At 35.5% G+C, this 72089-nt stretch overlaps 2 protein-coding genes across 4 annotated transcripts; both read right to left on the minus strand.

Moving 5' to 3' along the window:
- Positions 1-23641: 23641 nt before the first annotated feature.
- On the minus strand, positions 23642-27905 carry LOC131859805 (protein SUPPRESSOR OF npr1-1, CONSTITUTIVE 1-like). Its single transcript, XM_059213892.1, has 2 exons — positions 24705-27905; positions 23642-24307 (listed from the first exon to the last, which is right to left on the minus strand). The coding sequence occupies exons 1-2, from the start codon at positions 27423-27425 to the stop codon at positions 23870-23872; spliced, it is 3159 nt and encodes a 1052-aa protein (XP_059069875.1). The 5' UTR covers positions 27426-27905; the 3' UTR covers positions 23642-23869.
- On the minus strand, positions 27882-30945 carry LOC131036946 (disease resistance protein Roq1-like). 3 transcript variants are annotated; one of them, XM_057968971.2, is made up of 4 exons: positions 29779-30943; positions 28505-29654; positions 28122-28427; positions 27882-28018 (listed from the first exon to the last, which is right to left on the minus strand). In XM_057968971.2, exons 1-4 carry the CDS (start codon positions 30318-30320, stop codon positions 27908-27910), a joined length of 2109 nt encoding a protein of 702 aa, XP_057824954.2. In that variant the 5' UTR covers positions 30321-30943; the 3' UTR covers positions 27882-27907. The 3 variants fall into 3 exon arrangements, with proteins under 3 accessions (XP_057824954.2, XP_057824953.2, XP_057824952.2); XM_057968970.2 differs by having other exon boundaries at positions 27905-28024; positions 28505-29651; positions 29779-30945; XM_057968969.2 differs by having other exon boundaries at positions 27905-28024; positions 29779-30944.
- Between the last annotated feature and the right edge of the window lie 41144 nt (positions 30946-72089).

The following is a 72089-nucleotide window of genomic DNA, read 5'->3' on the forward strand; positions in this document are numbered from 1 at the left end:
ATCTCTGGAATTGGTTTTGGATGCTTATTCTGATGCTTATATACTTGTTATATTCTTGTGGTTCATGATTTGGTGATGCGACTATTATCGCTTTTGGTATCTACTGGTACTGGCTAGCTTTTGGCTTTACTAGCTTGCCTAGCATTCTCGATTAGCTTTACCGGTATGCATTATTTGATGACTTGCTCACTGGATTTTGGGTCCAGCTTATGGAATCGGTTTTTATCATATTGTTGGTGCTTCTTGATCATATCCTGGGCATTTGGTGACTTTGCATTGGCTAGCATGTTTCTTTGGTGGTCCTATTTAGATCTAGTTAAACTTTATGTTATTTCACTGAGGGTTTCTACCGGTTGGTTAAGCGTGTTGGATTTTGGTCTTAGCGGAATTTACGGTAGATATAATTGTTTTGTTACTTGATTTAGGTCCATGCTATGTAATATAAATCATAATATTGGTTTGGTGATATCATGTGATGTAATATTTGTAAATATGGGTTTATGGGTTTAGGGTTTAGTTGACCTTGTCAACAAGGTTGATGATCTGTATTTATAGGTGACTTATTCATGTAATTGGTTATGGATAGGATGGTTATGGATTGTTAAGTCTACATTTTTAGAGAAAGGATTATGTGTGCATAGAGTCATATCATTCTAGTGAAGGTTGAAAGGTTTTGTATTGCAGAGCAGACATTAGTGCTTAGCTGAAACTGTATCGGGCATTTGTAGATGATACTTTCACAGTTAAATTCTTTCTGGATTGTAGTCCAATGTTTATGTAATTCAGTGAGACATACCTCTGTGATGAGTAGTGCACTCTAGGATGTTGGCCTTTCTGCAAGTACAGACTCCAAATATAATTATTCACAATACTACTGCAAAAGTATTCATCTAATTGTGGGTAGGGTTTCCCACTGTGGTTTTTCCTTTTCTGGGTTTTCCACATCAAAACATTGGTGTTATGTGTGTTATTCTTTCATGTTATATTCTTCATTGTGTTGTGGTCTGGTTTAAGGTTTATAATTGAATTGATTGTTGTAACTATTAGTAAATTGATTCACCCCCCCTGCCTCTTAGTTTACTTTCGGTAATAGTGCATTCTAACACTCCCTTGTTGAGATACCTTGCACATGCACATTTTCCACTTGCTCATACACTTTTCAAGTGAGCTACAAGTGTTGCATGCTTGGTTTTGTTAGAAAGAAGTGATGATATTTGAATAGGAGTCAAATTTGTATCCTTGATTAAGTGCTAAATTGTATCTTTGTTTGGGGTACTTCATGCACTCCTTCTATAAAGTACAAAAATAAAGGGGGGGAACGATAATCAAGGGGGGTATCATGACTCATGCCTATATGCACTTATATGAGTTGTCTTATGAACACTTCCATGCCTTCTTGGGAATTATGGGGATGTACAATGTAGTCATATGACAATCATTGAGATCTCCTTACTTGTTGCTACTTATGAATCTAGAAATGCTTCATAGAGAGCATGCATGATTCCTTGCAACAAAATTTGAATACTAGTTTTCAGCACAAGTTTGGAAACTAGTATAATGAGGTTCAATATTTGGATCATGTGCAAACTTCAAAGACAACCATATCACTTCCTACACATTTAGATTGGGAAGTCATCTTGCACACGTTATGGGGGGTTGCATAATCTCTTGTTTCTCTCTTATGGAGGGATCATTTATTGTACTTGTGCGTAGAAGTAGCTCTTGAGGGATCCTAATCAGTCCCTTCCTCTATGGCATATATTCTTCACTCGTACATTCATTGTTTCATAATCATCTTTATCTTCATGGATTAAAGATTCTGGTGCTACACACCATATGGATTCTCTTGCAAAAGTTATATTGTAACACACTAATATAAAGTACCACACCATTTTGTACTTTGTCATTGATGACATATTTGACATAATTATCTTGTACTCCATAGATTAGGAATATCTTGTGAGACTTGGTCAATGACTTCAGACTTAGATTGTACCAATCTATCATTGATGAGTATTCAGTTGATGCTCAAAGCAGGTGTCTCCATGCTTGATCTTGATTTTGTTGTAGTGAGTGATTCATCCATCATTCTTCATTGACATTGGTACCTGGTTGTGTCACACTTTGACATTCTTGGTGCAAGATTTGCTTCTTTGGAGGAGTTTCCACTTTGAGGGAGGGCTTCATGGTATTCTCTTCTTATCTCTTTTTAGAGGATATTTTTTTCCCACTGGGTTTTCTCCTTTTCTCCACTTATGGGAAATTTGTACATGGGTACCTAACATGGCCTAGTAGTCGGGACCCATTATCTTTTGTTTAGATTCTCCCTAAGTTTCACTTAAGGGGGTTTGTTAGTGTAAACGAGGTTATTATCAAACTAGTTAAGACTATGTTTGACCTTTTCACACTTAGTTTTAGTTTACTTAGGCTTGTTGAGTTGGTTTGTTAGGATTAATGATAGTCCCAAAGATACTGAGAGGGGGGGTGAATCAATATCTAACTGGTTGACAAAATATTTGAACTTATTAAGTATTTTTCATTCCAAAACAGTGTACCGATAAATAAGAATTAATGCAGTAAATAGGAACAATAAAGACAACATAGAAAACACACCATAACACAAGATGTTTAACAAGGAAACCCAGTGTGGGAAAAACCTCGGTGGGATTTGTGACCCACAATATTCACTCACTGGCCAATGAATGGATATTACTTACAATGTGGTGCCTGCACATGCAGGAAGGCCAACTGCCTAGAGCTCACTGATCAATTTACAAAATGGAAGTCTCACTGACTTACAAAATGGATTATGAGAATCCAATATAGTGTACTGCTACAATTCAACATGTGCTATGTCAGGTTCAATACCGGTTTAAACTCATATCATAACCATAAACCTTATACAAAATCTGCCTTAATATTTGCTCATCACTTCTACCTATCCCATATGTCCATATCAAAATTATTTACAAGATCTCATACATATATGAGTCTATTACAATATGTCATGTCAGCTTTACAAAAGATATTTACAATTAAATACAATAAACAAAAGTTGTTCCTATCAACTAGGGTGCCAGTATACATTGTTTGCCGATGTCGGTGTAGTGCTTGTCGGTGTCAGCATCGGTGCCTACCAGTGGTTTACTAGATGAATGCCACAAGGTTGCCTGAAGGTTTCCATGAGGTTGCAAGGTTGCCATCAATGACAACACCTTCAATTCTCATTAGAGTGTATAATGCCAACAATCTCCCCCTTTGGCATTGATGACAACACTCATGAGAGAAATCCAAAAATTGTCCCAAAAAGTGAAGTCCAAAAATTTACCAAAAAAGTGTGCTCCCCCTGAGCAGATGATCTTCTCTGATTAGCCATTTTTCTCTGTCCACTACTCCCCCTTTGAAATCAATGACAAAGGTTGTCAAAAATTGTCAAATGAGTGCAAAATTTTACCTTGAACTTTGTAACCAGTTGGTTACAATATGAAATATGTCAGCTAAAACCAAGTTTATGATAACTCAATAATGAACGGATAGTACCAAACTGGTACTGAGAGGGGGGGGGGTGAATCAGTATAGACAAAAACACATTCCTAAAACCAGTTTATGAGTAGACAATGTGCATTGGCAAACAAACAATAACACCAGTCTTAAACAAAGTACAACCGGCAAAACCCAGAATAACTAAGACAAGCATAAACTGGTTGACACTTATCTTTTCATACAATCTAATACTTCATTTCCATTTCACCCTAGTGCATGAACAGGTAATCTATCATCAAAGATATATAAACAGCTAGATCAACATGATTTACCTTCAGACACAAATCACTTAAACCATCACATGAATAACACCACACATGACACACAGATTTTTCATGTGGAAACCCAACTGGGAAAAACCGCAGTGGGGATGAATACCCACAAGCTGTTTTTGAACTCTTTAGAAGTCCGCTCTGTTAGGAGCCTTGTCTGGTTAAAGACTGATACAATAGGTTCTGTTAGGAATCAATCCTGTTAGGGATCACCCGGTTAAGGGATGGCTAGAATATCCGGTTAAGGGTTAAACCCTATTAAAGGTTACCTTGTTAGAGGATTTCAAGAACTCAATGGTTTTGAGTCACCCTATCAAAGGATTTATAGTAAGCTAGTTAAAGCTACCCTGTTAAGGGATTTCCCAACTGTTGAAGTGGTTAGAGATCAACAGGTATTACAATGATCTGGTAACAACACTCAATGCCAATGCAAATCCACTTTAGCTCCTCTTCACCTTCTGCACTTACACTCTGCAGGTATCACTTCTCTCCTCTGGTCTGGCAAGAATCATGTATCTCTTCTCTTGGATACACACACACAACTTTTGCCAACAACCTTAGAAAGAAACACAATATCGACCTTATAGGAAACAGATAGGTTGGTAGCATAAACCCTAAACCCTAAACCTGTTTAGGTTAAGCAATTCAAATGGTTCAATCCTGACTATTGAGCACATTGCATTAAATGCAACAGTCTTGAACCAATCTCAAGACGTTCTCCAACGTTCTTTTCCACCACTTTCATGGTGGCTGATAACCCATCACGCGTTTTCATCATTTATAGACTTTGCACATTCTTGAGGTAGATAGGAACAATCTCCTTCATGCAAGATCCTTCACGCGCACAAGGCTAATGTGGCAACTTGATCTTTTCTTCGTTATAATGCTAACTCATCACACAAAGTCACCGGTTGAGTCACACAGGCTTGATGCACTTCAACCGGAAACCCTGAAGTTGAGACTACCACCCGGTAGTCATACACAGCTTCTATGAACCGGTTCTCATAACCACATGCCGGTTCACCTTGAACAAACACACCACTTCACTTTGGCACATATACCGGTTCACAATGTTATACCAGTTCTTGGTAACATATCGGTTCTCTCTTCTTCAGCATATTGACATCAATGACAACATACAATGTCATCATGTCCTCATACTGGTTCATATAATGCCAACAGTTTAAACTCTGTATAAATTTGTTGTTGTACTTCATGGTTGCCCCAGTTCTCTGGATTGTACCGGTGAGATGATGCATATTCTCTTCTAGTGTCCTTTGACCTTGAATTAATGCCTCAAAGATCTCTTTCCTCAGAGAGATAAGGTTGTCTAATTTAGGACTGAGTTTGTACTTAAGCTCTTTGACATTTGCCTTGATCCTTGCTTTTTCTTTCTCTAACTTCTCCATTTTTTCCTCAAATCCAGCAATCTCTTTCTCAATAACTGATACAGGTTCAGATGAACGAATGATATTATCAGCTATATCATCTATCTCCTTTTGTACTTTGCTTATTTCCTTTTCAATGTTCACTATCAACAGATGCGGCTTGCATGTGTCCCTGTACAGTTCCTTATACTCCAGAATTGTTGTATTCAGTGTCGGTAAAAGTGTGTTAATGTGTTCCATGCACTTGTTTATTGTTTCCTCAAAGAATTTTTCTTTTTCTTTTTCCATTTTCTCTTTGAATGTTTCCTCATTTATTTGATCAATAGTTAATACATTTCCAGCAATGAATTTAGACAATGTCTCTAACTGACTTAAAAGAATCCTTTACATTATCTACATTGCATTTAGGTGCAATCATCTTAAGAATAGGAATAGTATCATCAATCGCCTTATAGGCCAATGCATCACAATCAGTTATTTTCTTTATTGAGTCCAAAAGTACCTCTGTCACATTTGTAGGTCTAAATTCGCTTATTGAAGTGCCTGATGTTTGACCAACTACCTTTACAATTTCAGTGCTTCCAATGGGAGTAACCAATTTTCTTGTATCGACCTTTGGTGGATCAGTCTGAGTTTGTATTTCTACTAGCAATGGTTTTGGTTTCTTATTGATTACCGGTTGCACTATTTCAATGTGTACTTGTGAATCTATCAATTTCTCTATTGGTTTTTCTGTATTATCTGTTGTCGATATCTTTGTCACTGTCTCTGTGGGTTTCTCAATGCTTACATCAATATTACCAGTAACCATTACACTATCCAAATGTTCCACTGAATGCTCTGTTTGCTCTGCTTTCCCTGTTTGTGTTTCAACCTCAATATTTTCTATCGGATGCTCAATGTTTCCAGTGTTAGTAGTATCATTTTTCACCTTAGTTCTATCCTTGTCCACTACAATGTTTACTTCCTGAGTATCAATATTCATGGTGCGTAAGTGCACAAAGATGGTGGTCAAAAAGGGGGGTATAAGTGAACACCTTTTTTTTGAAATCATGTGAACCTGAACTTGGAGACAAAATTTGAAAGTCATCCACTCAAGATATGAAGATAATCAAACAAAAAATATTGTAGTACTCTGAATCTAGTTTCCAAACTACTAAACTTTTTCAAAATTGGATAATATTAAGGGGGTCAAATCCTTCGCGCATGAAAAAATGATCTTGATTTTTTTTGAAAAATATAACATAGTGTCTAACGTGTGCATCAAAAAAGTCATAGTTAGATTTAGTATTTTGACAAATCCTTTGGCAAAAAGATAGTTAAGAGTGAGCACTAGAATATGTGTATTTTTTTGTAATTTTTTGTTGAGTATTTTTTTTTTTATGATTTTTCCAATCGAGCACATCCTGAAAAATTAGGTACCTGTTCGTGCGCGAAGCATAAGTTGCACTAAACAAATTGAGAATACAATTTTTTTTTTAAAATTGTAAAGAATCAAGTGCAATACAATAATATATAAAGTTTTTAAAACTTGGATAAGTATATCAAAAGTTATTCAAAAAAGGGTTCACCTATGTCTGTGAGAACTATGGAGACACTGGTAAAAGAAATTCAATAATAATGTGTTATTGTTGTTCAAATTGAAAAAAAATTATATGGTTAGAAAGCTCAAAAGATGGGTGAAAATATGGTGGCAATTATAGAAATACCCACTTGATGAAGTGTAAACCTGATGATGACAAAGTCGATAAACCAAGTTGATAAAATAAAACACGTCAAAAATGAGAGAAATGGAGGGAAATCAAACTTCCAAACCGTAGCTTTGTCATCCAAGCCTATTTCCAAGCCTAAACAGTCAAAAGTGCATACGAGGTACTTATGGTTTAAAAAGCGCATACGGGGTACTTATAGTGTAAGCAGCACGTACGCGCTATTGTATAATATGATATTCTATATATAATATGTGTATATACATATAATATATATAATATATAATGTGTATAATATGATATTGTATATATAATATGTTTATATACATATAATATATGTATATATATATAATATATTAAACATATATATACACATGTAAGTGTATTGTCTCCCCCTCTCAAACACATACAAGGTCTCTCTCTCTCTCTCTCTCTCTCTCTCTCTCTCTCCCTTCCTCCATGCCCCATCCCTTTTTCTCTTCTTCTCTCCCTCCCTCCCTCCATACCCCACTGCAACTGTGTCTGCACTTCTATAGAAGCTATAGAAGTAAGTGAATTTATTTCTTGTCTGCAACTTTCTCTTTGATTTTTATCATGTATGCTCTCCTAAGAAAATTGACTGATGGATTTGTGTGTGTATATTGAATAGGAGGATAGGGTTTGAAATTGAACCACAGATGTATTACCATGACAAACAAGGAAACCTGTAGCAATATTCTTCTCGAATGTGTTTTTAATGAGTAGAGCATATGTGGAAAATAGTGTCAACAAAGCAACATGATGAGTCAAAGTACCTGCAATATGTTTTTCAGAAGGAAACAACATGTAGGAAGAGAAAGAGGGAGAGTAACATAGATGATGTCATGTAGAATGATAGTGGTGGGTATGCGAGAGTTCCCATGTTGTTACACAATGCCTGTCACCTAAAGAAATTAAAGTTTGTTGTATGCATGGTAGTGGTAGTATATGATGATCATCACTTGTCAAACAGCTTGGAATAGTACATTCCCATGAAAGAAATCAAGTGTGTAATTCCTATAGTCACAATTGAGATCAGTCTTATAACCTTGCATATTTAATAACATCATATGTTTTAGAACTTAAGCAGTACTCTTAGGGTTAGGTCAAGCTCTTAGACTTACTTTTTAGCGAAGCCTCGTTGTTTGTTCACTTGGAGTCTCGATGACTGATGGATTTGTGTGTGTATATTGAATAGGAGGAATAGGGTTTGAAATTGAACCATGGGTTTATTACCGTGACAAACAAGGAAACCTGTAGTAATATTCTTCTCGAATGTGTTTTTAATAAGCAGAGCAGATGTGGAAAATAGTGTCAACAAAGCAACATGATGAGTCAGAGTACCTGCAATATGTTTTTCAGAAGGAAATAACATGTAGGAAGAGAAAGAGGGAGAGTAACACATATGATGTCATGTAGAATGATATGGTGGGTATGTGAGAGTTCCCATGTTGTTACACAATGTCTATCACCTAAAGAAATTAAAGTTTGTTGTATGCATGACAGTGGTAGTATATGATGATTATTACTTGTCAAACATCTTGGAATGGTACATACCCATGAAATAAATCAAGTGTGTAATTCCTATAGTCACAATTGAGATCAGTCTTATAACCTTGCAAATTTAATAGCATCATATGTTTTAGAACTTAGGAAGTACTCTTATGGTTAGGTCAAGCTCTTACACTTGCTTTTTAGCGAAGCCTCATTGTTTGTTTGCTTGGAGTCTCAATGACTAATGGATTTGTGTCTGTATATTGAATAGGAGGAATAGGGTTTAAAATTGAACCACAGGTGTATTACCGTGACAAACAAGGAAACCTGTAGCAATATTCTTCACGAATGTGTTTTTAATGAGCACAACAGATGTGGAAAATAGTGTCAACAAAGCAACATGATGAGTCAGAGTACCTGCAATATGTTTTTCAGAAGGAAACAATATGTAGGAAGAGAAAGAGGGAGAGTAACACAGATGATGTCCTGTAGAATGATAGTGGTGGGTATGCGAGAGTTCCCATGTTGTTACACAACGCCTGTCACCTAATGAAATTAAAGTTTGTTGTATGCATGGCAGTGGTAGTATATGATGATCAAGACTTGTCAAAGAGCTTGGAATGGTACATACCCATGAAAGAAATCAAGTGTGTAATTCCTATAGTCACAATCGAGATCAGTCTTATAACCTTGCAAATTTAATAACATCATTAGTTTTAGAACTTAGGCAGTACTCTTAGGGTTAGCTCAAGCTCTTACACTTGCTTTTTAGCGAAGCCTCATTGTTTGTTCGCTTGGAGTCTCATTGTATGATGTTCTATTCATAACTTTAAATTTAATATATCATTTTATTAGCCCACCATATGACCCCTTAGGTGTCCTTAGAGGTCGTATTGTTTCCTAAGAGGTCATATGGTGTCCTATGACCCCTTAAGACCCCTCCTCTTTCCCTCCCCCTACTCTCCCCCCCCCCACTCTCTCTCTCTCTCTCTCTCTCTCTCTCTCTCTCTCACTCTCTCTCTCTCTCTCTCTCTCTCCTCTATCCCTCTCTCTATCCCTCTCTCCCTCTCTCTCCCTCTCCCTCCTTCCCTCTCTCCCTCTCTCTCCCTCTCCCTCCTTCCCTCTCTCCCTCTCCCTCTCTCTCCCTCTCCCTCTCCCTCCTTCCCTCTCTCCCTCTCCCTTCCTCCATACCCCTTCTTTTCTCCTACCCCCCTCTTCTCTCTTTCTCTCTCCCTCCCTCTACCTCTCTCCCTCTCTCCACATTCCCTCCCACCTCTTCTCTCCCTCTCTCCCTCTCTCCCCTCTCCTCTCCCTCTCCCTCCCCCTCTCTCTCTTCATCTCCCCTCTCCTCTCCCTCCCTCCCCCCCACTCTCCCTCTCCCTTCCTCCACACCCCTTCTTCTCTACCACCCCCCCCTCTTCTCTCTCTCTCTCTCTCCCTCCCTCTACCTCTCTCCCTCTCTCTACCTTCCCTCCCCCTCTTCTCTCCCTCTCTCCCTCCCTCTACCTCTCCCTTCCCCCCCTCTTCTGGCCCTCTCTCCCTCTCTCTCCCTCTCCCTCCTTCCCTGTCTCCCTCTCCCTTCCTCCATACCCCTTCTTCTCTCCCACCCCCACTCTTCTCTCTCTCTCTCTCTCTCTCTCTCTCTCTCTCTCTCTCTCTCTCTCTCTCTCTCTCTCTCTCTCTCTCTCTCTCTCTCTCTCTCCCTCTCTCTCCCTCTCCCTTCCTCCATACCCCTTCTTCTCTCCCGCCCTCCCCCCTCTTCTCTCCCTCTCTCCCTCCCTCTACCTCTCTCCCTCTCTCTACCTTCCCTCCCCTGTCTCTCTCTCTCTCTCCCTCTCTCTCCCTCTCCCTCTCCCTTCCTCCATACCCCTTCTTCTCTCCCACCCCCCCTCTTCTCTCCCTCTCCCTCCCTCTACCTCTCTCCCTCTCTCCCCCCCTCTACCTATCTCCCTCTCTCATCTTCCCTCCCCCCCCCCCTCTCTCTCTCTCTCTCTCTCTCTCTCTCTCTCTCCCTTTTCATTCACATCTTTTCTACTACCAATAGTGCATACAAGGTACTGAAACTATTAGTTCACTGCCTTGCCATAACATTTTTAAGGCAAAGGAGCGCGTACGCGGTACTTATTACTCATAAGCATGTACAGGGTACTATTCCCATTATTCGTTACCCTATGATAGCATTTTTTAGGCTTAGTAGTGCGTACATGCTACTTATCAATCCAAAATGGGAGAAAAGAATGCCATTGGGATTGTCAACATTTTATGGTCTAATAGAGTGTATGGGGTTATTAATGTAGCGTGCACACAGTTTATAGACATAGTTTTAGTTACCCAAGAGCCTCACCAGCCTTAAAAGAAGTTTTTGAGGTCATTGAAGGCCCCACTGGAACTGTGTCTATACTTCTATCACTGTTGTATACATAAAAGTAAGTGAATTTTTTGTTTTTGCATGATTTCAAATGATTGAATTGTTGTTTTTATTAGTTTTTTGTTTTTACATGATTTCAAATGATTGAATTGTGATTGTTTAATAGTTTGATTCCAAAAAATAGTGATAAGATGCATATTTATGGTTATTTGTTTGTTTATGAACTTTTCTTTACATATATATGTAATATGAATCTATTTAGGACAACTGATATCAACCATGGGAAAGAACAAGCGAGGAACAATGGAACAACGAGAGGCTCAAAAGGAAAGACAAAGGCATCGTATGAAGAAATTGTGTGACATAAGAATAATGGGAGAAGAAGGTATGTCATCCTCAACATCTCAATTCAATTTACCAAACGAATATAATGCACCTAATGCAATTGAAGAAGAAACATTCGATAATTTACCATTTGAACCTAATGCAATTGAAGAAGATACCACATTGAATAATCAATTAAATGATGAACATATTACACCTTCTCTACTTGATGACTCAAACTAAATTTTATGAAAGATTCCTTCAAAAGTTTCCTCAAATAAGAATTTCTCAAAGATTTTTTGAAATGGAAAAACCTTTTTAGACGTCGGTTTGTGCACACAATGAACTGAATCAATTCTAGCCAATCTTGCAACTTTTCATTGCATGCAACTGACGGTTTTTGGAGCAGGCAAAAAAATGCTACCAATTGAAAATGGCTCCGAGTCGTCGAAAACTGAGATAGGCCATTGTAGAGAAGCCTCACATGACCCCATGGGATCAAACGGATTGACCATATGTGTCTTGAATTTGAAGAAATAGTCCGTCAAATTTTAACAATTTTTTGGACTCAGGGCACTTGAGAGATCGCACCAGTACAGTATGACACTTGACGTTCTGGCACTTTGGGATGCACGACAGGGGCATGCCTAACGTAAAATTGCCCACCCGGATGCACTCGCGACATTGGTTTGTGCACATGACAAACTGAATCAATTCTAGCCAATCTTGCAACTTTTCATTGCATGCAACTCACGGTTTTTGGAGTAGGTGAAAAATGCTACCAATTGAAAATGGCTCCGAGTCATCAAAAACTGAGATAGACCATTGTAGAGGAGCATCACGTGACCCCACAGGATAAAATGGATCGACCATATGTGTCCTGGATTTGAAGAAATAGTCCATCAAATTTTGACAAGTTTTTGGATTCAGGGCACTTGAGAGATCGCACTGGTATGGTATGACACTCGACATTCCGACGCTTTGGGATGCACAACAGAGGCATGCCTAGCATAAACCTGTCCACCCGAACGCGCTCGCGATGTCGGTTTGTGCACACGATGAACCAAATCAATTCTAGCCAATCTTGCAACTTTTCATTGCATGCAACTGACAATTTTTGGAGCAGGCGAAAAAATGCTACCAATTGAAAATGGCTCCGAGTTGTCAAAAACCAAGATAGGCCATTATAGAGGAGCCTCATGCAACCCCACAAGATCAAAGGGATCGACCATATGTGTGTTGGATTTGAAGAAACAATCCATCAAATTTTGACAATTTTTTGGACTCAGGGCAATTGAGAGATCGCACCGGTATGGTATGACTCTCGATGTTCTGGTGCTTTGGGATGCACAATAGGGGCATGCCTAGCATAAAATTGCCCACCTGGACACGCTCGCGACGTCGGTTTGTGCACACGACAAACAAAATTTGACCATTGTGAGCATGAGGGTGCTCTCGCATGAAACACATTGTTGTTTATATTCATATTGTTGATTTTTGTTGTTTATATTCATATTGTTGATTACATATGCAAATATTCATTTAAATTTATAAAAGGGCAACCACCAAATATAGCGAATACACAATAATGAACTAAATACAAGGAGTTTTGTAAGGTTAATTCAACATTTTAGAAATTTTATCAAATCATATTCCACGATTGCAATGTTTTATATCATATATTTTTGTTGTTTATATTAATATTGTTGATTACATATGAAAATATTCATTTAAATTTATAAAAGGACAACCACAAAATACAACGAATACAAAATAATGAACTCATTACACATTTATTGGATCTAATATCGATATTTATATATATAAAAAAAGGCATGTTTGTCAAGTCAATACAAGTATTACAAAAATGTGGCATATGCCAATGTCCAAATCGATATACAATAAAAATGTAGAATATATCTACATGTATTGGTCATTCTATGACCAAAACTAACACTATATGATCCTAAACTTGTGGTGGATCATCAAAATCAAGCCTCTTCGATGCAGTATGTGGCTCTGTAGATGGCTGCAAAACCACAATTCAAAAGCCAAGTTAGAATTATTTTGTAGAAAATAGTTCACAATTAACAACATAACTATGCATTTAACTTTAATTCCTTTGCAATTGAAATGTAGATTACCTCATCGGCTGATCTAGGAGCTAATGTCTTCACTTTCCTCTCCTTGTCACTCTTAGGAGTTTTCTTGAAGACATACTTAAATGGATCCACATTATGGTCGTACCGCAAAGGGGTCTATTGTAGATTAAATGTACAATTAATACAATGTACTAACATAAATATATCAAAAACACTTAAAAGCTATAATATAGAGAACAATGGTGTACCTGTGCCTGAGATGCTTCTCCAATGGACTGAGGATGGCTCACCATCAATGTAGAAACTGTCACTATTACCTATACAAAAAATGTTTAAAGATTAAATACAATTAATATAATGATAAGTATTGAAGGTTAAAAACAATTAATTTTACATACCAAACAAAAGTGTACCGGATCCTGAGATGCTTCTCCAGTACAAGGAGGAGGGTCCGCCATTGACAAAATAGGTATGGATATTTCTTGTATGAAAAAATTATAAGATTATAATATATCACAAGTTCATATGTACGCATGCATATAATCATGAAATCGAGAAAATAAAGTAGAGGTACATACCTTCGCCCTCTCTTGATCCACGGGTGAATCAGGTGCATTCAACAAATCCACAAAGCTCAATGGTCGTTGTACATGTAAAATAGACAAAAAACACTAATCAATCTACAAACCTCAACTAATACTTGATTTCAACATTTTCAAAAAATTGTACAACTAAAAATGTGTTCAATTACCTTCTTTCCATGTTTTGGCCTCTTCGAGGAATTCTTTTTCTTAGGACGAGCCTTAGACGTGGAGGGGGTACCCTAAAAAAACAAAATTAACATGAGATATTAGTACACTTAATAAATTAAACATAATTTTAAAAATCTAAAATGAAATGACATGCATATTCCATCAAAACAATACATAAAAAGAGTTGTACAAAATATGATACCATATAGCCTTGTAGGCCAAAATCGATCGCTGAGAGCATGATGTCATCAATATAGGATATTTCGTCCCCTGTCAACACCTACAAACCAGAAATTGGACCAAGCATTAACGATAGTTAGTATATCTTGTATTTTTTTGAATTCAAAGTGTACTGTTCTATTTTAACATGTTACAAAATTTATACCTCAGGCATCGAAGTTGTAGCTATAGTAACTGGGGGAGGTGTATGGGATACCGCTGTTGCATCCTGAAATGCATATTATTTGTCTCAATTTAAATTGATGTATAAATGAAAATTCATTTATGTAATTAAAAATTTAAAGTGACTGATAAATAAAATGTTATGAATTCAAATCAACACACCTGTGTCTGTGGCTCATGGGCAAACACCATGTCCATCAAATCATCTGTTAGCGTGACATACTCAACCGTGTGAGCCTGACATCTACAACCGCAAATCATGCACAGATGATATGAGGATCCATCTGCACCAGCTGCATCATCTATCCCCAAGCATATCCTGAGCAACTGACACACATATGATGGATGGGCTCTTTGTCACCCTCTAATGGCTCATTATCCAATACAATAGGGTGTGCTAATGATGTCCCATGCTAGATGATGGGACCAATCAACGATGTGGCCGCCTGAAGAGTTTGTAGCTCCATTGACTCTTTCAGCTCTAATGGGACAACTTGATGCACCTTGGGTTTGGGTGCTAGGGGGTGGCGACTCTCCGCGGGTAATCGCCTACGGGCTCTAGGTCTATCTTGGGTAGAGCCACCACCTCTACCATGAAACTCTCTCATGTCAAAATAGTTTGGCCGCACATTGAGCACAAACTCACAATATATTTTTCTCAAAAAATATAATGGCACCTCATAATTATTACAAGGTGGATCATCAAAGACCATCCACCACCTCTGCCAAAAAAGATTCTTCATCTGCACATAGGTACACCAATGTATGAGAAACCTCTTTTCATTAAGAGGTAATGACTGACCAGTTTTGGGATCAACAAAAAGGGCACATATTTGTTGTTTAGTAATATTTTTGTTTCTTACTCCATCGTATGATAGCCCATTGGCATAGAATTGATGACACTGATCCCTAAAGCTTCCCCATTTGGTAATTTTTGTGGAAACAGCTATGGCACCACTAGCTAATGTTTCTAGGCTAGTGGCGAGGGATTGATGATGGTCAAGTTCAAAAGTTTTCAATTTAACAATCAGTCTATTGATTTTAGACGTATTTTGTCCTAATTGATTAATTAATTCTTCTTATGTTTCGGGTGTGCGGTCAAAAGGAGGAATTGGGGGTTGTTCTTGTGTGTTTTTAGGAGGTGCATTTGGTTGTTCTTGTGGGTTTTCAGGAGGTGCATTTGGTTGTTCTTGTTTTGGATTAGAAGAATCTGGTTTTTGAAACAAAAAATGAAAAAACCTAATCAAAATTAATGAAATTAAATTCAAAATGTAAAACAAATTGCATAAACCAGAAAGAAAGACAAAAATAAACAAAAACTAACCTTGATCCATAGCTTGGAGGACAAATCTAGCACCCCGTTCGCAGTTTAGGAGAGAAAATGGAGAAAAAACGAAGTTAAAAATGCACTATTCATGAGTAAATGAGACCCAGTTTTTTTTAAAAAACTTTTTTTACCAGGCACTGCGTATGTGGTTTTATTTGGATTATTAGCACGTACACGCTCATTTTCCTATGAGCAGCGTGTACACATTGCTCATTTTCCTAGGTGTAGTGCGTACATGCTCATTTTCCTAAAAGTAGCACGTACGCACTACCTTTTCTAGGCTCGGGAAGAACAAACCTAAGCACGTACGCGAGAATTTCAAATTTTAAAACCGTGTACATGCTGCTTGTTTTTCCATGTTTTTTTTGGGTAGTGTCCACTTTTCTGACCACCATCTTTGTGCACACGCCCTGGTGTATAAAATTTCTGACTTAGGGTTAGTGTCCTCATGTGTTGTGTCAACATTTTTAGTATCCGGTATATTCTCAATATGTGTCAGTGTAGTAACCAAGGGTGGTGGTAGGTTATCAGTTATTTTTATGTTTGGTATTCCACCTACTTTATCTTTCCCTTTGTCTCTGTCCTTTTGATATACCTTGAAAGTTTTCTTTGGTCTGTTTAATTCTTCCTATTTTTCCTTTTCAACAAAAAAGATATCCCATTTATCTGTTGTTTCCTCTGCAATTTCATTGACTCTTCTAGCCATTAGGCTTACATGTCGGTGCCCACTAGCAAAAAATGTTTTGTTAGCTTCACTAATTAGTTCATCAATTTCCTCTATAGAGTTATCCGGATGTACAACTAGGAGTTTTTCAATCTTAAGTTTCTTATCAAGCTCCATAACTGAAACCCTCTTTGCATCTAACCTTCTATACAATTCATTAGGCAAATCATCTACAACTTCAATTAACACTTTCTTGTATATGTCAAGATGTAGAATTATGCTATTCTCAATACTTTCCTTTTCTGCATCAGTGAATGTATTATACAGTTTGCTAACATTTGATAAATTGTCGTCATCAATGATTTCACTCAATAAGTTATCTAGAGGTGGTATAACTTGTTTTTGTTTCTTCTTTGGTGTCAACTTCTTTGTCGGTGGTCTCACTACCTATTGCTTCTGCCTTGTTTTCTTGGGTGAAGGAGAGGGTACCGGTGAGGGTTTTCTCTTCCTATCAACTCTCTTGAACTGTAGGAATTCCACTTTCAGATGATGTACCAACCGGTGAGATATGAGCCTCCGGTTGTAATCCTTCAAGTTCACTTTCCTTTATTCCAATGATGTTCATTTTGTTTTTTATTTCCTTTACTTGTTTTATTGCACTCCTTATGTACTTTTCTCTTTTCTTTCGGTTTCATTGTCTGTACACCACTTTCTATTGTTTTTGCATTTCCAAAAACTTTTTCTGTTGGTTCTCTAGGTGCCTCTAACAGGACTTTAGCACAAGTTTCAATAATATTTACATCTGCCTCATACCACATTTCAATTACCCATACAATTCTAGGAAGAACTGCCTCCATCCATATTTCATCCTTAATCACAAAACATATTTCTTTTTCATATTTGTCTACTATACTTTGTGGTAGTCTCTCTCTGGTTTTCACTTTTGCTTGGAAGGTTTTGAAGTACTCAGTGATATTGTTTTCCTTATCAGTGCCCATGTCGGTGAAGCTTTCTAGCAATTGTTTTCCTACCAGTATATCATATCCAAAATCTTTCTTTCCAATACCAAGAACTTCTTTTGTGAATTATAACATAAGACATACCAAAAGATTGCCAAAACGAAATGTTCCTTTCTTATCTCTTTTTATCTTTTTCAGATTATCTATTAATTCATCCTTTAGCCACTCACATGCATCTATTTTTGCATCATTATTCACCATATCATAATCACTTTTCATGCAAAGACCAGAAACTAAATTGAGTCGGTTTGCATGTGTGGTCTTGTAACCTAAGATAATACTTATGAATCTGACATTAATATCCTTGATGTCATTTACTCTCAGGGATCTGCTATCAGATGTTGCTCTTGTTAAGTTTGTAACTATTGTGTTAGGAACCTTCTTTGTCTTATCTAGCCTGCTACTGGTGGAGGGTAAGCCTGCCACTGTCCTAATTGCTTCCTTGGTGATTTTGCAAACTGAATCTAGCCAAAGGAATTCTCCATGTACCCTGCTAAGGACAATTCTCACTACCTCCTTAGGAAATTTAGGGATGTCCAAGATTTCCACAAAAACCTAAGGTCTCAATTATCTTGTGCTTGGGTTTTACATTGCCATTTTCATCACAGATAATAGTTTTAAACATCTTTAATATTTCCTTAGAACCTAATTCCTCAATATTATAGTGAATGTAAATTCTAGGGTCTTCAACATAAGTAACACCTTTTAGAATTTTAGAAAAAGCACCTATGGAATCATCTTGCTTTTCTATTTCGAGAATAATCTTGAAACGAGCCTAGGGCATTTTACAACTTCCACAGTAGTAGGGTTTGCAATAAATTCTGGAGCAGAGGAGGAAGCCATTGGAAAAATACCTTAAGCTGCTTGATAATGGTTTGACTGCTTGAAAGAAATCACTTCACTTCTTCGCCTTGGATGCCTTCGCTCGGATTTCGCGCTCTCTGAAAGTTTGAATGCTCAGTGAATCAAAAAAGAGGGAAAAATAATGATTTATAATGTCTTTTCTTCCAACAACTGCATTAAATGCTCGCCGGTTAAGTGAAACTTAGCACATCTGCCGGTAGAGAATAAATCCATCTTCTCACCATCAACCAAGGGTAAACTGCATGATATTCAACTTGTTGCAATACCCCCAAAGGGTTACTCTTCAGTTGGATGAAGAATCTCCTACTGGTGGAGTAATACTTTGTTCTACCGATGAAGGAATAATCTCATCAACATTGTGATCTTTCTTCCTAATCCACTATTTTGAGAATTCTTGCTTTACCTCATCTACCTTCTCTTTGCCTTTCAAACTGGGTCCTTTATTATTTGTCGGTGAAGTCTTACTTCTACAAAATTTTGCAATATGTCCAATCTTGTTACAAGCATAACAAGTCACATTGTTCTTCCGAATAGCCTTTCCATATCCTATGCTGGTTTGTGTTCTGCATTGATTAGATAAGTGCCCAAATCTTCCACAAACATAACATCTCACAATCATTTTGTAGTTTTATGAATTATGACCAATTTTGTTGCATTTGGAACATTGACCGATGGGTACATTAATGTTCTGATTCTTTCTAGATCTACACTGATTTTCTCTATGATCATACTTGTTACAGTTAAAGAATTTCCCATTAAATTTGTAAGCATTAGGTTGTCTTACCGGTTTATTGTGCTCATGATTGTTTGCAGTACCAAAACTTTCACCAACTTCAAATCCAAGTCCATTAGTATCTCCATTAGGTTTCTGACTTTTCAGCATATCATCAAGTTCTTCTGAAATTTTCTTGAATTTCTCTTTATGTTGATTTGCAGTAGCCAACTCATTTTCTAGAATTCCCTTCTGTCTCATAAGCTTAGTTTTATCATGTTGCATGCGAATCAGATCTGTCTTTAACATATCATTTTCATGACTGAGTCTTAGATTTTCATTTCCGGCATCATTGAGTCTCCTAGTCAATTCATCTTCATTCTTCTTTCTGTCTTCAATGTCTTTGCAAAATCTCATAGTCATGTCTTGCATTTCATTCCTCATAGTACTGTTTTCTTGCCTCAATTTTTTCACAAGATCGTTAAGAGTTTCCTTTTCATCATCATCACTTTGCATCTTCTCATGAACTTCTTTTCTTTTATTTCTAGCAATAGTAATATTTTCCTGAAGTCCTTGAATGAATTCCTGTGCAGTCCTCAAATCATCTTCAAGTTTGATATTCTTCAACTTCTCTGCATCATAGTTCGCAAGAGCTCCTTCTAACTGTTTTCTTAGGTTCTCCATCTGTACCAGTGTCATAATCTTCCTCAAGTTGTTAGGCTTTTGAAAATAGAGGACTAGGCTCTGACACCAATTGTTAGGATTAATGACAGTCCCAAAGATATTGAGAAGGGGGGGTGAATCAATATCTAACTGGTTGACAAAATATTTGACCTTATTAAGTATTTTGCATTCCAAAACAGTGTACCGATAAATAAGAATTAATGCAGTAAATAGGAACAATAAAGACAGCATAGAAAACACACCATAACACAAGATGTTTAACAAGGAAACCCGATGTGGGAAAAACCTCGGTGGGATTTGTGACCCACAATATTCACTCACTAGCCAATGAATGGATATTACTTACAATGTGGTGCCTGCACATGCAGGAAGGCCAACTGCCTAGAGCTCACTGCTCAATTTACAAAATGGATTATGAGAATCCAATATAGTGTACTACTACAATTCAACATCTGCTATGCCAGGTTCAGTACTGGTTTAAGCTCATATCATAACCATAAACCTTATACAAAATCTGCCTTAATATTCGCTCATCACTTCTACCTATCCCATATGTCCATATCAAAATGATTTACAATATCTCATACATATATGAGTCTATTACAATATGCCATGTCATCTTTACAAAATATATTTACAATTAAATACAATAAACAAAAGTTGTTCTTGTCGGCTGGGGTGCCGGTATACATTGTTTTCCATTGTCGGTGAAGTGCTTGTCGGTGCTTGCCGGTGGTTTACCAGATGAATGCCACAAGGTTGTCTGAAGGTTTCCACGAGGTTGCAAGGTTGCCATCAATGACAACACCTTCAATTCTCATTAGAGTGTATAATGCCAACATAGTTGTCTCACCTCATGTGGTGTAGACACGTGTCCTCCCTTGTGGAGATACCTTGTACATGCACACTTGCCACTTGTCAAGTGAGCTACAAGCGTTGCATGCTTGGAGGTTTAGTCAGTGGTTGTGTCCAACCATCTCACCTCCTTCTCCTTGCCTACTTATGCAAGGATTTGTTCTCATATTTGTTGAGAAATATTAATACACTAGATTGACTTCATTCATTTGTGTTTGTTGTTTATTTCTTAGGTTATGGAAATCATTTTAGTAGCTAAAGAAGGTCAAATTGAACAATTTTACTAAAATGCAGAAAGTATGGGATAGAAGTGTAGAAGAGAAAGATATATCTAGAAGTGAAATGTCGAGAAGAATCAATGACTACAAATTGGAGCTACCTGGGTAGGATAGGGGCATTGGGAGTTGGGCTCCAGAAGTAGAAAAATGTGGGTGTTAGTGTCAAACATTATATTAGGAGGTCACTAGGTTGCTTTCATAAAAAACTAGGACAAATATAAAATGATAGAAGTGTTAGGCACTAGTGTCTAAGGGTTTTGGGATCTAAAGAGTTTGAAACTAAGTGTTGTAGTCTAGGTTCCATTTATTGGTGTCACCATCACAAATTAAATTCTTCAAATTTACACTTGCACGCATAAATAGAGGAAAGTATTGTTTATATAGGTGCTTGCCTAAGTCCAAATCATGTTGGTGTTCCCACCATATAAAAATTTATGAGTGATAATAATCATGTACTCCTACAAGAGAAAAGGCACAATTTATAATAATGTTCAAATAGCAATAATTTCCTTAGATGTGAAGCTATTTATTGAGTTCCACACAAGGTTTTTATGAAACCTTGCAAGTGTTAGCGTCCAACATAACAATAACAATAAGAAACAAAATTACTTCAATTGTATACAATAGCATGCTTGATGATATCCTCAAACATCTCAATATTTGACTGATCTTGATAGGCTTAAATTTCTAGATTCATCATTAGATTCTATTAGGACACTTCAAATGAGGGAGAGACACACATTTATATGTGTCTCACACCTTTTTACAAATAACTATTCGAGAGAGGCTAACAATAGTATTACAACCATTAAGGGCCTAAATATTAACATTGAAATATTTGAACTTGAAGCTAAATTGGGAGGACACTAGACCTAGGTGCTAGTGTCCAACCCTTTTGGCTTGTACAAAGGGCTAGGAATCAGGGGTGTGACCAATATTGCCAATCTAGACCTAGGATAAGCTTGTTTGCACCAAAACAAGTGTTAAACTCTATCTGAAATTATAAGGATATAAAATTTATGATGTTACAATAATCAAGCTATTGAATGCATTCTTAGTTACCAACACTTTAGCACTTTTTTTTAATTTGTTATGGAGGTCTAGACTTGTGAGCATGACAGCCTAGCAAGGGCATGAAGCCTGCAAGCTACCAGCCCAGTGAGGGACTTCACGAAGTAGTTTTTGCCACCCAATACGATGGCACTAGCCATTAGGTTGAACCTCTTCGACTAAGAGCCAAGGATTGAGGGGTATCCATTCCACCAAATTCGCCCGGGGCACGATCCTGGCCTCATCCCTTATGATGTTAGAGCCTTGCACTCTGCAAGACTTGATCCCTGGTAGGCTCATTTAGAGCCTTTCAACTTCACTAGTAGACCAAGGGCTGATTGACCACTTTAGCATATTTTAGTGAATGGTCTCATTGACAAATCAAAGCCAAAGAGGATCCTTGTATAAAAATTAAGCAACATAGATATTGGCAAAAATATTTCGTAAATTAATTTTTTACCCACCTATAGAGCAATAAGAAAATATACCCAATTCTTAAAGAAATAGACAGATTTTGTAAAGTTGTATATTAAATTGAAAATACCTAGAAGAGAATATGGTGATAATCAATTCATTGCATGAGTGTCATTTTGGAAAATGATTGGGGCATATTTTCAAGGGAATGAATGAAAAAACTAAAAGTCCTTTCACCCTAAATATTTATGACTAAGTTGTTGAAGAGACTATAATTATTTTAAGAAAAATATTATTGCATTGTAATATATATTTGACCAAAAATGTATTGGATAGTGATGCAAGGGTGCAACTAGAAATGGAATTAGTAATTTTAGTTATGCAATTGTAGTTTGTAGAGATAGATTCTTATTCAGTTTTTAGTGTTTTTTGGTGAATTTTCATAGATATCAATTACCATGTTTTACAAGTTTCTTTATTGGTTATGCAGTAAAATGTTGTGCTTTTAGAAGCGGGAACCTCTATAAAATATTGTCTTCTTATATTATTTATGTAGATCAAAATGTAACCTCTATACTGTGGCGAATCATGGTATAATAAATATTGAATTAATAAAATATTTTAGTGTGTTAAATTGAATTTGTGTTTTGTGATTGATTTTAATTCTACAAAATGTACACAAAATCTTGTTCCCAATTGCTATAGGAGCACCCAATTTTTTGAGTGAAAGTAAGTCTATACAAAAGTTCCAAATAATTTTCTTAAACTATTTTGCCTAGTTGATACAAAAATTCCAAATAATGTTCTTAAATTATTTTGCCTAAAGTACCTCTCTCACCTAATTATGTTTTATTTTTCCCTTTTTCTTAATTTTTTTTTTAATCTTTATTTTATTCAAATTAATCATCCTAGGGTTTCATCAAAAGAGAATTACTCTTTGTTTAACATGTTTCCAAATACTACTTGTCAACACCAACACCACCCCTCTCTGGAAATGAAGTACAAGAAGCTAAGCTAAATCCGCTACAAGCACAATATTTATGTTAACTAATTTTTCTGAAACAAGTTTATTTTCATACACTAAGATTACTTCCACATGTGAATATTAATTCCACAACAATATATAACTAATTCACTAAATATAATCAAATAACTAAAACATTCGATATTTTCCAACAATCAACAAACTAATTTTTATATAATATAATTAAAATAAATTATATTTAATATTCAAGAATAATTTTTTTTTATGTATTATAATAATTATATAAAAATAAAACAATATTTATTTAATTAAATCTTTAATTACAATTAAATTTATAAATGCAAAAAATAGATTTTATGTATGTATATTTTAAAACCTCATGCCACCACTATATAATGCCTTGTATAATAACAGGAGTTAAGTTCCTCATGCCACCACTATATAATGCCTTGTAGTATAATAACAAGAGTTAAGTTTTCCCTATGACCTAACATCTCTTGAAATTAATTTTCTTTCAACTCCATTTACAATATATATTTGAATATTAGCCACCTATTTTAGTACTGCACAGTTACAAAATCCTCTCCCATCATCATCAAACTCAATACCTAAGCGCTATAATTTCTGAAGGATGACCACCTAATTCTAATATAGCCTATCAATAATTGTACATAACATAGGCAGAGTTTTCCACTCTTCACCTTTCTTTATGCAGACCTTTTTCCCGTACTTTACCTCTCCATATTTTTGTAGAGAATCGTCACAACTCTCTAGCATATCTTCGTCGGTAATGACGACGGTAACTAACCACTCTCCTTGGGCCAGCGGCCACCAACAGTCTGCCCGAAAGCCTGACCACCAGTCCAAATCACAACATGTAAAGAATAGAATCAGATCGTGTAGGGTACAACTATTAGGCCCAACCACAAAGCAAAGGATGACCGCACTCAATTCTGCCATTATTGTGGGAGTAATGATATCTTCAATGGCTGCATCGGCATCAGAAAAGAGAGGTGATTTCAAAGTTGACAGCGCTCCATTTACTGCTCTTCCAATCACAACAAGAAGCTTTGACGGCAGGCTCTACAATACAAAAAGGAAAAGGAAAACTCCATCAATGACCTAACAGATTATTTAAGAAAATAAAGGAAGTGGAAATAAAGTCTTGAAAATGAAAAAATTTAGTCTCTTGCTCTCCTTTCAATGAAGGTATATGGTTCAGTGCAGCCTACATACAATGTTTAATATCAATAGGAAGAAAAAGAATATTTTCCTTCTCAAATCTATAGTTTTGACCTGTCCTAGTTAATGTAATGTTCATTTATATACAACCTGTGTTGCTTCTTTCGGAGATTTTTGACTTGAAAGTACCTCTTTCACATTATTTTCTCTTATACATTCTTTTTATTTTAATTAATATATGTATTTCCAAAAAAAAATGTATATGATTGAATATTTAAAGGAGTCTTAAAATCAGTACCTTTAACATGTGAATGCAATTACGTATTGTTGCATTGCTGCAACATGAAAGCTGCATTAGATTAAGTGCATGTAGCTCACCAATGCCTTGAATGATCTGCAGCTCCTCACAAGCCTGAATTGAAATTCGCTGCACACAACTCAGTCGAGCAACACTTGACAACTCCTGTATCTCCAAACTTTCACTAGGATCACAAACCAGTGTCACTGTTTTGAGTTCTTCGCATTCTTGTATTTCAAGTACCACAAGTTTTGTTGGCAAAGTTATGTTCTGCAGCTTCCCACATCTGACAATGCTAATCTTTGCAAGGCAAGTTTGACATGTAGAAAACGGCAGCTCTTCAAGCTTCGGACAATCTAACAAATGAAGACTTTCCAGTGCATGTAGCTCACCAATGCCTTGAATGATCTGCAGCTCCTTACAATCCTCAATTGTAATGCACTTTAGACAGCTTAGTCGAGCAACACTAGACAAATCCTGTAGCTCCAAACAGTCACTAGGATCACAAATCGCTGTCACTGTTCTTAGTTCTCCGCATCCTTTTATTTCAAGTTCCACAAGTTTTGTTGGCAAAGTTATGTTCTGCAACTTCCCACAACTGACAATTCTAATCTGTGCAAGGTAAGTTTGACATATAGAAAATGGCAGCTCTTCAAGCTTCGGACAGTCGATCAAATGAAGACTTTCCAGTGCATGGAAATCATCAATGCCTTGTATGGTCTGCAGCTGCTCACAATACTGAATTGTAATGCACTTTAGACAGCTCAGTCGAGAAACACTAGAAAAATCCTGTAGCTCCAAACAGTCACTAGTATCACAAATCGCTGTCACTGTTCTTAGTTCTCTGCATTTTTCTATTTCAAGTTCCACAAGTTTTGCTGGCAAAGTTATGCTCTGGAGCTTACCACATTTGACAATGCTAATCTTTGCGGGGTAAGATTGACATGTAGAAAATGCCAGCTCTTCAAGCTCTGGACAATCGAACAAATGAAGACTTTCCAGTGCATGGAAATCATCAATGCCTTGTGTGGTCTGCAGCTTTTCACAAGTCCGAATTGTAATCCGCTTCAGACAGCATTCTAGTATTTCAAGTTCCACAAGTTTTGCTGGCAAAGTTATGTTCTGAAGCCTCCCACATCTGACAATGCTAACCTCTGCAAGGCAAGTTTGACATGTAGAAAATGGTAGCTTTTCAAGCTCTGGACAATCAAACAAATGAAGACTTTCCAATGCATGGAAATCATCAATGCCTTGTATGGTCTGCAGCCTTTCACAAGTCCGAATTGTAATCCGCTTCAGACAACTCAGTCGAGCAACACTAGACAAATCCTGTAGCTCCAAACAGTCACTAGTATCACAAATCGCTGTCACTGTTCTTAGTTCTCTGCATTTTTCTATTTCAAGTTCCACAAGTTTTGCTGGCAAAGTTATGTTCTGAAGCCTCCCACATCTGACAATGCTAACCTCTGCAAGGCAAGTTTGACATGTAGAAAATGGTAGCTTTTCAAGCTCTGGACAATCAAACAAATGAAGACTTTCCAATGCATGGAAATCATCAATGCCTTGTATGGTCTGCAGCCTTTCACAAGTCCAAATTGTAATCCGCTTCAGACAACTCAGTCGAGCAACACTAGACAAATCCTGTAGCTCCAAACAGTCACTAGTATCACAAATCGCTGTCACTGTTCTTAGTTCTCTGCATTTTTCTCTTTCAAGTTCCACAAGTTTTGCTGGCAAAGTTATGCTCTGGAGCTTACCACATTTGACAATGCTAATCTTTGCGGGGCAAGATTGACATGTAGAAAATGCCAGCTCTTCAAGCTCTGGACAATCGAACAAATGAAGACTTTCCAGTGCATGGAAATCATCAATGCCTTGTGTGGTCTGCAGCTTTTCACAAGTCCGAATTGTAATCCGCTTCAGACAGCATTCTAGTATTTCAAGTTCCACAAGTTTTGCTGGCAAAGTTATGTTCTGAAGCCTCCCACATCTGACAATGCTAACCTTTGCAAGGCAAGTTTGACATGTAGAAAATGGTAGCTTTTCAAGCTCTGGACAATCAAACAAATGAAGACTTTCCAATGCATGGAAATCATCAATGCCTTGTATGGTCTGCAGCCTTTCACAAGTCCGAATTGTAATCCGCTTCAGACAACTCAGTCGAGCAACACTAGACAAATCCTGTAGCTCCAAACAGTCACTAGTATCACAAATCGCTGTCACTGTTCTTAGTTCTCTGCATTCTTCTATTTCAAGTTCCACAAGTTTTGCTGGCAAAATTATGTTCTGAAGCCTCCCACATCTGACAATGCTAACCTTTGCAAGGCAAGTTTGACATGTAGAAAATGGTAGCTTTTCAAGCTCTGGACAATCAAACAAATGAAGACTTTCCAATGCATGGAAATCATCAATGCCTTGTATGGTCTGCAGCCTTTCACAAGTCCGAATTGTAATCCGCTTCAGACAACTCAGTCGAGCAACACTAGACAAATCCTGTAGCTCCAAACAGTCACTAGTATCACAAATCGCTGTCACTGTTCTTAGTTCTCTGCATTCTTCTATTTCAAGTTCCACAAGTTTTACTGGTAAAGTTATGTTCTGCAGCTTCCCACATCTCACAATGCTAATCTTTGCGGAGCAAGTTTGACATGTAGAAAATGGCAGCTCTTCAAGCTCCGGACAGTCCGATATGCTTAACATTGCCAGATCCGATTCAATCATCAATATTTTCAAATTAAGACACTGGGACAAGAGAAGACTATTGAGCTCGCCACATCCATCAATTGTGAGAGTGTTCTGGTTATTCGAAATTTCAAAAGGTGGCAAAAGCTCAAGTTTGGGACAGTCGCGAATGATGATGCTTGCAAGCTTTTCAGAACCAAATTTTCCAGATAATGTTTCCAAATTTTTGCAATTAACCAACTCAAAATGTGTCGGCTTCGACCTATAATCCACTGTAATACACTTCAAGGAGTTCACACCCACTAGACGCAACTGCTCAAACGTCCGACATCCGGTTATCTTCAACTCTACCAGCTTACTAAGATCAGATAATCCTGAAACCGTTTTCAGACTATCACAATTGTGAAGTACAAGTTTTTCCACGCAGCTCAAGTGGACAACACTTAATTCCTGAAGTACTGGGCAATTAGAAATGTTTAATTCTATGAGCTTCCTAAGAACAGATAATTCTAACAAGGTTTTCAGATGTTTACAAACGTCAATTGTAATTTTTTATTTGATACTCCTGATAAATCTGAAAATTCTTCCAAATAAGTGTCCTTTATCTGCAGCTCTTTCAATTGGGTGGGCGCCTGAAACTCAAAATAAATTTGTTTTAAACTACCATTCAAAGGATATCAATAATAAAGAAAGTACCGTTAATGGAAATTTAATTTTCACTGGAGAACATAATACCTGTACGTTGCTCTGCCACAACGTTTTGAGATGTAAATTTCTGATTATTAAAAATCTCAAATTTTGAAGAGGAACCCATGAAGGAATGCTTGGCAGCCGACCCTGCTCCTGAAAACCCTCATACTCGAGCTTAAGCCACAACAAACACATCGATGTGTCAGCACTGAATTCTGATTCCCCTACAAAGTATGTAGATCTACACCCCGTGCGTTTGTCAAAAGTGGAATGGAAGCATCTGTATTTGGTTTGAGCGACGACGTTTTGGAATCCTTTTGATTCATGCAATCTCAGAAACAGCTCAGATTTCTGTTGTATTAAGAAGTTAGAAGATGTAAAAATATCACTTAATATGAAGCAGAAAGGGGGAAGAGGAACAAGCATACCAGATGTACATCTTGTGGGCGCCACAACCGACGAGGATGGTTCGCTCCCTTCGCCATTTCTCTTCCCAAGTCCCGCAGATGGTCATGCATTCTCCAGCCAGATCTGTCTTCTCCTACCCTAATCCATAATCCCTCTTTTATTGAGTCTTGAACAAGACACTTGTTTTTAAGTGTTTCCACGGCATGTTGAGCGCTCCATCCCGATGCCTCCCATACTTGCATGGCAATGCTCTTCAATTCGTCAACAAAAAAGCATGCGATATCCATGAAAATTTGTTGCTCCTCGTGGTCCAGTGCATCAAAGCTTATCTGAAGTCTTTGATGTATGTCTCGAGGCAGTGTCTTGCTAACTTTATTCAATTCTAGTCTCCAATAATTCTGATCTCTGCCATGAACATGACTGCCAAGAACTTGGAGAGACAGAGGTAACCCTCCACAAACATTTAGAAAGGAGTTAACCAGATTCTCGTGATGCTCAGCCGGATAGGGTTGTCCGAAGGCATGCCAACAAAACAGCTGCCTCGCATCGTCTCTATCCATTCCTTTTAGATTATAACCAGTGGTAATTCCTGTGTTTATAAGCACACTTACATCACGGGTTGTGGCAATCACCAGGCTATCAACTGACATCTTTAGCATTTGCATGATGAGTAGATCATCCAATTGTTGCACGTGATCAATATCATCTATAACAATTAAGAAACTCAGCCGGTTGCTCCTTCCAATGCAGTCCCCAATATGACTTTTTCCTTCCTCTGTACAATGAAAATTGAGTCCATCTCGTTGGAAGAGATCTTTAAGGAGTTTCGATTGTAAGGAAGGAAATCTGTTATTTGAATAGGCTTCCCTCACATCGAACAGAAAACAGGCTCGTTTATATTGGGGGAGATTTCGGTTGAACAACTCTTTCGCCAGAGTTGTCTTGCCGACTCCACCCATTCCAAAAATGCCGACTATCTGAGCCTTCCCTTTGCCGCCTTTATTTGTCCGACACTGCCTTTCAAAATCTTCCACAATCTTATCAAAACACGCCTTTTCAAAATCTTTCACAAGCTTGTGAAGTCCCACTGGGTATTTGGCAACATGTAGAGATATTTTCCTTTGAACTTCATTTTGGACAGCTGACACTATATTTTGGCAATCACTGCTACTTTACAAAGGAAAAGGGGATCTTGATAAGAAACAAACTCGGTGGCCTATAATCTACAAATTTCATTCAAAAAAATTAAAACAATGTATAATGACCAAGTATAATGGAAACCCAGAGATCTTACTTGAAATCGCTGCTGATTTCATGTCCTGTATTAAATGAAACAGAGTGGAGGGCTTCCTTCCACTCATCAAACTTCTCCATATACCTCTTCTTCTCTTCATATTTAATGAACGCCTCGGCATACGCTCCCTTTTCTATGTGGCGAAGATCGGAAGGCTTCACCCCGTAAAACAATGGAATGATCTTAGCACCACTTTGTAACATCAGCACAAGCTCCGCCAAACACCATGGGGACTTTGCATATCCTGGTGAAAAGATAGCTATGTGAACTGAAGCCGACTGGATAGCATTTTTAATGGTTGAAGGAAACGAATCACCGAATTCTTTCTCTTCCGAATCAAGATATGCCCTTATTTTCAACTCCTCAAGGGATTTGTAAAGCTTAAAGGCTAGAGTTTCTTTGCAATCAGGACCCCTGTGGTTGATGAAAACATCAAACAATCTTGAAGATTCGTCTACTCTCCTCCTTTTGCCGTGAGGTTCAATTGCAGAGAAAGCATCCTGTTGCTCATTTCTTGGGTGAGATGAGGATGAGGATGCCATTGGCTAATGCTGAAAACGAGCAAACAATATGGGCAAAGGCAGACGGAATTGGATCGGAGAAAGCATACCTAAATATAAAATAGAGAGGATTATATAAAAACAGTAGATCTTGGAGGCAAACCCATTCCTTCCTGAAAACTACCAAGGATGCGTAAACGTTCCTTCCACGAAATTACCATGAAAACCAGGGAAAATACTTAGAAAATCGGGCGCCACCGAAACCCATTCCTTCCTGAAAACTACCAAGGATGCGTAAACAATCATTCCAGGAAATTACCATGAAAACCAGGGAAAATGCTTAGAAAATCGGGCGCCACCGACAACAGCATGTGAAGAGAATTAGATTCCGTTTAACTAGTCAATGTCCGAATTTTTAAATGTCGGCCACATCTAGCTAAATAAACAGGAATAAGGATGAGATCCGGCAGGCAAAACGTTCCTTCCTGGAAACTACCAAGGACGCATAAACGTTCCTTCGGGAAATTACAAAGAACAACCAAGGAAAATGGTAAGAAAATGGGGCACCACAGACAACACCATGCTAAGAGAGTTAGATTCCGTTTAACCAGTCAATATCCGAGTTTTTTAAGTAATGAGCATGTCGGCCACATCTACCTGGGCTCGTAAGTCCCATATCCACGCTTCGTCACAAGAACAACGATACACCTATTTGTGAGATCTCAATTGTTAATCTTTGTAAAGGACATTAAGTTCTTAATTATTTAAGTCTAATAGATTTGTACTGGAACTCATAAAGAGGAAATGAAGTTAAAAAAGCACAGTTTTGTTAACTATTAAAATAAATTAGTAATGGCTAATAATTACAATGCAAATGTCACAAGTATTCTATCTTAAATCTTATTAATGGATTGATCAATATATATGAGGAGCTACTGTTAGAGTAAAGTAATTAATTAACTTTGCTCTTCTCTTAAGATTTCTCTTTATGCATACATTAGTCATTTAATAATTAATATTTAATTATTAAATGTTCACACCTTAGAGTTAGGTTTTCCTTTTGGTATTGATCTCCTTTATAAGGATTGATCTCTTGTATTATTCACATTCTTGATTCATTTTTTCTCTGATAATACATCTTTTCTCTTTGTTAGAGCCAAAACCCTTGTATTCGTTCTCTCTCTTTCTCTGTGACAGGTTTCTTGCATGCAGGTTTCTTTTGGGTTCTGTGGATTTGTATTTCTCAAATCCTACATGGTATCAGAGCCAGATCTGCTGCAGCTTGTTCAGACTTTTGAAAGATTTTGAGATCCAGGTTTTGGTTGCATCAGATCTGTGTTTGTTTTCTGTTTTTTATTTTGGAATAGGGGGTATTTTTTTTTTCTGGTGCACTTGGAGCCCAAACTGACCTCACTGTTGAGCTCGTAGCGCCCAAAAACCCCTATTTCTATATAAAATTCGTTCGATTTCGACACAGTTGCACCAGGGGGCAAATTTTTTTTGCCCCAAGGCCGTACGGCCCTAGGGCACAAAAACCGAGGTGCATATTCAAAAAATAAAAATAAAAATAAAATATAAAAACCACGGTTTTTTAAACAAAACCAGGCGCAGATAGTGAAACCACCACGCCGCCGCTCCGCAGCTCGGTGGCCACCTGGCGGCCACCGTCGCCGGCAGCAACCCGCCCACGCGCTGCCCCGCGCCCACTCGCTGCCTGCGCGCAGCCAGCCACCCGCCCGCAGCCCGCTCCCGGCCCGCACTCAGCCCGCGCCCAGCCATCGCGCCGCCTGCCGCCACAGCGCCGCCCCCGCGCCGCCGTCCCCCTGCGCCCGCCCCTAGTCGCCCAGAGGACCAGGGGCTTATTTTTTTAAGCCCTTGAGGGCTTAAAGGCCCATCTGGGTCCCTTTAGGAGCAGTTTTACAAAATCGGGCATAACTTGGACGTCCGATCTCTGTTTTTTGAAAACGAGTAGGCGTTGGAAAGCTGGTTCCAAGCCCGATCTAATTGATGAAGGTCTTTTTCTTTAATTTTGCTGTTTTGCAGTGTTTTTTGCCAGTTAAAGTCAGAACAAGTTTTTTGCACTCCAGGAGCCATATCTTTTGCATACGGACTCCGTTTTTCGAAAGCGAATAGGCGTCGGAAAGGTGGTTCTGTGCTCTTTCCAGATCTATAGTCTATTTCATCACAAAATTCTTCAGGTGCTCCAAATTTTGTCTCAACCCGTTATTGCTTTCTATCATTTTCTGGCCTTCAGTTTGTACTGGGGATTAGTTTTTTGCATTGTGGGGGGGTGTTTTTCTCTTGCTTTCTATTATTTACATCAGAAAACTAGAATTTACAAACACCAATACAAAAAAATCAAACCCCCTTCTTCATCTTCTGTCTAGTTCCGAAAGACCACTTAATAATAATTAAAAATTCAGAGCAGTTGAGGCACAGTTCACAGGATGGCAGACAGACCTATTGAAACTCTCACACCACATAATTACCACACTTGGAAGGGTCGCATGATGACTCTTCTCCAGTCAAAAGGGTTATGGTCCTATTTGGATGAGGTTCAGCCTCAGTTGACACGTCCTTTTGAGATTATGTAGAACACGAACAATATGGATCAGGCTATGGGATTGATGGCTTTACACATTTTCGACAGTCTTCAGTTTCATCTTGAGGGTTGTCTCACTCCTCGAGCCATTTGGACCAAGTTTGAAGGACTTTTTGGTACTGTCAACGAGTTCAGAGCTTTGCAGCTTGAGGCGGAGTTAACTTCCTTGGTACCTGATTCGTTTCCTTCTATTGAGGACTTTCTGATGAAGTTCAAACAGCAAAGATCTATCTTGCAGGGTTGTGGTAAGACTAAGACTGATACAGAGTGCATTTTCCTGATTCTCTCCAAGCTTCGGGGTCCATTTCAGATCTTCTCTTCGACCTTCTATTCCACCATGGATGCCTTGGGTGCTCGACATGTTATGCCTTCTTTTGAGGTCTTTTGTGATCGTCTGACTCTTGAGCAAGCTAAGCTTAAGCAGTTGGATTCACTTTCAGGTTCACAAAACCAAGCATTGGTAGCCCAGTCCTCCAAAGGAAAATAGAAGCAGAAACCGAAGCCTAAGAAAGATTCAGAGGCTAGTGAGAATCCCTCCAAGCCACCACCTAAGTCTGATTCAAAACCACAATTCAATTCTAAACAGGGCAAATCTTCAAAGTCTGGTGAGTCTTCCTCCAAGACTAAGAAGAAATCAGGTGATCCTTACAGTTTTTGTGGCAAGGAAGGACATCTCGTTTCCAGGTGTTGGAAATGTTTAGAGGCTTTGGAGGAAGCCATGCAGCAGCATAATATCAGTGCACCACAGCCTCCTTCATAGCCCACAGGGAAAGGTCATGCTCTTTCTGCACGAGCATTGTCCTCAGCATCCACTTGGATTCTAGATTCTGGTGCCTCTCACTATATGACACACACAGAGGATTTGGTCACCGCTCTTGCTCCTACAGGCACTAGACATATTGCAGTTGGTGACTCAGCACAACTTTCCGTTCAGGGTTCTAGTACTGTTTCATTGGATGGTGGTTGTCTTCAGGATGTGCTTTTGGTTCCTGACATTTCGACAAACCTTCTATCCGTTTATCAGATTTGCCACTCTGGCTCTGGTAAGACAGTTGAGTTCTCTCCTCATGATGTGGTTATTCGAGATCTTCATGATCCTGACTTGGTTGTGGCTACTGGGAGTGTGGATTCTGCATCTCACTTATATAGTTTTGATGGCTTTGAGAGTTTAGACACTGTTGGTTCCTCTCTTATAGCACATGCAGATTCAGTGAGCAGGCTTTGGCATGAGCGTTTTGGCCATGTTAATTACAGATATCTACAGCAGATGAGTACGCAGGCACTTGTGATTGGGCTTCCACAGATTTCTTGTACGGATGGTGTATGTCGTGGTTGTGTCCTTGGCAAACATCATCGAGATCCTTTTCCCAAGGGTCGACCCTCTCGTGCTAGGGCAGCCTTAGAGTTGGTACACAGTGATCTTATGTCCTTTCCGACTCCTTTTTCAGGGGCCCGTTATGTACTCACTTTTATTGATGACTTCTCCAGACGTACATGGGTGTACTTTCTTAAGTACAAGTCTGATGTCTTTGACTCTTTCAGGAAGTTTAAGACATTTGTGGAGAAGCAATCTAGACTTTCTATCAGGCGGATACGCACAGATAATGGAGGGGAGTATGTAAATCAGGCTTTCAGAGATTTTTGCACTGAGCATGGTTTACAGCATCAGTTTACAGTTCCTTATACCCCTCAACAGAATGGTGTTGCTGAGAGAAAGAACAGAACCTTACGGGAGATGGCAAATTGTATGATACAGTCTCGAGCTATGAGTTCTTCATTTTGGGCTGAGGCAGTCAATTGTGCCAATTATATTCAAAATCGGATGCCCCATAAGGCATTATGACATATGACTCCTGAGGAGGCTTGGACCCATGTCAAGCCTGATGTTTCTACATTCTGAGTTTTTGGTAGTGAGGCTTGGGCATTTATTCCTGATACTCAGCGGATAGCCATGGAGAGGAAGAGCCGACCACTCATATTTGTTGGCTACTGTGAGGATGTTAAGGCATACAGGTTGTTTGATCCTGATTCCAGAGAGGTCTTGTTTCGGCGGGATGTCCAGTTTGATGAGTGCTATCCTCAGATGGATTCTCCATCACCAGCTTCTCCCTCATTGCCTACTCCTTCCTCTTCATCTCTTGAGGATTACTTATCTCTTGAGGATGATGTAGATCATGATCCAACATCTCCACCACCACCAGTTGCTCCGTCTTTGTCGAAGTGGGCCCGTGATACTGTTGATGCAGCTGGTTCTTTGGCAGGTGATCCTTCAGATACTCGTCGCACTTGTGCTCAGACATCTGGTTCTAGTCTTTTGAGTCATACCCTTTCAGATGATCCTCAAAAGTTTTCAAAGGCGACAGGACACCCAGAGTGGGATAGGGCCATGGATGAGGAGTATTCTTCTTTGATGAAGAATCATACTTGGGATCTTTGTCCTCTTCCTAAGGGAAGAAAGTTGGTTCAATGCAAGTGGGTGTATCATACCAAGTATGCTGTAGATGGTTCTATTGATAAGTATAAGGCCTGTCTTGTTGTGAAGGGGTTTTCTCAGGTAGAGGGTATTGACTACTCTGAGACCTTTGCTCCTGTCGCCAAGATGAATTCTATACGCCTAGTACTTTCACTTGCAGCTTCACAGGGATGGAGAGTGTTTCAGATGGATGTGAAGAGTGCCTTCTTGCATGGAGACCTACATGAGGAGATCTATATGGAGCAACCTCAGGGTTTTGTGCAGGACACTTCTTTGGTTTGCAGACTTAGACGTTCATTGTATGGTCTCAAACAAGCCCCCAGGGCTTGGTATGAGAAGATGGACTCTTTCTTGCTTTCCTCGCACTTCACACGCTGTCATTCCGATCACACAGTCTATATTCAGTGTCAGGAGGGTGATCTTTTGATTCTAGTGCTATATGTAGATGATCTCATCATTACAGGTAGCTCATCCTCCATGATTCAGAGTGTTTAGAGAGCTTTGATGGAGCAGTTTGAGATGACAGATCTTGGTCTCTTGCACTTCTTTCTGGGTCTATAGGTTATTCAGTCTTCGGATGGGATTTCCATTTTTCAGGAGAAGTATGCTCTTGATATGCTTCAGCGATTTGGCATGCTTGATTGCAAGTCTGCCCCCACTCCATTTCAGTCAGGTGTTGTTTTGTCTTCCACTTGCTCTACTCCTTCAGTAGACCCCACTTTATACAGGCAGTTGGTTGGCAGTCTGTTGTACCTGACCCATTCTCATCCTGATCTTTCCTTTGCGGTTGGCCTTGTCTCTCGGTTCTCCCATGATCCTCATGAGAGCCATTAGCAAGCAGCCAAACGTATTTTGAGATATATTCGGGGCACCACACATTATGGCATTCACTTTTCTTCAAGATCCCCTCACATCATTGGCTTCACTGACTCCGATTGGGCTGGTGATGTCAATGATCGGAAGTCTACTTCTGGCTTCATTTTTTGCCTTGGTTCTGGTCCTATTACATGGTCTTGCAAGAAGCAGTATGCTATTGCATTATCATCTACAGAGGCTGAGTACCGAGCAGCAGTGTTAGCCAGTCAGGAGGTTTCATGGCTTCATCAGTCGATGACAGAGTTTGGGTTTCCTCCAGATTGTCCCACTATTCTTTGGTGTGACAACCAGAGTGCCATTCACATTTCTCACAACCCAATGGAGCATCAGCGGACAAAGCATATTGAAATCCACATGCACTTCATCAGACAGTTGATTCAGGATGGTTCTCTCATCTTGGAGTATATTCCTACAGAGGAGCAGGTTGCAAACATCTTCACTAAACCTTTGGCATCTCCGCGCTATCTTCAGTTGCGCTCAATGCTTGGGGTGAAGGAAGTTGTCCTTGGGGGTCTCAGTGAGGCCTTCCTTCCTTCATGTTTTCTTTTCAGCATGATTCTTTATCTCTTTTTGGAGAGGAGTTTTTTCCCACTGGGTTTTCTCCTTTACTCCGCTTTATAGAGATTTTCTTGTATTCGGGTACCTGATCAGGCCTTGTTGCCGGGACCCTCTTTTGCATTGTAGTTCCTTTGCTTTCTTCTGCATTGTTTGTAGCTGCATTGTAGCTCATCTTAAGGGGGGGTGTTAGAGTAAAGTAATTAATTAACTTTGCTCTCCTCTTAAGATTTCTCTTTATGCATACATTAGTCATTTAATAATTAATATTTAATTATTAAATGCTCACACCTTAGGGTTAGGTTTTCCTTTTGGTGTTGATCTCCTTTATAAGGATTGATCTCTTGTATTATTCACATTCTTGATTCATTTTTTCTCTGATAATACATCTTTTCTCTTTGTCAGAGCCAAAACCCTTGTATTCGTTCTCTCTCTTTCTCTGTGACAGGTTTCTTGCATGCAGGTTTCTTTGGGGTTCTGTGGATTTGTATTTCTCAAATCCTATAGCTACATAACTTCAAATGAATCCACAAATTGTAGAATGAGGTAAAACAAGCAATTGAGAGGTCTTAGAACAATTCAATTTTTATACCAATCAAAAGATTTCATTTCTCATTTGGCATTGCCGACATCTAGATGCAAACACAAGTTTCAAAACAAACAAAAATAAATCATCTATGTGTTATCTTCTGACATTAAAATATTTAAAAAAATAATGGTTAGCAAAATGCAATCCATAATGAACTCTTATGAGGGAATCATTAAACAACCAAATCTCAGAAACCATCTTCAAACGTTGCAAATTTTTTATTAGGAGATTCCTTGGCATACTAGAGAACTCTAAATCAACTTAGTCTTTCGAGTTGTAGATGATATAGTGCAACCAAACATCTATGAACATAGCTAAGCTACTAATGTACTCTTCTTGAGTTAAAGGAATTTTGACATAACAATTTACGTTGACCAAGGATAACTTTAAGAACCCCTCCCCCCCCTCGGGGAAAAGTGTAAAATCCTGGCGTATCCAATATTATTTTTGAGGGGAAATTTTCATATTGATGGTGAAATTTTTTTCAACTTAGGAAAAGAAATTAATTTGTATTGGCGATTTTTTTAAAACGTATGAAAATTCCTTAAAATCCTGGCAAATAAAATTATTACTGTGGGGGAAAATATATAATGTATGAGGTGAATGTTTTGTGTTTAAAGGAAAAAAAATATAAGTGTATGGGCGAAAACTTTTTACTGCGAACAAAAAATTATTTAATTGTATTGGTGAATTTTATCTACCGTTTGAAAATTGTTTAATTTTATTGGCTAATCTTTCGTTATTTATGAAAAAATAAATATTTTATTGGCAATTTCAATGCCATTTTCGTTATCTATTAATAGCCACTTTTCAAGAGTTGCGACTCATCATGTGGGCCAATGCCAAATTTATGCAACATCCATCAATTTAGAATTTAGAATTTATTATTTAAGACCGTTCGATCTATATCAATGGCTGAAGTTTTATTTTGACCCAAATTTATGAAGAAATGTAGTTCTCCAAAAAGTCTCCAAAATGGAGACACATCAAATCTTGACTGTGGCACCTTAACCTTGATCGTCGGTTACAACTGGTTAGTAGGTTATGTGGATGGTCGATAATGTTGCATGACTGAGATCTCTTAGTCTTCTATGTAATGTTTTCTCTGTTTATAAATAGAAAGGGTTTTGCCCCATAGGTAGAACTTGTTTAAAAATAAAAAATACAAAATAATAATTTTAAAATTTTAATTTTATAATTATTAATTAAATAAAAAATTTAGTCCTAGTTATTATTAGTTATTATATTCTCAAAAGCATTATAACTATGAAAAGAATTAGGAATATAGTAAGATTATACTTAGAATTATTAAAAAACTAAAATAAATAAATAATTTAAGCATTACTAATAAATATCACTAAAATATGAATAATAGATATAACAATATATTAGGGTTCAATTTTCTTGGATCTTTTTTTATCTAATATACTAGTTGCACTTGTAATTACTATGAATTAAAATTTAAGCCAATGTCACTTAGAAAAAATATAATCTCTCAGTAAGCAATTTGACTCTAATTATGCCGAGAGGCATCTACAATGACATCAAAATGCCCGTAAACAAAAATTCAATTTTGAAATAATTTGAAATGCAAATGACGGGTAAATGCATGAAATGTACCATCTTTTGGTTTTTATGGAGGTGTTATTTTATTACTCCAAATAAAATAGAACCCTCGCCACTTGTCTCCAAGTTCCAACTATATGAAACCGTTACATTCAAAAGATAGTGAAAGAGTGCCATAATATTTAAAAGTGAACAATCAATAAAATTATTATCCATATTTCTGAAACTCTTGTATACTACTAATATTGTTGCAATCGTCAGATTCCCTTCTATTATAAGATATCTCTCGACATTATTTACCTTTAAATATAGATATAATAGTTATTGTCTACTATACCTTTCAACTACTATGTCATAGCTCATTGATATCAAAAATACTATTTTTATAATACTATAAGATTTATTATTTGTATTACAATATTAAAATGACAAGTACTTGCCACTATGTGGCACTTGTTGTTAGGCTAGTACTATTGCAATTGGTTGCCATTTTTTTTTGTTAACTCACTATAATTCAATTGCTTCTCCACCAATTAGAACTATGAATTTTTGTTTTGGATATATGTTTTTTAATTTTTATAAAGTTAAGATGCATGATTTTTAAGTTTCTAAATTATAGAAATTAGTTTTCTCCAATCTAGTTGCCTTTGAAAATTTACATCTTATTAGCAGATTTTCGGGATCCACTATCTCAATGAATTTTTTTAGGCATTTTTTAGGTATGTAAAAATAATATTTAGCATGTTTAAATTTTCTTATCAAATTTATTTTACACATCTACCAAACAAATATTTAATAAATTCTAAATCATTTGAACCTTTATATAAGTAAATAAACATATATATAATTTTAATTATCCTTATTAAATTCAATAATATAAAAAAATGATAATAAAATAATATTATCAATAATATAATATATTATATATAAAAACCTATATAATGATAATATACTATAATCAAAATAATTTTTTTTTGCTCAGTATAATCAAAATAAATTAACAATATAGTAATTTAAATATATAAAAATTAATAATTTAGCTCTTATAGGCAACCTTTTGAGAATATATAAATATCATGACAACTATTTAGGTTTTATTTTTATTTTTATATAATATCATGACAACCTTTTGGTAATCGATATTTAGGTTTTATTTTTATTTACCCCCATTTCTTGAGTTTACCCTTTAGAATTAGTTTATTTGTGATTTCCCTATCATTCCTCACCTTGCATGTAAAATACAAGTAGGTAAAATTCATAAAGGTTAAGCAGAATGCACTAGGTATATGGGGATTTCAACATTTTATGTTTAAAACCAACTGTCATAATGTTTTCTTTTAGTGACTTTAACATTAAAATATTATTTTTAAGATTTAATAATTATTAATAATTACTACTATTAATAATTATTATTATATTATTTTATTTTTGAGTTTTAAAAATAAATTTATATGTTTAAATCATATTAATAAATTTTCAATTAATATTATAAATTTTTAATGTTATAAACTATATATTTAAAAAGAAATTATTCATAAATTAAATTTTAGATTAATTATTTTAATAAATTAATAAATTATTTTATTTTATTTTAAATTTTTAAAAATATTTATGAATAATAAATTGTTCATAATTTTTGTAAAATATATATATAATAACAATAAAGTAATTAGCAACTAAAAATAAAAAATTATAAGATTTGTTATAATATTTAGAAAAGGGTTAATCAAGCAAAGATGGCTCTTTGATTTCTGCTGCGAAAACTCCCAGACCTCAAATGACATAAATGGTTTTTTGAGCGAACTAAGTACACAGTCTCGGCATGCAACCTGGGGAACTGGGCTCCCCCACCTCAGGCTAAGTCTGAATGGCAGATGGTGAAACCTAGGAGGTATCGGAGGGCAGTAGTGAAAGATCTTCCTTTTTTCTAGAAATGGTGATTAGGGTAAACAAAATACTCATCGCCAGGGAGGCTCTTTCAAGCCATCTATCTCCAACAGGCTCATCCATTTGTAGAATCTTGAGGAAGGTTTTATAAAACCAGCTCCCCGGGTCAAGCCAAATACAAATAATGATATAGGTAAAGGAAACAAGGAAAACTGGAGGTCGGGTGGTATTCATACTAGACCTAGGGTTTTTGCGGAGGAAGGCAAGAAAATTGTGCCTCCTCCCAAATCCTCGATGGTTATGTCGAACAAGAATATGAGCCCTAATTCAGAAATGGTGAATGTATTGGAAATCAATGACAATTTGGTTGAAAGGATCCAATAGTCTTGCAAAGCATTTGGGGTTTTCGCTAGATGGTGCAGACTTGGAGTCCTGTCGGAAGCAATTGCAGACTAGTTCAAGTCTTCCTTCATTTGGATAGTAAGTATAGCTCTCTTGTCCAAGGGTTTTCTTTATATTGATTGTGGAAATGCAAGGCATAAGGATGAATTATTAATAGGTAAATCTTTGACTTTTAACGGTTTTGATTTTAAATTTTTAGAATGGCAACCTGCTTTCAATCCAATTAAATTAAAATCTTTCAAAGTAGATAGACCGGTTATGATCCCTAACTTACCAGTAGAATTAATGGACATGAAAATTATTAGGAAAATAGGTAATCACTTAGGAAAATTTGTAGAGATTAGTGACAAAAATAGGAAGTATTTAAATTGTGTGTTGATAATTAACATGGATATTATTGTGAATTCACTTAGCCCCATTGAAATCAGAACTAGGGAGTTGTCTTTCTTAATCTACCCTGAATTTTATAAAGGGTTTCTAGATCTAGACTTAGCATTCGAGCCAGTCTCAGAATTTATTCCCTCTCAAACAAACCCTATAGCAATCCCTAAGCTGGATATTTGTCTCAATTTGGACTGAGGAGGGTTTGTGATCAAGGAGATCCCTCTGTCAACTAGGCAATTTGATGGGGTGGAAGAGGGGGAAATTATAGGGAACTAAACTAAGGATGAGGGGAAGAATCCCTCTCCTTTACCAACCCATGAGGATATGCTGATGGAAAAGCAGGGGAGGGTTTCTGACTCTAAGGTAGTTAAATCTCAAGTTAGTAAGGGTGAACCCATTCTTGATACTGATGATCGAGAGGGCGGGGAGAAGGGAGTATTTACTCTTATCCCTGATCTGGATGCTAGTTTGGATGTCTAAAGCAATTTGGGAGATAATGGCTCCTCCCAACTGATGGATGCCCCCAATAGTCTGGATAAGGCTGAACAAGAGGAAGATCTAGCTCACAAAGAGGAAGAGGCAAACTATATTATAAACTATTTATGTGTCTCAGTCACTGAGGATATTATGGAGAAATTGCTGGATGAAATAGTAGATAAGGATGAGCTTGAACTTCAGAAAAGATTGCTAAGAAAAGGGATTATGAATTTTACTCATCCCCCTGAGGTCTCTGATATGGAAGCCCTCATTATAGAACTAGATAACAAATAAAATGAAGCCTTAGGAATTGAACTATGGGCTGGGGAAAAATCCACTCTGGATTGTGCTAAGCTCTACAAAAAGAGAGGTAGTAAATCCTTATCAGAGTTGAGACCTAACGATGGTATAGTGGAAGGTCAGGTTAAACTCACAGACATGTTTCATGTAGGGAAGGGAAAGTTCCTTCCCACAACACCATGAAAGTAGTATCATGGAATGTTAGGGGTTTAAATGCCCCTAATAAACAATGAATAGTCAAACATTGTCTATCTATCTATAGTCCTAATTTAGTTACCATTGGAGTTGAGGAAAAAACAATTGTATAGCTCCCAAAGATCACCTGCATGCAAACCTATCATAGAAAGAGAGAAGCAAAAAAGCTATGGAGGCCAAAATTCAAAGATCCAGAAAAGAGGAGTCATATTGATTGTGCAACAAGAATGCAATTCAATAATTACAGTTGTTATTAAAATACAAAGAGAGAATCCTTATAAAAGGATACTCGAAACCCTACAGCCAAGCTCTTCCAAGCCACTATAAATAAATGTATTTGTGATTAAAGTTGCAAGCAACGAGTGTGATATGCTACTATAACAACGTTATGACTCCCCATAAACCCTATAGAGCGCAAAATCTATAGGCTAGGAGGCCTTTCATTTAATGAAGCATAACACGCTACGAATTATAGCCACCCGAATGGATGCCCTTACTAGACACATTTTGTGTTAGAAGCCAAAAACCTTCTAGTTGTTGGTGCAGGAGGTTGGACCTCTGAAGTGGCTCACATTCTCATGGTTCTTAGTAGAGATACAAAGTTCACCACGGGGAGTTTTCATGGGGACTGGTGCTTGGTTACCCCGAAGAAGTGAGTGTCATGGAGGGGAGCCAGTCGGGTCAAGCACCTAAGTATCTGCTCTTAATTGCGTAGCTTGGGGTAGCCCCCCAAGTGAGATTCAACAACTACTATCTCATCCAACCCTAGGATTTGTGCTTGCATGATCAAAACAATCAAACACTTTCAAACAAACAAACATTGTGTCTTCTTAGTTTTCAAGTGTATACAAAAATATTTCACATTATACTTGAGGCCCCTTAAAACCTATATTATGTGATACTAGGACCTATTATGTGATATTAAGACCTATTATATGTGATAATACCTATCTTAAATATGACATAATAGAACCTATTATGACATAACAAGTCTTATTGTGACTTAATAACATGACCACATATGCAAAAAAATTTCACATTGTATACTTGAGTCTGGGCCTTAAGACCTATATTTATGATATATTAGGGCCTATTATGTACATGTGATAAATTAATGACCCATTATCGCATAATTTAGGTCCTAATATCACATACATAATAGGTCCTAATATTTGCATAATATAGGTCTTAAGGGGAGTCAAGTATAATGTGAAATGTTTTTGCATATGTGGTCATGTATTAAGTCATAATTAATAAGACCTATTATGTCATAATAGGTTCTAACTTATATCATATTTAAGACCTGCTTAATTTCATGTGATAGGTCCTTTAATATCACATAATATATCCATCTTAAGGGGAGTCAAGTATATTAATGTGAAATGTTTTTGCATACATGGTCATATAAAGTAATAATAAGGCCTATTATGTGATATTAGGACTTATTATAAGATTATAGGTCTTAAATATGACATAAATTTAGAACCTATTATGTCATAATAGGTTCTATTTATATGATTGGACGTATGCAAAAATATTTCACATTATACTCAAGAATCCTCTTAAGACCTATATTATGCAGATATTAGGACCTATTACATGTGATATTAGGAGGTCTATTATGCAATAATAGGTCTTAAATATGACATAATAGTCCACCTGTTATGACATAATTTTTAGGGCTTACTAAATGACTTGAAAATTTGGTAAACTTGGAATTTCATTGCATTAAAAATATTCTCTGTCATCTTAAATTATGTGCAAAACGAGCTTGAGAAGAAGGGAGTTCTCAAGCGGGAGTTGAGGAAAATGAACCTGTTGAAGAACACAATATAGTTGACGAACATAGGGAGGAGCTTTCCCAAGTTGAACCAATGGAGGTTGAAGGAGAGGGGTCAAGCTCCTTACCTCCTACCACCAGTATGGATAAGCATATTGTGGATCTAGCTAAACAAGTGAAGAGAAATATTTCTTATAAAAATTTAGATCATTTACTTGAAATGGATGTGGATGAGTTGAAACGTCTCAGTGAAGAACCTAGACATACTAAAAGGAGGTCAGTGAATAGAAGTGCAAAAGAAGTAATGTCTCATTTCTACAATCTTGATACTACACTATAGAAAGCTCAATTGTTATCAATTGTACTTACTCATAAAAAATTAATAGATCCACTGAAATTGTTGGGTATAGATACAACTAGTCAAAAGAGGAAAACTCCTCAGCTACAAAAATCTATTGTTGATAATGTTAAGAAAGGTTTAGTGAACATTGGTAAAAAATATCGAACAATAGATAAGACCATTTCAAGAAGAGTGATGTTGACATCTTTAGTAAATGAAAGATTGCCTTAAAAAAGACAAATCTCTTCATTGTCATCTAAGTTTGGTTTTAGTAGAAGGACAATATCAAAATATGTGAAAAGGATAAAGAGATTGGATGATACTACCTCAGAATGAAATTGGGCAATTATGTATAGAGCTCCTCGTTCTGATAGAATTGAAGATGTTGTTAGGAACTTCATGACATGTTTTTGGAATGATAATACGCGTCCTTCATCAGACAGTAGAGATGTTATCAAGCAAAGGATTGGCCTTGATCATTATGATCTCCATGTAAAACATTGGTTAGACACAACAAAACATGAATTGTATGCATTGTTTATTAAAACAAACCCTCATATAAAGATTGGACAAACCATGTTTGAATGGTTAAGGCCATATTATGTGAAGGTAAACAAAGTCTTTGAAACTTTTTGTTGTCGTTATCACATCAAATTCAATTTGTACTATCAGGTGTTTTAAAATATTAGAGAAGATAGTGATGGTTATGAAAATGCTGCTCCTAAATGAACAAGTCAATTCATAGCATCCATATTATGTGATAAATCAGATGATAATGCAACTGGTCAAATAAATTGCATAAAAAGAATTTGTGGAACATGCAGGGAGTTGGCTAAATTTCCTTTGAGAGATGAAGATACTAACATGAGGGAGATGGTAAATTGCCAGAGTTACAAGTACAAAACATTTGAAACAAAATTTGGAAAGGAATCTACAAGGTTAAATTATGTAGAAGAGGAAATACCTATTGGAACATTTATGGAAAATTTTCATAAGTTGATAAAACAATACATATGCCATGGTTTTTTTGCCAAGTGGAAAGCATTAAAACATTAAGAGACACTTTCCCACTTGGAACTATTCTATCTGTAGTGGACTTCGTAGAAAATTACTCTTTTCACATCAAAAAGAGATTCAATCATAGTACTACTTTTCAAAGCAAATCACTATTATGGTGCATGTGTGTTATCGACATGCACAAATGGATTTGTATGGTGTTGATAGTACATTTGAAAATCGTGTCATTAAGAAAGAGTACCACTTCTATATCAGTGATGATAAGGAGCATGACACACTTTTTGTACAACATCGATTTAATAAGTTTTTTGAATATTTGAAAGAGAGGCATGACAATAGTTAAACACTTTGTTTGGTCTGATGGATGTGTGGCACAATTCAAATCGTCAAGGATATTTTATGCACTATGTAGATATCATCGAAATGACAAAATACCACATGTTTGGAGTTTTTTTTAGAGTGGCCATGGAAAGGGTGAACATGATGGTGCAGGAGCTTGTATCAAACGTGCTCTAAGAAATCATCAAATAAATTATATAAGAGATCTATAGATGATGCAAATGATGTTGTTAAATGGTGTAAGAAATACTTTGAGCAACCTAATTATCCCGGTGAATCATCATCGAGAACATACAGACCCATTCCATATAGAGTATTTTGGGAGATAACCGGTACGTGTTCTCTTTCAGTGTTTTATTTAAATGTTTTTTTAATTTTTTAAAATGTTCCTAGTTCAAATGTTTTAATTTAACAACTTGATCTACATGTATGTTCGTGTACACATGTACATTTTGTAGATGTGGATAGAAGATCAATGCATGGATGCCAGAACATGGAGAGGACAAGATCTTTGCATTGTGTCATGAGTACAGATAATCGCCCATGGACATTGTACACTAGGGATTATTCATGTTTTTGTTCTAATTGCATTTTGGAAAACTATGTTGATTGCAATAACCAAGAGCTTGGATATGTTAGTGAATGGAAATCGGTGTCACTAGATGTTTCTGACACATACAAGGATTCAAATGAGGATGAAATCTTTGAAGGCATTCCTTTGATTTTTGGTGATTATGACCATATTTCAGGATTGATTAAAAAAGGTATATGGCGTACACATATATTTAAATTATATATATATCGATATATATTTCCTTTAAAAAAGTTGCGTACATGTAAATAAATTATATAAGTTTTAAATCAAGTCATACATTTTAAATTTATTTAACTTGTTTCAAATTGCAGGAGATATTTTGCAGTCATAGCAGAAGATGGAAATATAGAAGGTGTTAGTTATTATTTATTGCGTTGCATAGAAGAGAGAAATAAGTTAACAAAATCTAAAATGAGAGATGGAATGTCCTTTCCCACAAGTTTGAACTGATTTGAACATTTAAATTATTTTAAATAAATTTATTTTAAACATGCACACATTTGCACATGTTTTAATTTTTATGTGTACACAGCTTGCTTACGTGCAAATTTTTAATTTCTTGTTTCTTATATACATGTACATGCAGGCTCAGTTGTAGTGCAAGGGACATATTTCAAACAAGTTAAAATTGTTCAACATGGGATTCATTTCACTGAATACCAAATTGACAACAAGGTATATCAATATAGCCACTTGGTCATTGTTGCTGGCCTAATTCTTCATACAGTTCCACATCACGGGCGGTCTCAAAAGTGGAGACTAGATAGTGAAGATCATGAGAAAATATTAAGTGTTATTGAAGAGCGGTTTGAACCACTTGATGTGGTATAAACTATTTAGTAAACCAAAGTACATGTGTTTCAATCCATGAATTGGATTAGTACTTGATAAATTAGAACTTAACTTGTTTTGAAACTTGGATAAATTATTATATACATTAAAGTGTTTGAATTTAATATTTGATATATATATATATATATATATATATATATGGCTTGTGTGGACCATATATTGTTTAGTTAAACATGAAATTTTCAATTATATTAAAATAGGATGTATGAAGTTAATGTACACGTTAAATAATACTTACGTGCACATATGTAAAGTAAATTGGGACATGTGGATGAGTTGAAAATGTGTTAAGGCCTGATGTATGCACTTGATTAGGATGTATAGTCTATCTAATTCTAAATGCATGTATGCATATGTAATTTGTAAGTTGTTAATATAATTTAGCATGTATGTAAAGTAAATTAGGACATCTATTTATTTAATTAAAAATGCACATGTGTAAATTTTATTAAAAATGCATATTAAATTAGGATCTATGTGTAAATTTGATATTAAATTAGGACATGTGTGTGATTTAATTGAAGAGCGGTCTAAACCACTTGATGCATTGTGAACTATTTAGTATGTACCTGGAAGTACATGGTATGAACTATTTAGTACACCTAGAAGTACACCTAGAATTTAAATTATTGAATATGTTCATTAACTTGAGTTTGTTCATTTGATATGAACACTTGTGTGATTTTTATATTGTTCATGGCTTGCAAAGTGGAGTGGATATAATGTTCACAAATTCATTTAAATTAAATGCATATCAACATATACATGTTACATATAGTAAAATTTAAATTATAAACATATCAATCTTTTTTTAATCTATCTACATGTACACAAATTCAATCACAGATATATATAAATTTGAAAGTTTTGGAGAACTCTTAAAAACATTTTTAAAATTAAACATTTACACCAATTCAATCTAGATGATCTTATATAATATAATTTAAAAGAATAATCAAACATGCACATACATATACACATGTGATCTAATAAGTTACATATAATCAAACACATCATTTAACTTAAATAAATATTTAAAGTATATATCAAAAGTGCAAATATGATCAAACACTTGAACTGTACACACACACACACACACACACACACACACACACACACACACATATATATATATAAAGTGTATAAGTAATCTAACATTTGCATGATCATATATAATCTGAATATAAATGATGTGATATATAATCCATGAGATCAAATGTATAAAATATACATATAAAGTATAATCTAACCATACATGCACATGATATATATAATCCAAGATCAAACACAAACTATATAAAGTATAATCTAGAAACTTAATACATGCATGAATATATAATATGAAAGTCTAAAATGTACATATGTAAAACGATAAACAAATGAGCTATAAAGTCCAGAAAATCAACTTGCATCATGTCGGCCACGAACAAAACGACCATATGAGGGATAGTCTTGGTGAGAGTCTGGATGTCCAATAGACCCCTACAAAAGTAGAATTTTTTAAAAATATTAAATATAGATCTCTAGACACATATATACATATGTGCATATTTTTAAATATAATCAAATCCGACTAGTTAAACTTAAATTAAAATATAAATTGTAATGGACATACATACATGTACATATATACAAAAAACCATAACTAACCTATCCACTAATAGCCTATGTAGCATTGAAAGAATCTCTCCTACGCACACGCTCAAAGCTCAAGCTAGGAGTGACATGAGCTAACTCGTATACATATACATATATACATGTATTTAAGGGTTAGTCCAGGATCAGTTTAAATGATACAAGTTAACTTCTAATATTTATTAAATGATCTATATATAGATTTATCGTACATTACAACATATACATCTTGTAAGAATTTAAACGCACATGTATATACCTGTGTATCAGGAGTAGGTTGTATAGTTTGATCATATCCTGTGATCATATAACCCACATCACTCGTTCTTGCATATCTCTCGCTGGTTGTATGTATGACTAAGGAGTGTAAGGTGCTAACTAGATGACTAGTCATCATGGATGAAGTGTCTGATTGTAGTAGCATATCCATAAACCCAGTATGGCTCAAACCTCGCAACTACTCCTCAAATGAATCCAAGCCCTCATCTGTGATATGGACCTGATCAACTCGTATCTCCTCCTCTGTAGCAACAGAGTGATCTGTAGGTGGGTCAGTGCTTGGAGCATGCATAGAGTGATGAGAATGTTGTGACTGCCTCAGGGTATGCGTCGATGCAGCAGTGGCTTGCCAGTCTCTAAGAATCTCCTCTCTAATAGCAGCCAATGGTATCCCAAGTTGAGATGAAATAAAATGGTAAGAATATAGAAGGTCCTCGGCTAAATACTGCAACATCTATACATGTCTACCACCTCCTACTATAGCTGCTACCTCATTTGGGGAGGGGATGCCAATAGTAATATAGTGATCATCTAAATTTGAAGCCACCCCATGACTAGAAGATGCATGATATGTGGATTATCTCGAACGTGGTCGGCTCATCATATATCTGCCCAACCTGTCGGATGATATGGTGGCTGTTGCTAATGCAATCTGTCCAATCCTATCAATTTCTTCTCTCTAAGAAGCAATCACAATGTGATCTGCTATGGGGGCAAGGGCTGGGACTACTGGCGGAAATCTCTTGCCAACAAGTTCCTTGTGTCTAGGCGGAGCTCTATCATGTCTACGATATGCATCTCTGTCAGCAATCCTACCCCTCCCATGTCCATAATATGTTGGAATATCAAGATAGTTTGGTTTCATCTGACAATGAACCTCAACAAATACCTATTGTGTAAAGTATAACAATATCTAGTCGTTATTAAGATTACAACCATGGGCAGCTAAGAAGCATGGGTAAATCAATGATGCAGCCTGTGGATCGATACATCTCATGACCTGATATCCTCTCACCTTACTCTTCTCCTGATACTGTGGAAAAAATCTTTCCTTGATGGTCTCCTTCGAGACCACCCTCACCACATCACCAAAAGAATCAAGACCCCTTACCTCACTCCTCAACTGTTTATAAATATAATCTATAACCTCAGGTGAAAATGAGGTGTGAGTAGCTAAGCGGTCCCTCAATGTTCAAAAACTATCAAAAATGGATTTGCATGTACTCTTGTACATGCCATCAGTTTGTGGGTCATCTAATATGAACCTCAACCTCTGTAGCTCACAGTCAATGTAGTGGAAAATGGTAGCAATATCGGGCAATTGGGGATCCTGGTGTGGAGGATCTATATCATCATGTGGCTCTTGATCAGGAGCCTATGCAGGTGGATCCTAATCAGGAGCCTATGCAGATGGATCCTAATCAGGAGCCTGTGCAGGTGGATCCCAATCATGGACTGGATCCTGGGACACCATCTATCTAGGTAGGTCATAAAGTTAAAATAAATACATAAGCACACACACATGAAGTGCATTCAATTTAAAACATTAAAAATTAAAATCAGTTAAATTCTAGAGAGAGAGAGAGAGAGAGAGAGAGAGAGAGAGAGAGAGAGATCATTAATCTTGAGATCATTAAAAAATAAAATGTACACATGTGAAGTTCTCGCATAATTAATAGATATATATACATGAAGTTCTCACATAATTCAAGTTTTTTAAATAAATAATTCTAGTGAGAGGGAGATCATTATTTAAAAATATATAAATTTATCTATATATAGAGATCGCACACATGTACATTTTAAATTATTAAAACATTAATGAGAGAGAGAGGGAGATCATTTTCATGACAGAGAGAGAGAGAGAAAGATAACATTAATTTCAGAGAGAGAGAGATCATTATATATATATATATATATATATATATATATATATATATATATATATATATATATATATATATATATATATATATATATACATCTTGTACTAAATTAAAACATATATAAATTTATCTATATAGATCACATACATACATTTACTATTATTAAAACATTAATGAGAGAGACAGAGGGAGATCATTTAAATCATGATATCTAGGGAGAGATCTAACATTAATTTTAGAGAGAGGGAGAGAGATCATTAAAGATATATACATACAGTTACTAAATTAAAACATATATAAATTTATCTATATAGATCCAATACATACATTTTAAATTATTAAAACATTAATTCAAGAGAGAGAGGGAGCTCATTTTCATGACAGAGAGAGAGACTACATTGATTTCAGAGAGAGAGAGAGATAGATCATTAAAGATATATACATCATGTACTAAATTAAAACACATGCCAGCTAAGCAAATTAAGGGAAGAGAGATTTTATAAGGGCTCATATGTGGTTCTAAGGGGCCACGCATGTGTTAGAACACATGCATGACCCCTTAGGACCACATATTCTTGACCCCTTAGGACACTAATGTATGTGATCTTAAGGAACCGATATGTTGTACACACTCAGATTTTATAAGGGGTCATATGTGGTTCTAAGGCATCATGCATGTGTTAGAACACACGCGTGACCTCTTAGGACCACATATGACCCCTTAGGACACTATGTGATCCTAAGGAGAATGTCGTATGTACACTAGGATGTTATAAGGGGTCATATGTGGTCCTAAGAGGTCACGCATGTGTTAGAACACATGCGTGACCCCTTAAGACACTGTACATGTGATCTTAAGGGATCATATGTCATAGACACTAGGATTTTATAAGGGGTCATATGTTGTCCTAAGGGGTGACACACGTACAATGTTAGAACACACATGCATGACCCCTTATGACCACATATGACCCCTTCTAGGACACTATGTGATCCTAAGGGGTACATGTTGTATACAATAGGATGTTATAAGGGGTCATATGTGGTCCTAATGGGTCACACATGTGTGACCCCTTAGGATAACATATGACCCCTTAGGACACTATGTGATGGACGAAGGGGTATGTCGTTCACACTAGGATTTTATAAGGGGTCATATGTATTTCTAAGGGGTCACACATATGTTAGAACACATGTGTGACCCCTTAGGATCACATATGACCCCTTAGGACACTATGTAATCCTAAGGCGTATGTCGTACACACTAGGATGTTATAAAGGGTCATATGTGGTCATAAGGGGTCACACATTTGTTAACACATGTACGTGTGACCCCTAAGGACCACATATGACCCCTTAGGACACTATGTGATGGACTAAGGGGTATGTCATACATACTAGGATTTTATAAGGGGCTACATGCGGTCCTAAGGGGTCACGCATGTGTTAGAACACATGCATGATCCCTTAGGACCACATATGACCCCTTAGGGTCCACTATGTGATCCTCTATGGTCCTAAGGCAACATATAATGTCATCAAGGGCACATGTGGTCTTAAGGGGTCATGTAGTGTGTCTAATAGGATGTGAAAATGTGTCATATAGAGGATTTATTTTGTCTAATTTGTTTAAATTTGTTATCTAAGTTTTATAATGTTTTTTTAAATTTAAATTTATTAATTTTTCTAACATTTTAATTTATTATATTTATATTTGTAACATTTTTCTAATTTTTTATTTTGCTAATGTTTTTCTTAACATTTTTCTAAGTTTTAATTTACTACCTTAGTTTTCTAAGTTTTTCATAACATGTTTTTTAAAAGTTGAAAAAAAAAACATATAGAGTTATTTAATTTTAAAAACAAACTGACGTTAAATCAAAACATTAAATTTTCAAACGTTTTTTTTCTGAAATGCTGAAAAACAATAAACATACAATTATTTAATTAAAAAAGTAAATTAACAAATAAATTATTTATTAATTTTTAAATAAATTTAATTAAAATAAATATTATTAAACAAAAAAAAGGTTATTTTGTGCACCTGAAATAATGTAGGTCAAAAGCTGAAAGGTGAGAAGCGTTGGTTGCTACTGATAGGGCATGATGACGTGGTGCAGATGTTGGGTTCGCTCTAACCCCCTCTGGACACATAAAACTCCAAACTTGAAAGTGACAGTTAAACTATCATTTTCAGTTTTTATAGAAATTTAAAAAAAAAAAATTAAAAATAGGGTTTGATCGAACTAGGGGTTCGATCGAACCCATTAAGATATTTATTTTTAATGGGTTCGATCGAACCCCCAAACCCACCTGGGGTTCGATCTAACCCATGTCCGATGGCGGGTTAAATCGAACCCCACGAGGGGGTTCGCTCGAACCCCCCCAAAAAAATTCCCCGCCGTCGCCAATTTTCTTTATTGGCAAAAGTGGGAACCATTAATGTGGGATAGCCCTTGAAATTACAATCACTCCAATACCTAGATTGCCTATGTCTTGTAGAGATTGCATTAAACTCAGAAGTCAAATACAATTGGCTGACTGGTTTTTCATGGAAGAATACACTATGTTAAGGTTTTATGGATCAACAGTAGAGCCCTACAAACTTCCAATACATGTGACAAAGAGAGTATGTGCATTGGATTCTTGGAATATGTGCAGCTGATGAAGAGTACAGATTTATTCTTTCATGGTCAACAAAAGAAGAGCATATTTCCTTCCTTTCCTTTCTCATGTGGAGGGTTCACATTTGAGAGAAAAGGAATGAAAGTGGCACATGATTTGTTGACAATTTTTAGCTTTGGTGTTGACAGTTACTAGTAGTATGATCCAATCAACGTCATTCAAACAAGGCTTACAATGAATAGGAACTTTGCAAGCAAATTTCAACATGAAAGTAAACCATTGCTAGAAAAGCTTAAAAACATGGACTCCTAGGATGAGGTTAAAAAAAGAGATAGAGAAAATTGTCGTTGACAATAAAATTTCAATAAAAGAATTGTCATCACTGATTATGGCATTGCACACACAGAGAACAACAAAGCAGGGCATCCAAAATCAAAATGAAAATAGGAGGTCCTACAATTTCTACCAAAAAGCTATTAATCCTTCTAACAAAGCTATTCCAAAAAATATACTAGAACAATGTAAAGACAGACTTTGGACTCAAACCAAAATAAGTGATTTTTGGACTATGAGGAAGAATCTCGATGAACCAAAGACCAGTGCAGATCTTGATGAAATCAATGAGGATATTGAGTTTAGCAAATTATGGAATATGGAGCATCCCACATAAGCATATAACAAAAGTGATGATGAAAACAAGTATGAGATTGAGGTCACTCCAATGACTACTATAGTCTCTGCAAAAATGAGTGGAGTCGATGAGTCCATGATAGAAAAATATAGCAAAGGGGAAACCATTATGGAAAAAATTTGGTTTTGAAGGTGGTGGTCTGGGTCCCAAACGATAAGGCCCTTGGATTCCAATTATCACACCACTTCCACCAAAAGGTGGTGAGAAACCAGTCATTAGAGTTGAATTATCAGATTCATCAAAGAAAGGTACTACTCATTCCCCTGCATCTCTATTTCAATTTGTTAGAGCTTCAAATCCACCCTGTGCTACTGCCACTGGTGGGGATGGCATGGGTACTAATACTAGTTGTCTTGAACAAGTGAAACAACAAGATATCTCTCACAAGAGGCTAATAATACTAGATACTATACAAAATCCCAATGATCAAGGCATTGTGAAGAAGAAAAAGGTTATGACAACAATGGTGAGTACAACTCCAACTATATCAATTGCCGCTACAAATCTATTGTTTGCAGCTTCAGAGCAAACCCCTCAAAAGGGTAAAAAAACTCCACTTGCAATTTTGAGTGGGCTAGGATTAGGAATGGCTATTACTACTCCTCAAAATGCATTAGTTAGAACCACAAACATAGGTGGAGGTGCACACATCACTGCAAGTGATATTTCACCTTTCAAACATTCAATGGCTTCATCAAACCCAGATTTTTGTTACAATGATTTCTTTAACAAATTTGTACAAACAACAAATATGAATAAAGAAAATAGGAAGACATTGAAGAGGGGTGCCCTTATTGCATCTTTAGAGGAACAACCTGCATTGAATAGGATATTTCTCACATATGACCCAAACAAAGATATGATGGAATTCATGGTTGTTATGCCCCCAAATAAAGATAAAAATCCACCATAGAATCAGATAGATCCCTCTAAATTTCACGTTAGCACCCTTCAAATGGATTTTTCCAAAGTTAAAAATGTGGACAAAATTAGTGTGTCAAAAAGACCAATGAAGTGATCTACACTTCACTGCTCAAGGTGGAGAGAGAAAAAACTAAGTTGGAGAAAAAAATAGAAAAGTTATAGGAAGACCTAGAAAATAAAAAAGAAAAGAGGAAAGCAATAGATAACGAATGCAATTAATTATAGAGAAGGATAAAAAATTTGGTCTCTACATCAACAATTATAGAGCGGGAACAGATGGAGGCAGAACTAGAGGAACTGAGGGAAAAATTGGATGAAAACATTAAAAAATTTGATGATGAAAGAGCCACTTTAGCAAAATTATACAAAAGCATGGAGTCTGCTGCTACCTTAAACAAAAATTTATAGAACCAATTGGAGTATGAGACAGAAAAAGAAAAATATTTGGAAGAGAAAGAAGAGCAAGAAAGAAAAAAATGTGCACAAATGAAAGAAGATCTGCAAAATGCAAATAATAAAATTGAAACTTCAGAAGATAATATGAAAAATACAGTGAAGTATATAAAATAAAACATTTGGGGGCAAATAATGCAGAGGAGTGACAAGTTGTCTGAATGGTTTGAATTGAATGAAAGTCTGAGAGTAATTTTTTGGAAGCTCAAAGACCAAATTGAGAAGAACAAAAATATTTATTCAAAAGAGAATATTACAAAATAGATTTTGCAAGAAGTTTCTAGTACCAATGATAGCTATTTGGTAGCCAAGGGAATTAAGAACCGCATTGATGCCTCATTAAAGGAATCATCTATCATTAAAAAATGCCAGAAACTAAGGGAAACATAGGAAATTGCAAATAAAGGTGGGAAAAGGATAATTAATCTGCAAGAAAAGAAAGACAAATTGTTAAATCTTGGTTTGTCGAAGAGTGTTGACACATCAAATAAATTCAATGGAAAAGAAGCTTTCAAAAAAAGGATGGAGGACAAAACGAAGTATGAATTAGACTCGCTTCCTCAGGATACAATTCCTCATAGATTTCTAAATTTTATGAAACCATTGATAACTTTGTATCCAGTATTGGGTGAAACAATGGAGTCAAGTCACTCTTCCAAATATGGATTGTTGACGAAGTTACATTTGTCTTAATATACTTTAAAAGAAATTGGACTTCCATCGGATGAAGAGTGGAGCACCCTACAAAAACTTATACAAAGATCTCATGAATCATAGTATGTATTGCATAGTTTTCTACTTTTACTCTTAATTTCAAGGTTTTCTTCTTTTGGCATCGCTTGAAATAACTCCATTTTATGAACAGAAAAAATGTAGCACACACTATTACTAATCTAGCCTATGATGCAGACCTTCAACCTTGTAAATTTGTATTCTCAAATTCTCTCAGATTTTTACTTTTATGCCTTTCTCTATTTATGATTTCTAGGTTTTGTACACTTCTATGTTCTATATTTAATTTGTCATGGCTTGAATTAAGTTTTAAATTTGAACTCTATTTTTTTAACAGGAGACATGTAGCAGTTGCTAAATTGCTAATCTGACCTATGATGGTCATAGATACCTTCAGCCTTGTAAAATTGTATTGAGTTTGTGAAACTGATGGGACAATAGATTTAGTGTCTTGGTAATTGATTTTGATGTTGAGTCTTCACATGTTGCAAATAGACCTGAAGCTATTGTTGCTCCCTTGTTTCGATAAAAGGGAATTCAAGGTCATTTGCAAAGCGTTCCAAAATTTCATATTGACTTTTGCATAGAGAATCATACAGATTTATGTATTGAATGAATTGTATCATATGGCTATATTTTGAAAGAATTAATGAAAATCTCAACATGTCTAAATAAAAATCACTCTATCAATAAACACATTATGCTCTTTTATTCTACTATTTTCTATCTAAAATTAGAAAGTTAAAAAATGCAATTGCAAATCAATATTAAATTTTAATTACAAAAAATTAAAATTAACAAACACATAAAATATCATCAAGTTATCAACGACAATAATATGGTTTTTTAATATGAATTATGAGATGCAATAATAAGATTAATAAATACCTAGGAATTGCTAGTGCTAAATCTCTTAAAGTTGTCATTCCTCCTCAACAAATTCAAAGCTTCCTTGATTCTTGTCTATGTTTTCTTCACTTTGAGTCTGCATACCTCCACTAAACTACATCTCAATGCTACCAATAGGTCCAATACATGAGCCTATTGTCTCACTACCACTTGGGTTTGAAGTGTTGCCCAAACCTTTTCTTTCACATTTGGACCTCCAGATTTTCAGTGCCCTATCATAAGGAAAAATGTGGACATCATACCTAGATGTATAGAGCCTCAAGCAATTTTCCAAATTCTTGTCTAGTTTGTTTCTTAGCTTGGATTTTAGGAGCCCCAAACCAATGAAAACTCTCTCATCCTCCACGTAACCCAATATCATGGTAAGACATAAATCAACAAGCTTGAAATATTATGATATTGATTCACACATCGCTTCACTCTGACCTAGATTATTCCAAAGCCTTGTTATCGATCCCTCTTCATGGGGATTCTCCATTATGTCATATTGTTTCCTCATAGTGCATGCAAAATGTGTTGATTTCTCTCTAAGAAGAGTTTCATTTAAAATTCCATTTGTAGTTATTTCATTGAATTCTTTGGATATGCAAAATTGCTTTATCAAAGTCAGTAGCTTAGTTCAAAAATTAGCTAAACTCTTGAGGTTCCAATATTGAGGAAACACAATAGACATGGCTTCAAGTTGTTTCTCAAGAGGGAATCTACTTTTAATATGTGAGGAAAGATCATAGGCAATTTTCTTCACAAAAGCAGTTACAGACTCAACAATCTTGCTAAACTCTTCCCTTGTAACGCTTGATAGTCGCTTCTTGGGGTGCTTTCCTAGTTCCTCGAGATTGACCGTGGAAAAGCAATGCATTGGTATCTCAACTCCGCATACACTGGCACATAATTCCCCGTTTGCACTGATCTATAAAAAGTTATCAGGATTGTTCTGTGAGTGTCTGCCACTTAGCAAACTTTTCATCAGATAATGTTAGTTGAGATCCATAGAGATTATCAAGGGTGAGGCATATCATCTTACGTAGCTTAGAATATTTTGCAATATACATAGCTCTTTGCTGGACTTTTTTCATAATATTTGTCATTTCCTCTAGTATGGGGAGAAGAGATTGTAAAGTTAAGAGTGTCTCTATATTACTTAACCTTCAAAGTAGGTCTAGAAATTTTGGTTGCTCCAATTCATCGTGATTTGTGTAAAATAGTCCAATCAAGGATGGATATTTTGAAAAAAATTGATGCGTTGGTCCATCCAAAGAGATCCATCTGGTATCATTATCCTTAAGAAGCTTGTTCCCATCAGTTATTCCATCAACAAAGTGTTGAAAGTCCATAAATTATTTGGGACTTTGATAGAAGTGTGAGTAGAGCTCTCTAATTAAATGTTCAATTTTTTTACTGGAGCTTGCTCACTCACAATTTGAAAAGATAGATTCATTCTATGGTCCATGCAGTGAATGTCAGTAATGTAGGGTGCACAAGAACTTTCCATCTTCACACAAAGACTGTTCCTGTGACCTTGCATTACTGAAGCTCCATCTGCTTCAATACACACCAACTTTTTGGTAATCGACATATCATCCATACCTCCATATTCAATTAAACAACTCTTTACTAGTTGAAATAAATTTTCAGCAGTCGCACTATCCTTTATTTTAGCAACAGATAGTAGATGAGGTTGGCGGGCATGATTTTGTATAGTATAAACATGTATGCATACACACAAAGTATTATCTACTACCATAACATTGTCTAAAGACAACACAATAAAGTTAGACTCTTATTTTTTCCTTTACATCTTCTTTTTCAACCTCAACAAGATAACTTGCCCATTACCATCCACTATTTACTGACCAGTGACTATTAGGATAGTTAAGAACTTTCAAAAAGTGTAATAAACCACTCATTGATGGGTAGTATGTCATAGAACGCCCTCTGCTCAAAATATAAAAAAAAAAAACTTAACTGAACAAATTTTCCCAATTGTTCTATTTGCATTGCTTTTCCAAGAATAGCTTCAACACAACCTTTAACTTCAGTAGGCTTCGTCTATATTTTCTCCTGAAAATAAAATTCTTTGGCATTCCTCATGTGCTTGCTTTCCTCCTTTGTTTTCCATCTTATCACTGATTTTTCAACTCCATCTATCATTTGTTTTTCATAAACTTTACCCATATGATTTTCTATGGTGTCAATTTTTAGCTACAACCTCTTTTCCTTTTTATGTTTCCAAGTGCAAATCTTACACCTGCATTCTATTGGAGGCTCGCCTTCAACTGGATTCTCCACTGGTTCTATGAATGGATACTTTGACACCCAATTAATTTGAAAATTCCTCATTGACATATCCCACTCCCAATCCTTTTTTGATTTGGGTTGATCCTTTTTTTATTTGTCTTTTCTTTTCCCCTTTCATGCTTTATCACCCAAGTCGATTATATCATTTTGGCTAACCTGGATATCTACCAAAAAATCTTCTTCAAGTTCATCATGATCTGAGATATCAAGTTCGCCCCCTTGTTCGATATGCAGTGTAGGTTGTGAATCTTGTACTTGTACTTGTGATGATGCACCTTCGTCATTTTCACCACAATCTTTGCCAATGCCAAAGTACGAAGACAACATTTTGTGTTTTGCTGGCCTTTCTTGGCCTTCCCCACATTCAGGATTCCTACCCTTCTTCCTATTTGACATCTCCAACAAAATAAAGGCTGCAAAAAATATCAACTTGTCAAAGAAGTAATAATAGACTATATGATTCATTGGCCCTACAACCTATAATCTAGATGTTTGAGGTCTCCCGGGTGACCACTAATTGGTCCCCACTAACTAAGAATGAACTCAATAGTGCAAACAGATAGAGATGAACTCAGAATAATATTATAACACTTCAAAAATATGATCACTTACCTTTAGGTCACTAGCAGTCGCCAATGCAGTCAACATCAATGGTTGTTCCTAGTCTGAAACTTTCCTAGTGATCCAAATTGAGAGTTCGTAACCGACCAAATTGTGTAGAGATAAATCCGATCTTTGACTATATTTATACCAATCTTTATTCAAATGGTGAATTCGGGGGGAATTTTATATAGTATACAAATATTTAGCGAATCATGCTTAACTATAACACGTCTTTTTTAATTTTTGAGGTGATTATGGGTCGTCCAATTAATTGGAAATTATAATAGAGTTGGAAAAAATTGGGGTGAATTGAGACATGCTTCCACAAAATTCCACGCAAATTGGGTCCTCCTGGCCAATAAATCTATATGGCTATTGGTGAATTATGGTCATCTATTAAGACAACCTCGGAAAGTGTAGGCGAAAATATTGAATTTACCATGTGGAAAACATAGATTCTATTGGTGAAATCTTGATAGAGATACAATTAATTACATAAAACAATGGGTGATTGGGTTGTGCATTTGATGAATATTGATAAAGTTTGGGTGACATGACCACCTCGATTGGTATAATATATTCATCATTTTCCAGGTCGTCAACATGAAATATTCGCCATTGGTGAATATTCATCACTAAAGTAAACCTTGATGCTAACATGTTCTATCAAAATGACATGTTTTTCTCTATGCTAGTTCCAACTTAGTCTTTAATAGTCTTATATGAAACTATCCACACCTACACTTTAATCACTTCACTTTCTCCTTTTTCTTCTTTTAAGAATTTGATTGAAGTAGAGCTTCAAGTGCTTTGGCCTATTTGCTTTGTGCTTTGTCAGCCAATCTTTTACTCTCATCATCCATATTTAGATTTGATGTACACGAGTCTCTTCTCCGATTTGAACTATGTACTCCAAAATTGTAATTGCATCTTCTAAAATTAAAATAATGTGTCAGATGTACACTTTGTTCAAATAACTTTATAGAATTTTAAACACCCAAAATATCATCATCCAATCAATTAAAATAAGACACGAGCCATCAACATTGATGCTAGAAAATTTGCATAGAATAAGAAATGAATATCATTTCTTTTGAATATTCTTTAAAATTAACAAAAAAAAAAAAATTGATTTAGAAACTTACAAAATAAAAAATAAAAACATAAAAAAAAAATTATAAAGAAAAATAAAATTAAAGACAAGAAATAATTAACTACAAGTTACAACAACACAAATAATAGTTCATTTCATGGAGCAAGCATGAACAATAATTGCAAATAAAATTTAATGCAATCTTTGTTCAAGGGGTTAGATTGCCTCTTTTCGTGCTCAATTTCTTGTGTATGAAAAATTGGGAGAAAGGAGATGTTGGTCAATATCACATGGTTCTACATTTGGGTAACTTATGCCAAAATTTCATGTGTCATAAGATCTTTCATTACTTCCATTAACAACCATTTAAATAAATCTATTTGTATCTAAGAAGCTTAAAAATTATAATATTCCTCTTAGTCATCGTAAGGGAACTCGTCATTTATGCTCACTGAGAGGAAACTAATATAATAAATGTCGCTTTTTGAATTTTAAACAACTCAAGGTGTGCCCAAAGTTTTCAATTTCATCTTCTCATGATATGTTAGGAGAAAGACAATAATGATCAACAATCTCCTAACATCTAATTTAAAAATATTGCATACATACATCAACGATTTTATCTACATTTCTTCTATCAATAATCATATCATAATTCTAAACAAGACCTTCTAGGAATAAAATACTATTATAAGCTCCAACACCTCATTAAGTAAATACATTAAGTTTTCCTAGTGGAAGAAGTGGGACAATGGACATCAAACTATGACAAGAGAACTTGATAGTGGATGCCACAAGCATGCAAATATTGATCAATTTCTCTAAACACTATTATCCTCCTAAAAATCAAATCTCTTTTTATTTCATAATTAGATCATTATATTTTATTATATTTTCACAATATTCTAGATGATAAATTTTTATAAGTAAACATGTCTTTATCTCTTTAATAAATGAATAAATTAGTTAAATGTGAAAATTGGATGTCTTGCAAGCATGCAAATATTCTTCATTTTTCTACACATTGGTATCCTCCTAAAATTCAAATATCTATTTATTTCATAATTAGACTATTATATTTAATTATATTTCTATAATATTCTATTTGATAAATTTTTAGTTCAGTAAACAGGTCTTGATCTCTTTAGTAAATGAATAAATCAGTTTTACTTATTATTCCTATTTTTGAATTTTGATAGGTAGGTCTAAATGATTTACCATAATTAGAGCTTATCACGATGTATTCCCTTGTGCAGTAGTAGAAGTTTCACCATCATTCTAGTACCTGAGTTGCTTTCTTATTTCCATGCTCAAATATGCTAATCTAATTGTCACTTCCTAAATTTGACTGAAATGAAAATGCCACTCTTTACTTGAAAGAGGAAAAGAAATGATCCCAACAACTAAAATAAAAGATACCAAACAAGGATTTACACACCTAGTGATGACGCCATCTATTAAGTGTAAGTTTATGAGAAATCAAACTCACCAAAACCTATAGACAAAGTAATGAACAACTACATTTTTTTCTATTATTTGAAATGTTAAAGATATTTTCAATTTCCTACAACCCAACAATTGCCAAAGAAACTTCTTCCTTAAAAATGATGTTATATGTTAGGTGCCAAAACTACTCTCCTATAATCCTAGAATTTAGCCTTGCCAATAATACATGGTTTGTCATTCATGAGGGTAAATCAAGAATTCATCAATAGACTATATGTGGTTGAAAGGTCATAATAGGAGTTAATAAGTTATCCTATACTTTGTGCCCAACTAGGCCCAAGAGGGTGGTCCTATTGAATAGGAGTGGAATACTAAGAGACATTACAACAAGAATACTTCATATTTGTACATCCAAAGTAAATTGAAGTCCAAAAGTTATCACTAGGCTAAACAAAAACCAACTACTCAAATGACCTCTAATAAATCTAATATAACCATCATCACAAAGATTGTATAAAGATTGTGTAATGGGTTTACAAGGAAATGATTCAATACTAGTTTTCATGACAAGACTCAAAATAATATTTTACTATTTTGGACAACTCAATTATTAACCATGCAAATGCTAAAATTAAATCCTAAACTAATGAAAAATGATGTTTATTTAATGTGTGGGTTATTGCATCACTAGTTTTCAAGACCAATGCCTATATATTAGGTAGTTAAGTCTAATATTATCATAAGACAACAAGTAAAACTAAAAAAATGTTTAGGGGAAGCATACCAATAGTCGTTATAGCCAACTTTGTGCATCCACAGATCCTAAAAGATACATAATATTTCGATGATTTCTTTTTGTTGTCTTTGTATGTGACTTAACTACTTATAGCTATTGTTCTGGCTTTTGGGTAGTGATGACACACATTGGAGAATCATTATATGTGCAAGGGTAAAAAAGTGCACATTTCGAAGTGTTGCGTGATACCTACTTAAAGATGCTTCAATAACTGTACACTTAACATTTCCAATACTTATGCACAAATGCCCTAGTAGTAGTGCACAAATGGGCCAATTATGGTCCAAAAATGCTAAAAAGTGGGCAGCTATTGGTACATGTGAAATTTATTAATGGACTTTAAGTTATCATTTTTTGAGTTTTTCAAAATTAGTTATTGGAAAATTGGATGCACAAAGAATGGACAATTACAAAACTCTAATGACTACTAATGCCTTTCCCCTACCTTTACATTAACATACATTAAATGAATGATACTCGTAACAAAGCATACCAAAAGAATCTATCCATCATAAAAGTATAGAAATCCATTTGTAATGTAGAAAAGACCATTATAATACTTACAATTTATTAGAACACTGTCACATTCTTCAAGTCTAACATTACACTTATGACAACAAATGTTGCATAGGAAAAAATAACTACAACTATAAGACTCTTCTAGACTACTACAGACTATCATGGATAGTCTATGATCAGCATATAAAGACCATGTCACCTATTCAAGGGCAGTTTGACTCTCCCCAAAATGCATCTAATCATGCTTATAAACTTTGGGCCCATCTCTCTCCCACTTCCTCTAAGCTTGTACCTGTTAGCTTCCCGCAGAATAGAGTAAACTAGCAATTGCACCTTGGTGTGCAATGTGTATGCCAAAGAGCTTTTGAAGGTTAATTAGGATATCTTTTGGTTTATTAGTTACATAATTTGTGTAGTAAATGAGGTCAATTGGTAAGCCATTTAGAAAATGGTGTTGTGTGCACAACAAAGGGCTCAATGGAGAAATGATAGATTCAAATAGACTATATGAATCCACTTACAAGTATCAATTAAAAAATCTTTGATGGAGAGAGAGAGAGAGAGAGAGAGAGAGAGAGAGAGAGAGAGAGAGAGAGAGAGAGAGAGAGAGAGAGATGAAAGTGATAAATATACTATGAGAGTGAGGGAAAGAATTCGAGAGGGAGAGGTAGTTCAAGATAAAGATAGAGATGTCAAATTCAATATATAGAGAGAGGGAGAGAGATAGGAGTGAAGAGAGATGGATATGTAGTGAGATAGAGATAGAGGGATAAATGGAAGAAGAAATATGGAGAAATAGAGATAAAGAGGCAAAAAGATATAGGTGTAGAGGTGTAGCGGTGTAGGAAGATGAGAGAGGGAGAGAGGTGGATGGTTAGAGAGGGGGCTCCATACATGATATAGATGGGAAAAGATGAAGATAGAGAGAGATAGGAAGTGGGAGAGAAATAGATAGAGAGATAAAGATAAGTAGCGTGGAAGATAAAGATAGGGAGATATCAAGGGGGAGATAAAGAGGAAGAGTGAGAGATACAAAGGGAGATGGAGAGGGAGAGATAGAGAGAGGTAAGATAGAAGGAGATATGAGAAAAAAATTGAGACAGGTAGTTGGGGAGAGAGAGACAAAGATATAGATAAAGAGACAAAGAGTAGATGTTGACAAAGATAGAGATAAATGGGAAGAGAAAGAGATAGATAGAGGTATGGGAAGAGAAAGGGAGAGAGAGGTGGAGGTAGATAGATAAATAGGGGGATAGGGATGGAGCAACAGAGGGAGAGATGAGGAGATAGAGAGAGGAGAGACAAAAAGGGAGAGAGATAGGTAGAGGAGGAAGAGAGATAGGTAGTGTCCAAAGAGAGAGAAGAGAGAGAAAATAGAAAAGAGAGATAGGTAGAGAGGAAGAGAGAAAAAGATCGAGAAGATATATCCTAATATATAGAGGGAGAGATAGACCAATGTAAAGAAAGGGGGAGGGGAAGGGAGAGAGGGTGAGATGTAGAGAGATAAGGAATAGATATTAGGGAAGATATAGGGGTGAAAGAGATAAATTTATAGAGAGAGGGAGATATGGGAGAGAAAATGACGGAGAGAGATAAATAGAGATCTAGAAAGATGGAGACCATGAGAGAGGAGAAGATGGAGAGATAGAAAGTTAAAGATATAGGAAGTGATATATATAGAGAGGTAAAGAAAGGAATGTACATAGATAGAAAGAGAGCAAAAGTTGAAGATATAGAGTGAATAAGAGAGAGATAATAAGATGTAGATAGGGAGGGAGAGAAAGAGATTATAAGATAGAGATAGAGATAGATAGGGTAAGAGTGAGAGAGAAAGGAGGTCCGAGAAACAATATAATATTATTCAAATCAATCAAAATATCAAACTTATAATATTCTTTTAGAAATAAATTTAATAATTTATGTTAATTTAATATAATAAATAATAATGCAACTTAATTTATACTATATAAAGTATATTATATATTAATATAATTTGTATTAAATAAAATATTATATAGAATAATAAATATAACTATATCAAAATAATTTAATTTATAATTAATTATAAACTATAATATTTTTTTTAAATGTCATATAAAAATGATTTAACCAAATTATCAAAATTTTATAAAATTAATCATATATAATTAATTTCTATAACGATTAAAAAAACAAGCCAATTACAAGGAATTGAATACTGTATTAAGTTAAGTTGAATCAGAAAGGAATTTTCAATGCTTTGATTAAATATTATTTGAGTATTGAACCAAAACAGACCTTTATTCATCACTCAATTTCTTATTTTCACTTTAATAATATCTTCCGAATAATCAACATGGTTATCATGTCAATACCACTTGTGGTAGAAATAGGTAAGAAAAGTGTTAACGATTGTCGACAAAGTTTGTAAAAAAATTGACGAAAATTGTTCAACGACTGCAGACATTTCAATCATCATACATATACCTTTAGACAAATGTGGACCAGTGATTTTGTATATCAGATCATTCATGTCAAATAGTGAGATGCTTTCAACATAATTAAATAAATTAATTGAATATTATACTATATAAAATATTAAAAATAACTATAATATATATTCTATATATAAAATATACATATATTAACTAACAATATATAAATATTTAATAAAAAATTCAATTTTGTGATATTCTATTATAGAACATATCTAATAATTTATTAATGAATATAATTATATTAAAATTCTATATATAAAATAAATATGACCAAATAATATATATAGAATATATTTATATTCCACTTTGTAAGGGAATCATTTTAGTTTTGAAAAAGAAAACAAAGTTTACGTTAAATATAAATATTTTTATTGTTATAAAGTGCAAGTAAATGAACTCCTTAGTTTATAAGTAGTTTATTTTTCCTAAAATGTAAGATAACATTGATTCAAAATCAGGAGTATTTCTGGGAAACCACGTGGAATAAAATATTAGGCTAAGAAAGTTTTTTATTTCTATTGGAAATCTCTTCCACGATTATTTTTGATTAAAAAGTAGTCAAAACCGAGGGCTGACTCGAAAGAAATAGACAAACCATAACTAGCACACGCGCCGCAGTCATGTGACAGTCAGCGAATCCCAACTCTAATAATCAAAAACAAAAACTACCTGTCGCTATTGGATAACCCGAGATTGAAACCAATCTCGTCCAACAAGCGCCATAACTAGCAATAAACCGTCATAATGTCATTACTATAACAATTGTTAAAAGTAGCAATATTATCATGGAAACAAGCATTCCAATGACAAAAACTAAAGCAAAAAGGCAGGAAACCAACCATACAACCTAATTATTAGCACCCATGTGCTTAGAGAGCATGAGCCTTGTCCAGTCATTAGCCAGGAACTGGAACAGTTCCTTAGTGGTGTCGCTTCCAAGCCCTTCCAGATCATCTTTATCCTGGTGGAGCAAGCATAGAGAGGTAGCTGACGAGTGCATCACTTTGACAATGAATTTCCCAATCTTGTTGACATAGGACTCCAGGTGCTCCATCTTTTTCTGAACACCATTTAGATATTTAGAGATAGCCCTACAACCCGAACACTGCTCCGCCTCTTTCTTCTCCCCTTCATCAACAACAATCTTCCCGCTGTCAGAGTGTCTATGATTGTTGCCTTACATAATTTTAATGCTTTCCCGTCACCGTGTTTAACAGTTGACAAAATGGCAGTAGCTGACGTCAAAATGTAACATGTGTGGTAAAAATTGATTTTATTTTGTTGGAAATTGGAATGGAAAAAAAGAATGCAAGGAAAAAAGTGACTGATATTTATGCCGAAGGCATCTCTTTATTTGAGATGGACTCTATTTTAGACAATCAATGGTTCAAAACACTTCTTAAACCATGCAAGATGATCGGGAACATCTTGTCTGTTCATTCATTTAAGTCTTTTGGAGTCTTCTACTGTCCACAATTGAGAGCATTAATTTCGAAAGTACTTATCGTGCCCTTCTTTAGAGGTTAAAACACTTTTCCATGTACCCTATGTGCAGTGCGTGAAATATTTAATGAAGTTGGTCATTGAATAATGCAATGCATTTTCATAAACAACAAAGGAGAGTATACTATTTTTCTCTTACAACAAATAGAAAAGTGTTTTAACATGTGAAGAAGGACACGGTAAGTACTTTCAAAATTAGTGCTCTCGATAATGGATGACAGAAGACTCCACAAGAATCAAATGAATGAATGGACAAGATGATCTTGATCGTCTTGCATGGTTTAAGAAGTGTTTTGAACCGTTGATTATCTAAAATAGGTATTTCATCTCAAATAAAGAGATGCCTTTGGCGTAATTACTTCCTTGTGTTGTATGTTACATAGTAAGCTAGAAAGAGGGGGGTATTTAGTGGGTGAAGGGAAACTTTAATATTGTGTGGGGTAGATTGATTAGACATCACTTCAAGAATCAGAGGAAACAAGGATCAAAGACTTGCTCTCATTCCCACTTGCAAAGCAAGGCCGTGAGATGTAAAGAGAGGCACACAACTATACTCAATCACTTTCATTAATGACTTTAAATGCATAGAGAGTAGTACTGTGTAGATGAATACTAACTATCTAGTCACAATTTCTCCCATCGCACTAAAGACTACAAATTTCATGAAGCATACACAACATCCAATTTTTTTTAGATATGAAGGTTACTTGTATGACATATTATCAAAAATGATCTTCTCTCAACTAAGAAAACCTTACCCTACCCATATTTAAACCTTGCCCTTTAATATGTTAAAAGACATTAATGGTATAGATGTGAGACTCCATTTGCTAGATTGATATATTTGTAAAGGGCATAAACTAGGTCATGCCTTATAAAGAGTCCCTTTTATCTTTGATTTTATAATTATATAATCAATTTATCACTTTTCATAAAATTATATTAAGTATAGTTGCAATTCATCTTCCAACACGTGTATGACCATGCTTTTATTTTGAACTTAGTACTATTTATGTAATTAATGGGATGTTATATTGATCTTATGTATAAAGCATTATAATATAGATTGGTATAACACACTTCTTATATAAAAACAAATTGTTGTTTAGTCAAAAAAATGTTAATATAGTTTTCTTTATGATAAATTTGAGCATGACACACAAACAAAGCAAGTGATCTCAACACTTTGATTCTAGTTTAAACTATTCACATTTAAACTAGAAAAACCATAATAAAAAAATCAAATTTGAACAACCAAGAGAAAATATTTAAAATTTAACACACATATCAACTCATCAACATTCAATCAAAACAATCAAGTCAAGCATCCAAACTATCATCAAAGCAACCACACATTCAACTACTACAACATTTATAAATCTAAGTTTCCAAATAATCTTACCAACAAGAGATATATCTTGTGTAAGATAATTTTACATCATAGAGGTTCATTTTGATCTTATTATCCTTTACACGGTGACAATGTATAAGTAGAGTAATTTCTATTAAAATGAGCACACAACCCAAATCTTACTTAGTCCCAAACTCGTTCATTTGTGGGGACCAATTTTGAACCTCAATTTATATATTTTCCACCTATATTCAAATCCGTAATTCATTGGATTGATGAAGATAGTGTTGTAATTCATGAAAATAAACCTAAGAAATTCAAATGTTCAAATTCAAATTCAAATTTGGTGTTAACTTAACCTTTTCAAGTAGTTCATTATTTTCCAATTCAAAGCATAAAACATTTCACTTTCACCTTTATATTTCTCTTAAAGACTATTGTGTCACAAATTATAACCCCTTATAATTTCACACTCTTTTTTGGGACCTTGCCTTAGTGTGTCTCTTCCTAGCTCTTTTTCAAGCATATTTCTAGCCTCTTAATGCAAAATTGATGTCACATGATGATATGGTGATCTAATTCCATGTTGTGAGCTTATGTACACTAGAGATGCCATTGTCTCACCCTTTTTTGGGTGGACTAGGGTGCTAGGCACCATGGTCCCACCAGATTGGGTTCAATTTTGAATATGTCGATGTACCAATTCTTACCAGCTTATTCTCGAACTTGATATTTTAATATGACTATTGGAGGTTGGCCTAATTTATTGAATACCTTGGGAATCCTATATATGATTACATTCCCTAATTTATTTTTGATCTTACATCATTATTAAAGAATTCAATCAATTCCTAGAGAAAGTATTACATGAGCGAATTTCTTTAGATCTGAACATTATAGAGCAACAAGTTGCAGCAATCTTCATGCAAGTGGGTTTTCATGATTGATCTTGTCTTGTCATATCATGTTATTACATCAGCATTTTTGGGTCCTATCCAAAGAGCATTGCATCATCATCAACAACATCAAGATTGAGGTAATATCATTTTGGAGTTGTGTATTACTTTAGATTTCATATCCTTTCTATCTGTTTAGCTTTATATGGTTAATTTCAAATTTGGGGTTTGACTGTTCGGCAAACTCCTATCAACCCAACACTATTTTACCTCTCTTATGTGTGTAGGTTTTAGATTTAGCAAAGAAGGAATGCAGATTCAAAAAGTGCAAACTAAAGCAAAGAGAACTGGATCTTGAAGAAGCAAAAAACCCTAGACAATGACAATTATCATCAATGTCTAACACTTTTTCAACAAAATTTTAGGGAAATATTTAGAGTGACATGTTTATCTCAAATTTGTTTCTAATATCCAAATCAAACACCTTGAGGATAGGGCATAGATAATGATGCCTTTTGACATACTCCAACACTTTCAAGCTCAAATTGCAAACACAGTTTCCTTTTTGTTTTGTATTTCCATATACATACTTAGAGATTGCATATCTATTCTATAGCTACCCTAGTTCTCACATTCTTTTGTCAAATAAAAATCTCTCAATCAAAGAATAATCAATCATTAGTGCCTAGCTCACCCAATAGGTCTAAAGCTGAATGAAAATGGAAAGGTCACTAGAAACAAGGCAAAATTGGTTTGCAAAGGTTATTCACAAGTTGAAGGCATAGATTTTGAGGAGACATTTTCTTTAGTAGGATCGATGGAAGTTGTAAGGATGTTTCTCGTATTTGTAGCTCATAAGAACTTTAAGGTATATCATATGGATATCAAATCGGGATTCTTGAATGGAGAACTTAAGGAAGAAGTATACATTTAACAACTAGATGGGTTCAATCTATCAAAATATCTTAATATAGTTTAAAAATTGAAGAAGACATTTTATGGACTTAAGCAAGCTCCTAGATCTTCGTATGCAAGATTGGATAGGTATTTGTTGTAGCAAATTTTGAGAAAAGGTGCTACAGATAGTAATCTTTATTTCAAAATTGAAGGTGATAAATTATTGATTGTTGTTGTGTATGTTGACAATTTCATGTAATTGGAGGAGATTATAGTATATCCAGGAAGTTTGTAGAAGAGACGCAAAAGGAATTTGAGATGTTTATGATAAGTGACCTGTCATTTTCCTTGGTCTGCAAGTTACTCAATTAGAAAAAGGCATTTTTATTTCTTAGACCAGGTATATCAAAGAGATGTTCAAGAAGTTTGAGATGGAGAATTCTAAACTGATTACAACCCCTATGACTACTGGTTGTAAGTTAACCAAGGATGATGGATCTCTGGATGTTGATTAGAAAAAAGTATAGATCTATGATTGGAGGATTATTGTATTTGACTACTTGAAGACC

This window comes from Cryptomeria japonica, chromosome 11 (genome assembly GCF_030272615.1).
Source record: "Cryptomeria japonica chromosome 11, Sugi_1.0, whole genome shotgun sequence".
NCBI classification, from domain to species: Eukaryota; Viridiplantae; Streptophyta; class Pinopsida; order Cupressales; family Cupressaceae; genus Cryptomeria; species Cryptomeria japonica.

What these genes read in the sequence shown, in the direction of transcription:
- LOC131859805 (XM_059213892.1), bottom strand. Translation starts at nt 27,425, where the DNA reads ATGATTGAATCGGATCTGGCAATGTTAAGCATATCGGACTGTCCGGAG. An exon ending in ATTGCATTCACATGTTAAAG is followed by an intron (nt 24,308 to 24,704) that starts GTACTGATTTTA and finishes TTTGTATTGTAG; the next exon opens with AGCCTGCCGTCAAAGCTTCT.
- LOC131036946 (XM_057968969.2), bottom strand. Translation starts at nt 30,320, where the DNA reads ATGGCATCCTCATCCTCATCTCACCCAAGAAATGAGCAACAGGATGCT. An exon ending in GAAATCAGCAGCGATTTCAA is followed by an intron (nt 29,655 to 29,778) that starts GTAAGATCTCTG and finishes TCCTTTGTAAAG; the next exon opens with TAGCAGTGATTGCCAAAATA. An exon ending in GCCCACAAGATGTACATCTG is followed by an intron (nt 28,428 to 28,504) that starts GTATGCTTGTTC and finishes TTAATACAACAG; the next exon opens with AAATCTGAGCTGTTTCTGAG.